A 72,089-nucleotide genomic window follows, 5' to 3' on the forward strand; every position below is an offset into this window, starting at 1 on the left:
GGGAAGATTGAAGCCTTAAAAACCTGGCCAAGGCCCAAGAACCTCAAAGAGTTAAGATCCTTTCTTGGATTCTCTTGATACTACCGAAGGTTTATTCAAGACTACTCAAAGATCACTAAACCTCTAAATGATCTCACCTCAGGGTACCCCCCTCTCCGGAAAAGCAGCAGCAAAGTAAAGGAGAAGAGCGGTCCGTACTTCCATCCAAAAGAGTCTTTCGGTGAAAGATGGACAGTGTCCTGTCAACAAGCATTCGAGACCCTGACTGAAAAGCTCACCTCTGCTCCTGTCTTAGGTTTCGCAGATCCCAAAACCCCCTAAATATTGCATACAGACGCCAGTACCACTGGTCTGGGCGCTGCATTTGTACCAAGAGCAAGATGGGAGGAAAAGAGCCATAGCCTTTGCAAGTAGAGGGCTCACCAAGAGCGAAGCCAAATATCCTGCTCACAAGCTTGAATTCCTAGCCCTCAAATGGGCTGTCACTGCAAAATTCAGCGACTACCTGTATGGGACAGAGTTCACAGTTATAACAGACAGTAACCCCCTTACTTACATCTTGACATCGGCCAAACTGGACGCCACAAGCTACAGGTGGCTGTCAAGCCTGTCAACCTACTCTTTTAAGCTCCAGTACAGAGCAGGCAAACAGAACCAAGATGCAGATGGACTTTCTCGACGCCCTCATGGTGAGCTCACAGATGACCTAATGTCACAGAAAGAAAGGGAGAGAATCAAGCAGTTTACACTTCACCATCTGACAGATGTAGAACATACAGAGGTTGTTCTTCCAAAAGCGGTGAGTGCCATCTGTGAAAGACATCATGTCCACAGCACCAATGCAGATCCCCGATTCTCACTCCCATCTGTAACCTTAGTTGAATCCCTTGCTCTCCACTCTGATGCTCTACCAAATGGTTTCCTAACGGAGAATGACCACGGCCTACCTCTAATCCCTCACCTGTCTGAAGGTGACTTGATGGAGCAGCAATGGACAGACCCAGACCTTAGGGCAGTCATAGAGCACCTGCAGTCCAAAGAGAAGCCTTCTCCTAACCTAAGAAGAGAACTTCCTGACATGTCTCTCTGGTTACGAGAATGGAACCGGTTGGAGGTGAGAAATGGAGTACTATACAGGAGAAGACAAGACCAAGGGGACATAATATATCAACTGGCACTCCCTAAAGATCTAAGGGCTACAGTTTTGAAAAGTCTACACGATGACTTGGGCCATTTAGGAATAGAGCGAACCATCGACCTCGTAAGATCCAGGTTCTATTGGCCAAGAATGTCCATGGATGTGGAGGAAAAGATAAAGACGTGTGAACGCTGTGTTCGCAGGAAAACACCCCAAGAAAGAGCAGCCCCCCTAGTGAACATCAGAACCAGTAGACCCTTGGAACTGGTCTGCATGGACTTCCTTTCCTTGGAACCAGACCAAAGCAACACCAAAGACATTCTTGTGATCACAGACCATTTCACCAAGTACGCCGTTGCAGTCCCTACTCCAAATCAAAAAGCTCAAACAGTAGCCAAGTGCCTATGGGATAACTTCCTGGTTCACTATGGTTTCCCTGAAAGACTCCACAGCGATCAAGGGCAAGATTTTGAGTCACACACCATCAAAGAACTGTGCCGCCTCGCAGGTATTCATAAGACAAGGACAACGCCATACCATCCAAGAGGAAACCCAGTGGAGCGTTTCAATAGGACACTCCTCCAGATGTTAGGCACGCTGGAAAACAAGAACAAGTCACACTGGAAGGATTTTGTGAAGCCGATGGTACATGCATACAATTGCACAAAGAACGATGTGACTGGATTCGCCCCATATGAACTCATGTTCGGGAGACAACCTCGTCTACCAGTCGACCTAGCTTTTGGGCTACCTGCCATCAAGCCACCCAAGTCACATTCCCAATACGTGCATGATCTAAGAAGTCGGTTGGAGGAAAGATACAAAGTTGCCACCAAGAACGCCTTAAAGACAGCAGACCGTAACAAACGGAGATTTGACAAGAGTCGTCGATTCAACGCTTGAAACTGGTGACCGCGTTCTGGTGCGAAACGTAAGGATAAGAGGGAAACACAAGCTAGCCGACAGATGGGAGTCTGACGTGCATGTAGTGGTCAAACGAGCTGGTGATCTCCCTGTGTACACAGTCCGACCAGAGAACAAAGATGGGCCTCTCCGGACCTTGCACCGTGACTTGTTGTTACCCTGTGGTTTCTTACCTGTGTCCATGCCTGATGAACCAGTTACACCAAAAGCAGTCCGCAGGCCTCGAACACGGAGAAGCCTTGACATCGAAAATGCTGAAGAACCTGTGGATACAAGATATCTCTCGGATTCAGAGGAAGATGTAGTGCATCACGACACTACCAGAACAAGAGTGGAGTTTGAAACCAGGATCCTGTCAAACACAGGACCTGTGCAGTTGGCAGAGAGGCAATCAACCAATGAGACACAGCACAATGTAGTTGTACCGGTCGAGATGCACCCTGTTCCAGTTGAACCTGCACGAGACCACTTACCTGAAGTGGAACCTGAAAGAGAGAACCTACGTGAAGTGGAACCTGAAAAAAAGAACTCACCTGAAGCCACACCTGGAAGTGAAAGTTCACCTGAAGTTTCTGAGGGAGTGTCGGAACAGAGAACTGTGATTCAAGAATCTCCCAAACTTCCAGAATTTGCTTCGAACAAAGTAAAAATAACTCTGCCTGTTCATGTGACTGAGTGTGACGCTGAAACCCCTCCAAGCAACATTGAAAGGAAGAATCATCAGCCCAATGAAGTGAATGGCACTGCCGGACGTTCCCTCAGGTCGAACCCACCACAGCCAGACAGACTACACTATCGTGAGCTTGGGAATCCTCTGACTCTAGTCATCCAGACACTGTTGCAGAGCCTTAGTGTAGCCTTCACTGCCTCATTAAATGGCCTTAATGGCCTAATCAGTCCCCATTTCAGCTTGCCCGAGAATCCCACCTTAAGTGATCAGTCAAACACTTAGATGCAACGGGACGTGCATAAGTTCAGGAGGGGAGGATGTAACCCAGGTTTACATGACACTGTTTCATTTAATTCGATTTAAATCACAACCCCTTTTAAAAGTTTGTTACTAATCAGTAAAAAATACATGGCTTGTGTATTGTCTTTCTAAATAGTGCCACAGAATGAGATAAAGATATATATATGGAAAATATTGCAAATGAATGCATTTAAATTATTGAATCTAAATAGTATGGTGTGATTTGTTAAACCACCTGTAACTCAACAAAGTCGCATGGCAACTGGTTTGGCTTAGTTAGCCAATCAGAAATTAGACCCGCCTTTTTTTAGCGTCAGCAGATAGCAGTTACAGAGATTCGTCCTTGGTGAGTCTCTTTGTGTAAACATTTGGATTTGAATTGTGTTTTTTGGGTGAGAAAATAACGTGATAAGCTGTTAACTCGAAAACCTTGGTGAGTCTCTTTGTGTAAACATTTGGATTTGAATTGTGTTTTTTGGGTGAGAAAATAACGTGATAAGCTGTTAACTGGCCGCAGCTAATGCTGCTTGCTAACTGCCAGCATAGCGCGTGGTGTCGCTGCACTTGGCGTGCCGTGACTGATGTGGGGGAGGGGATGTGAGGCCCGTTGCTGGGGCTGCGGGCAGATTGTAGTTTTGCCGTTGGGTTATGCAGTTTCTTCACTGTGTGATGTTGCGGTCTGTTGATGGGTTAGTGATGCTGCTAGCTGTGTTAATTTGTCTTATGGTGAAAAGGAATATGTAAATCTGTGATTTATAGAAGTTATCTTCAAAATTATAATTTCTTTCAGTAACTAAACTATTGCTTGCTGAGTGTAACAACACAAAGGAAATACAATTTGAATGGGTTGTGAAGTATTTTATTTGAACCGATTTATATAGAGAGTTAAGTGTAAATCATTGATGTTTTACACTGTGTTAAATTACCTTAAATATAATTTATAGAAGTGATTGAAATGTATTATATAGATAGACTATTAATGAGTATATTGGCTTTGCTGTCAAGGCCGGGTTTTTTTTGGTTGTGGATTGAGATTGGATCCTGGATCGTCTGATCGTCTGACGATCTGGCCCATAGACACCAAGGATTGGTTACACATGGAAAAGGGAATAACCAGTTACAACTTATATGGTAAGAGCCCGGTAATACCATGGAAACAAACTAGGCTTCCTTTTACAGTACAGTTTCAGCTTACTTACTGGGTAAATTGTCGTGTTTTACTTGGTAACGTCGCAGAACGTACATGGTACAAGTTTGTGTTGACTGTATGGAAAAGGGAATAATGTATTACAAATTATATGGTAAGAACCTGGTAATACCATGGAAATAAACGAGGCTTCCTTTTACAGTACAGTTTCAGCTTAATTGCTGGGTAAATTGGTGTGTTTTACTTGGTAACGTCGCAGAACGTACATGGTACAAGTTTGTCTTGACTGCATGGATAATGGAATGTATCTATTATAAATTATATGGTAAGGCTTTGTACCCAGTATTTAAGAAGATATACCATAACACTAGAGGAAAACTGTTCCTGCAGAGGTTGTTACCAGGTAAGTAATTCCATAGTGGTAAATCGAATAAACCCTTTCTAAATGGGTGCAGCTACGAATAATAACTAAGAAAAGGTATTTTATTGGAAAGCACTATGCTAATTTCTAGATAGTACATCATTAAACTTGGGCTGTTAACAACATAAACCTTGGATAACAGGTGTTTATAAGAATTGGTTGCCTAATTTCCAAGGAAGTACACAATATCGGAGTTATTACCAACCTAAAACAGTTACAACTACACGCTACTTAGTTGAGTTGATGGGTAATGGAGTGGAGGTTTTACTTCAGCTGTAATTCCTCTGTATTTACCTTCTTATTACCAGTGGTAATTACCCAGTAATACACAATGATTTATCATGTATTTGCTGGGTAACTACCTCTGTATTTACCTTCTTATTACCAGTGGTAATTACCCAGTAATACACTATGATTTACCATGTATGTACCGGGTAAATACCTAGTAATTAGGGGACTGTAAAAGGAAGGGTCACCAAACAAAAGAAGAAGTGTGGCATTTCTCGGGGTCGGCGGTGTATGGCGCACGAAAGTTTCAAACTCCTCTGAACCTCGGCTCCCGTCTGGTCATTCCCTTGCTGCTCACAGCAACATGTTGACTTTTTGAATTGTTTAACTATTCACTATTTAATTATAACCTCTTATCCTCTGTATTAATGAAATACTGTTCAGTGTGGCTTTCTGTTAGCTTCAAATGTACATTTGAGTAAAAAAATAGAAAAGCAATTGAAGTGTGCTCAACAAAAATATATTATATTCATCATGCTGGAATTGCTTTTCGATTGTCTTTCTTTCTAAAACTCTTGTACAGGTTTTTGTACAATAATACCAATTGAACCTAGCACCAAAATAATCCATGTATTTCAACCCGGTATCACGCGATTTCGTGCTCTTGTCCAGCACGATTGTCCGACTTTTTTTCGTGCTACACAGAAAGCAATGTAACCCAATGCATTTTGAATTGGAGCGTTTTTCAGACGAGAGAGAGAGAGTGCGCAGACAGCACAGTGCACCCTCTAGTTATATATATCAATATTTCAAGATTTTTTAACCTCTAACTAACCTCCTAAAAAATTTAAACGAACGTGCTCCGCAGAACGCGTGTTTCTCCGACAATTATCATGCTCCACAGAACGAATTGAGAGAGAGAGAAAGAGAGAGAGGGAGGGAGAGAGAGAGGCCTCAGAAGGGGTGTGCGCAGATAGTGCACCCTCTAGATATATCTATGTCAATATTTCCGATTTATTAAGCATTCCTCCTCTAAAACTGAAACGAGAACGCGCGTTTCGACCAGTGGCGCTGGGTCAATAGGGGGCACTAGGTCGCCGCCCCTCCGTGAAATATTCACTTGAATATATCTGCCAACTATTAATAAACTATTATCATTACAAATTAAATCCAAAAAAATATATAGCGTTTAACCTCGTTTAATTGTGTGGTATACTTGTCACTGCCAGCATCTATTTAAATGCATCTGAACGTCAATGATTTGGGCTAGGCTATTTATTGGTCATTCGAAATAAAGCCCTCCTCCAAGTCAGGGGCGCCGGCCACGTTGAACTCAATGTAAGCTCGCTAACTTTTTGCTGTCTATCAAGCAGAGACAGCTTTTCATTGGCGCAAGAAAATTCGCCCTCGGGTCGCACCAGTGTGCGCCCCAGGCCAATGGTATCGCTTTTCTTTTTTGTTATCACCACATGATTGGACAATTCAGCGAGTCAATCAAATAGGCTACCACCCTCAGCAGCATTCGTGCACGACAACTATGTAGAGAAGAGATAGGTCGCTAACTAGCAGAGAGTTGTAAGCACTTTCCACCCTTTTCAGTGGAGGAATTGGACTCCCCAAGCAATGTTATACTTAAAAGGAGCAAGTAAGATACATATTAATTTAGTCTTTCGGCCTGTAGCATATAAACAAAATTAAGCAACTGTCCCATATTTCTAACTGCATTTGAAGTAGACATTGAGACGGACACTATAGGACAGTGATCATGATATGTCTCAATCTCAGAATAACAACAATGGGTCCAATAGCAATGGCTGATGGAATGGCCTTGAAGTAGGTCTGTATAGGTTGCAATCCGGTATCACGCGATTGCGTGCTCATGCGCACAAACGTTAATCTATTGAAGCGTGTTCCAGAGTACGATGGTCCGACTTTTTGCGTGCTACACAGAACGAAATGTAAACCAATGCTTTCTGAATGGGAGTGTTGTCAGACAATGAACGTGCTCCACAAAACGGTACGAGAGAGAGAGAAAGAGAGAGAAAGAGAGAGAGGGAGGGACAGAGAGAGAGAGAGAGAGAGCGAGAGAGAGGCTTCAGAAAGGGTGTGCGCAGATAGTACAGTGCACCCTAGTTATGTTTATGCCAAAACCACAAATGCTATATGTATATATATATATATTGCCTAATTATATATATTGCCTATATATATGTATAGGCTATATATATATAATTAGGCTATAATTATATTATTTAGCGTGTAATGAGACAATCTATAGCCAAATTGTCGAAGATGCCCGAGAATCTCCGGGGATATCAGCATGGGAAATCGGCGAATCAGACCCTATAAAGAAAGACGTCATCTCAAGCGGGAGAGAACGTTTGCGGTGCTGGTTTGTGTCACGTAAGTACAGTGCCGTGTTCCAATACCCGTACTGTCCATACTTACTAGCCAAAATTTGAGTACGCAGTACGTTCCAATTCAGATCCGGCGAAACGAAGTATACTTCAAGGACCCAGATGCCGTACTCAAAACGGGCTAATCGTGAAGTGTGGATCGAAGGACACTCCCCGTACTCAACGGCAGCCATCTTAGCTACGTAGCGAAAGAGGCGGAGCCAGGCTGAGCCAAAGTCGGCGCATTTCCCACATAGTCTGCATTAATAGAGTCATTTTGTATTTTTTATAGTTTTTATAGCTGCTAGGCGTAAAGAGTTCACCGTTCAAAGCGGGATGTTTATTGCGGGGGAGGAGCCACGGCGGCAAACGTGATCGTAATTTCCGGTTGGTGCACCACGGAGTACTCGATTTGGAACAGCACTCACATCTGAAAAATTAACGTAGTAGACAGTGCAGATAGTATACTTCCTTTAAGTATACTCATGGAAGTACGGGTATGGTCTCACGAAAATACGTGACACTGTCACGTTATTTAATCTATTGAAACGTGATCAGGGACACGTAGGCCTATTTTCTAAATGTTGTATGTCAATTGGAAGTAGGCTATTTGTCGTGTCACTAAGCATTACTTCCAAACTAAGGTTCTCCCTAATGTCCCTTATGGAGCTCCGTACAGATCATTCATTGTTGAAAATTGTCTGTGATAACTAACAAATGACAGCTTTTGGCCACCCGTTTCTACTTAAAATTGTCTGTGATAACTAACAATACGACAGCTTTTGGCCACCCGTTTCTACTTTCACCTTTCATACTGAGAAATTGTGACAATACACAGATATATTAAATGCAGGTGCGCTGCTCTGTAGGCAAACCGCAAAGGAAAAAAGGGTAGCTGCTTCATCTGTTCTTTTTAGAATTGTATGTCTGGATGTTTATTTTATCTAGCCATCTATTCTCTTGTTTTTGGCTATGTGAATGAACGTCCGCGTCGATGCCTCGATCGCAAGTCCAGTGTCGCGAGCGGACGTTGCCATGACATGACATGGACGTTGCCATGACATCTAGAAATCATACCGTATTTAATGGGTTGTAGTGAGTGTAACATAATTCACCTACAGTATTTTGTTATGTGTTGTTCTTTCAATTGTGTTAGGCATGTCGTTTACTATCTTGGTTGTTCAGGGATCGCTGTCCCTTTTAAGGATTACGAGCGTCTCATGACGTCAGAGCCCATGCGGGATTTGTTTACCTTCAGCACGTTTTGATTTCCTGTTCCTCTCTTACTAAATAAACGAGTCACACAACTGTGTGCTCAACGTGCGAAATTGTATCTCTCACTTATGGCAATTTCCACAGGGTTATCATTAATATTGATGTGTAGGGGTTGTTTATAACTCATGAATAATATTGTTTAGACCACGGTCTGGGGGAATACTCTGATTCTGATTGGCTGCAGTGCGTGCATTTACTCCTGATATAGCCCTACAGACACCTTCTAAGTAGTTCCAGTCAGTGTTTAGATTCTCTGCCCGAGCCCGAGCCCGACGCGGGCCGGGTCGGGCCGATATTTCCCATATTTCGGGCCGGGCCTTTGATCGAGCGTTTTTATTTTTATTTTACCATTGGTTTATTGGCCTAATCTGAGGAGAAATCTATGCCATAAACAGAAATATTATAGGCCTTTATTACACGGGTCTTCTCAATGCCGTGGAACGCTGCGTTCATGGGTAGTAGTCCGGTGAAATCTTGCAAGCGAGCCGCTGGATGAGTTGCAACGAGATGGAGCACTTGCTGAGTCATTTCCTGTAGTGCTGGAGCCACAGGTTGAAGCGTATGCGTCCTTTGAGACCCCCATTGATATATAAGAGACATGGGTGGATTACTGCACGGGCACAACGGGCACATGCCCCCCTGAGCCACCCCACAAGTTACTAACAGTGGGGTCCAGGGCCCCACAAGTTACTAACAGTGGGGCCCAGGGCGAAAACAGCAATTCAAATTCAAGCGAAAACAGCAATAGTAGGCCTATTACTACTGAGTAAATAAATTAATAAAAAGATCAATAGGGGGCACTATTTCAGTTTGTGAATTTGAGACCATTCACAAACAAGTCACTGTCATTTAAACATGGAGCAACGGCGAACTCTAAGTGGAGCGTTGAAGCAATGAATTTATTCAGTTCAGATCATTTAACAAGCCTGGAGATGATGCAACCCCAAAAGGACTGCTACGAATTATACTCGATTGTGGACTGCAATCTATGTTTCCAAATGTGTATGTAGCGCTACGGCTTTTTCTGACTCTGCCCGTCAGTAATTGCGAAGGGGAGCGGTCATTCTCTCCTCTGTCCAGGATAAAAAATGAACTGAGGATGAAAATGTCACAAAAACGCCTCAAGGCACTTTCTCTCATGGCAATTGAGAGCGACCTTATCAATGCACTGGAGTTTGATGATATCGTGGAGGATTTTGCACGGAACAGAGCCCGGAAAAAATGCATTTCATAGGTGAAATGCAACTGTCAATCAATGTAAGGAACTGTTCGTGTTGAGTTGCTTTAAGTCGTTTTTATTTGTGGTTGAAAGCGGTGCATTCAAAATTCGTTCAAATCGCCAAAAATTGCATCAATTATGTATTTTCTTTATCATGTTTTGGTTAAATAAAGATGCATTTATTTGTAATAATTATTGTGAGGTTGCCTTTCCTGTGCTACAAATCCTGCTGAGTTGCAGGTATAGGCCAATGACTTATTATCGCCAATAAGTGTGTGTGTGTATTCTGGGTGCGTGTGTTTATGTTGGAAGGGGGGGGGGGGGGGGGGGGGGGGCTGCGGAGGCCACGTGCCCAGGGGCCCGATATGTCATAATCCGTCTATGATAAGAGACCCTATACAGCTTACTTAAATGTTGTTGACTCAGTCACCTATTGCATCACTTCCTTTAGGGCTTCGGCCTCCTAATTGATCATTGTAGTAGGCTATAATTGAATGCCCTCTTTCAAATATATATGATACCTCCACCACTGGGACGTGGCAACAATTCTCCAAATCCATATGGGGAGGGGGGGGATGCTTGTCGACAGTAGGGGTTTACCCTAGACATAAATAGGAAGTAAAATCAGGAGAAAAAAACAACGACAAAAACAACCCAATTGACGGCAGCTCCTTTGCCGCGTGGTTTTTAGAGCCACGAGTATTAGAGGGGGCGGTCGATAGCAACAACCATAGCAACCATGACGGTCAAGTGACTGGATTCAGCCCCGTTGAAAAAAATAGAATACCTCCCTACACACTCAGTAGTAGATTAATGATATTTAAATTATTATGACTAGGGATGGGCATAATTAATCGATGCTCGATAATCGATCGTTAAGAAATGCGTCGATCAATTTATATTGTTATCGATCAAAAGGACGTTGTGTTGCATACTGTGAGTTTTGGAGCATTTAATTGAATATCACTATGTGGGAGAAATACCACCCTGCCGACTGGTGGAAAGTGAATGGAAGAAGGTTCCTGTCAAAGTTAGCGCGACAATACCTCTGCATCCCCGCAACTTCGGTCCCGTCAGAGCGGGTGTTTTCTGCTGCTGGACTGACAGTTACAATTAAGGCTGCGTTCGCGTCTGACCCGCGAGCATGTTAACATGCTTATATTCCTAAATAAAAATATGTAGGCTGGAGTTATGCTATGGACAGTAGGGACAGTCACCACCGTATGTGAGTCGCTCTTTTTTTTCTTAATGTGTTGTCTCTCGCTCCGCTTTTCTTTCTGCTTGTTGCCTCTTAATTGGAGTCGTTACATTTTGCCAAAACTGTGATATTTTAGCAACAAGTTCAGCCTTATATATGTTCAATAAGGTATTGCTTTTAGATAGACTAGTTCATGCAATTGTTTGTAAATGGGTGGCTCATCTTTTTGTTGCGAGCCTTTTCAGCGCGCCGCCTGCAGCCTATAGGCATTATATGTCGGCCTTTTTTCCCCCGTTTTTTCAAAACAGTTATACCGTTTAATGCCCACTTTTAGCCAACTGCCTTTGTTTGATTATTGTTGTCCGATAAGTTGGCTACTTATTGTAATTGGAATAGGCTACAGATTTAGTCTTGTTGAATCGTTTCCAAACCTTTAAGAGCGCCTGTAGGCGCATTGTTCGGACTTTACGAGCGCCGCATAGGCCTATAACCTATAATGCCTGTATTTATTTTAAAACTGTTAAAGTTGTAGGTCTTCAAGTTAACTGTGTTGTATTAATGTTGGCCCATACATTATTGTTGGAATAAAGATTTCATTGATAAAAACATGCTGCATTTTCTACCAACGGGAATTTCAATATAGCCTAGAAAAAAGTTAATGATTAATCGATAATTGATCGATAACTCTAGCGATGCTCGATCAAGGAAATTTCTTCAAATGCCCATCCCTAATTATGACCATGAAGTCTTTATTTGCATGGGTTTACATTTCGTTGTGTAGCATGGAAAAATCGGAGAAACACTCCCATTCAGAATGCATTGGTTTACACTTCGTTCTTTGGAGCACGGTTATTTTTATTTATTTATTTATTTTCAGTTTTTGAGGAGTTGAGGATTTTTCTGCAATAATCCAAAATCCAATGGAAAACCCGATGGCTTTTTGTCAAGGGAACCGAGGGCGACGCTCACTTCCGGGTTTGCCAACATACGTCATCCCTCTCCACCACTCTATACTGTAAAAACACATGTTCAAGTTGAATGATAATGCATGAATTAATTTTTTATTCTGCCATAGTAACACGCTAAATAAATGGCAAAAATAGGCTGAGAACGAATTCGTATTTACGATTGTAGCGACCCTGGGACAGTTAAATAGTTTGTGTGTTATGTGTTGCATTGTATTTCGTTGTCCGTTATGCCAGTTGTTCTGTGTGCATGTATTGTAATGTTCTTCTTGTCAATCAGTGTGGGGGCGAATCATTAGGTCAGCTGGGGGAGGGCCTTGGAAGAACACGAGGGTGGGGGCCTGCACGTGAGTGAGACCGTGTTGGGGGTTGCCGGGGTAACCGGGGTTTGTTTTGGGTGGGATTTCTGACGTCACCGTTCACCGGTATAGCCTTCATGAATGAATGAAGAAACATGTGAACATAATTTCCTGCAGCTCAGTTCAGGCAGCCGCCCAGACAACGCAGTGAACGCACACTTCCCGCTTTGACCACAGCTATAGCCCTAGATAAAGAAATCAACAAAGCAACCCCCGCTCCTACAGTTACCCCGTCAGCAGCTAATTTCTCCTCTTGTGACATGTTGATATAACGTTGGACTATTAACATTACAATCAAACGTACGCTTCCCCGAGAGGTAGGCCTATGCCTATATGCTGACAATAATGTGTTATCTAAATTTAACGTAGCTTATTAAGGATACGTTTCAATTAAATGTAGCCTATGTAATCCAAGAGGTAGCTTAAATAAATAACAACAACAATTTTGAGAACAAACCTATTTGCAATATGTTCAATAAGACGTAATCAGGGACAAAATAACGTTAAATTAAACGTTTCCCGAAAGGGAAATATGCCTTAATGACAATAATGTGCTACACGTTGACATTTAACATATTTGGGATACGTTTCAACCAAACATAATCCTAGAGGTAAATTAATGGCAAAAAATAGGTTGACAACAAACGTATTTGCGATATGTTCAATAACACGTATCCACAGCCAAGATACGTTTTTCAGACAAAATACGTTAAATGAAACGTTCCCTGAAAGGAAGATATGCCTTGATGACAATAATGTACTATACGTTGACATTTAACCTATCAGGGACACGTTTCAACCAAACATAATCCTAGAGGTTAATAAATGGCAAAAAATAGCGTATTTGCAATACTTTCAATAAAACGTAATCGCGGACAAAATACGTTTTATGACAAACGTAATTGAGAATGCCGAATAGTTTTCTGGGAACGTAATTTTGACGAGACAGGGTTGCAATCTGATGATTTTTTCGAATTCAGGGGGGGGCGGCCTGCGCAGTGCACGCTCTATACAGATCTTTTTATAACGATAATTGAATAAAAGCTACATGGTCTACTTATAATATTATAATTAAATCTTTTTATAATCATATAGGATATATAATCTATATTTTAATATTTAATGAATTCAATATTAAACCAATGCATTTCAATCGGTTGATTCTTTTCGACCTCAGAAGGGGGGGTGCGGGCTGCGCAGTGTATGCTCTAGCATACAGATCTTGTTATAATGATAATTGAATAAAAGCTACATGGTCTACTTATAATATTATAACAAAATAATTAAATATTTATAGATATAAATAATCAATATGTTAATATTTAATTAATTTAATATTAAACCAATGCATTTCCGGGTGATTCTTTTTGACTTCAGAAGGAGGGGCTGGCTGCGCAGGGCACGCTCTAACAGATCTTGCTATTGAATAAAAGCTTCATGGTCTACTTATAATATTATAACTAATAATTTTATATTTATATTTAAATATAATATTGTGGGGGGACGTGCGATGTTTGGCCTGCAGGGGGAGTATAGGCAGGTTGGGAGCTTACTGGATTTTTTTGGGGGGGGATTGGACCTGATTTCGGACACCTGCTCGCAATCAGGCCAATCAGGGAGTGTGTACTTATGTGCCTGCTTTGTGTTGTAGTAGGAGGATCGGGAGCAGAGAGGAATGACTGAACCACATGGATGATCGCTGCAAGAGATCACCAGAAACGCTCCCTGTGACCGCCTCGGCGGATTTGTGATTTGTGATTTGTTGAACTGTCCATAGTCTAAATAAACGACTTGCTTGTGCTGAAAAGCAACCCTGGTGTCCATGCGCTCTGTGGATCCATTACTGTGTAGCCTAATGTGGGGCCTTTGAGCGCAGAAAGAATGGACCAGTCCCTGTTGGGAAACGTACTCGGGCACCTGGCCCAGATGGCCGAGCGGCAAGGCCAGCTCCACCAGGAACAGAACGAGGTGCTCAAAGAGCTGGCCCAGTCCTTGGCCGCTGCTCGGGCCATGCTCCATGAGCTCCTCGCCTCCGGCGGACGCGGCGAAGGACCCCGAGGGGCGGGAGCCGCAACCCACGGCGGGAAAGGGGGTTGCGGGAGCCGCAACCCCGCGGCGGGAAAGGCCAACCCCAGCTCCAAGGGCGAGATGGGGAGGCCCGGTCCAGAGCGGCACATGAGTCGCCTCCCCCCCCCACTCCGCAGACGGGCGCTCAGGCAGCAGGGGAGAGTTGTTGGCGGTGCGGGCGGCCTTGCCACTTCCGGCGGGAGTGCCCTATGATGGAGGTGGGTCAGGTCGTCCGCGTCACCAGTGCCCTGTCTCCTCCCCACGGTCCCGGTGAGGTGTACCGTATCCCGGTGAGGATACAGCGGGGTACGCACCAGGTGCTTTTGGACTCGGGCTGCATGCAGCCCATGATCCACCAGCGCCTGGTGCGGTCCTAGGCATTGGTGGAGGCGTCGAGCGTTTAGGTGAGGTGTATACACAGGGATGTGCACGAGTGTCCTTTGGTCCCTATCGAAATTCGTTGTGGGGGTTGAAAATATAGGGTCGAGGCGGCGGTTAGTTCGAGCCTCACGCATCCCCTGATTCTTGGGTTGGATTAGGCGGGGTTTCCGCAGGCTATTAGGGGGACTATGGGGATGCGGACACGACAGGTAGGGACATGTAAGTCGTGTGCTGTGTTCTGCGCCGAGGCGGGGGCATCCAACGCTGCTTAGGGATCGGGGGAGGTGGAGGGTCCCCAATTCTTCAAGGACCACAATGGAAATAAGCCTTAGGGCTTTATTGTGTTATCCTTGACTATCTTTATTGATATAATGTATGGCACAGGTTGTTGTTTCATATTTTTGTGTCAAAAATGGTCAAATAAAATCAATCAATCACATGACCTCCTTCATGGAGGTCACGTGACTACAAGGCATGGCATGGTAACTTCCTCTGCAGGTGACAGACCTTTACACCTTTGTTTTTGCTCTAAATATTTGTCAAATATAATTAAAAATAACGGAAAAGATGCCTAAGGTAAGGACGCGTTGATGTCAGGTGTTGGTAAGCGCAAAGAGACCAGGCAATCAGTAAAACAGCAGGAGACCAACGGGCGAGCCACCAAACAAATCATGGCAGACAAAGAAACACCGGACTGGGCTGTACACCTGATCACGGAGGTCTCTGGCTTTAACGAAGTGTTCAAACAAAGCTTTGATGAACTGAACGATTCGATCAATGGACTTAAAAAATAAACACGGGCCACATTACACAGAGTAATTAACGCAGAAAAGCGCATCGGCGCTCTAGAGGATCAGATTGCCGGAGACAATACAACTCTGAATGAACTGACGAAAGAAGTGGATTTATTACAAATAAATCCACTTCTGTGGTTATAAATTAACCACATTCGAAGGCCACAGCAAAAGAAACAACATAGTGTTGGTGGGCCTCGAGGAGGGGGCAGAAGCTGGCGACCCAAACAAGATGATCGAGGGCATTTTGAGATATATTTTGGATTTAAAAGTTGATGACATGGTCCCAGGAGTCGAAAGGCATCATCGAAGTCTCCGTCCCCGCCCGGGACCAACCGAACCTCCTCGCCCTTACCTTATGCGGATGCTGAGGTGGAACGACAGACAGGCTATTCTAAAAGCTGCGGGAAATAAGAAGGAGCTGAGCTGGAGAGGAAAGCGTCTCCACGCTTTTCAGGATCTACCTGTGGATATCAAGAAGCAGCGTGCCAACTTTGCTGACATCAAGAAGAAGCTGCAAGGCACAGGCCTACGAATGGCATGTTGTTTCCTGCAAGACTGATAGTCACCATCGAAGGGAATAAACACATCTACAATAACCCAACAGATGCAGCCAACGATCTGAGGAGCAGAAGAGAGAGACGTTCGCGGAGAGACGAGGTATGATTAAAGCAGCAATGTATAGTTGTACCTGTGAATACCACTTTCAGCAGTCAGCCTGTAAATACAATTCTCTCTCTATCTGCTCTAAAGCCACATTATTTATTGTACGGTTTATTGCTGTGACGAGAGCATTCCGGTTTGACCGCGAGCGCGCGTCATGAGAATTTCCGTGCGTAATGATGCCGGAGACGCACCGTTCTTGTTATTTGGAGCTATTTTCATAATTATTATTTTGTGTAAGGTGAAGGTCTGATCACTGCAGCAAGGTCAGCTATGCCTTTTATATTAGTTCACGGACAGGGAATGGACTTAGATTCGTTCTCCTTTTTGTTATGTCTATATTTGCCTTTTTTGGAATCTTGATGTTGTCTTTTGTGTGTTGAGTGCCTATCCCCCCTCTATGTGTGTGCAGAACATTTATAATTCCAGGGCATATTTTTGTACCTTAATTTCTTATTATTTGCTTTCTCCTGTCAGCAAATTCATGGGTTTTGTAACTCGATGTGGAAAAGGTTACTATGACTACTATTAAACTATTGAGCTGGAATGTAAAAGGGATTTCAAATAGAACTAAGAGATATAAAAGAATAACTCATTTGAAATCCCTGGAAGTGATGTGGCAATGTTACAGGAGACACATTTAAAGAATGCAGAAGCTGTTAAGTTAAGACAGAGATGGGTTGGACAGGTATTTTAAGCTCCAGGTACAGGGGCCTCCAGAGGTGTCAGCACTTTAATAGCAAAACGTTTATCTTTTAAGTTAACTCAAGAAATAGCTGACAAAGACGGCAGATATATTATTATATCAGGGTTTCCTACAAAACATAAAGTGCACTTTGGTGAATTTATATGCTCCTAACATAGGACAGGCAGAATTTCTATCTAGATTAAATGTGATTTTAGCTCAATTTTCTGCCGATCCAATCTTTATGGGTAGAGACTTTAACCTGTTTAGCGAACCTGCTGTAGATAGGTCTAGCCGCCCACTCCCATCTGATAGGTCACTCTCGGTAGCATTTAAAGATTTAAAAGAATCTCTGGCAATGTCTGACATATGGCGTATAGTGAACCCTGGTTTGCAGGAATATACATTCTATTCTCATGCTCATAACTCATACTCAAGGATTGATTATATACTTTTGTCTCAAAACATAGTTGAGAATGTGATTGACAGCAAAATACACAATATTATTATTTCAGACCACGCCCCTTTGTCAGTTCTCTCTCTCTCTCTCTCTCTCTCTCTCTCTCTCTCTCTCTCTCTCTCTCTCTCTCTCTCTCTCTCTCTCTCTCTCTCTGAACAACCATCAAAATAAATAGTGGAGATTTAACAACTCTTTACTCAAGGATGAAGAGTTTGTGTCCATATTAAAAGAGAAAACAAAAGAGTTTATTAAGATCAATCTAACTTCAGTGCCCTCAATACAAATAGTATGGGAAGCATTTAAGGTTACCTGTAGAGGATGGATTATTAGCTACGCTACTGTTGGGAAAAATAACCTGCTGAGTACATCACATGTACATTATAAATATAGCTAACTCCTACCCTAGCCTGATGAGCACATCACATGGACACATTACAATATAGTCAACTCTTGCTCTAACCCAACGAACACAAACATGATAATATAGTCAGGTCAAGGCCGGAGCTGAAGGCCCCATCTCCCAGGCAGGCAGATGGTGGACACTCAGACAATGCACCAGTCATTCTCAAGAACGGGAGAGCCACATTAATTTATCACACAGGAGACATTTTGAGAGCTCTTCCCCGTTAGGAGGAACCAAAAGATACCCCTGCCCACACCAGGGGCCTGAGAGCCACATTAAATTATCACACACGAGACATTTCAGGGGGGCACTCCCCGTTTTAATTTATCACACCGGAGACACGAGGAACTCTCCCCCGTTACGAAGCTCTCTCAGGGCCTGGGAGCCAAGACCAAGCAAAACACACAGAACCACACACACCTCAAACGCACACACCTCATCGAGAGGAGGATACAGCACAAAAACTGTACCACACAGGGACTCTGCTCCTCTTCTTCTGAAGCAGACCTTCCACGGAGGCGAAGCTCCGGACGAACCATCAGCGCTGATTAGGGACTTAGACATATTCGATTTCTCACGCTTTATGACTCTGTATAACCGTTGCCACTTTACTTAATAAATCCAAGGTCCTCGTGCCGACAGACTTTATTACCTCTCCGTCTCATTTCATCTGGTCCAGTAACTAGACAGATCGTTTTTCCCCACACTACAGCCAAAAAGAAAAAAATGGTAATGAAGAAAAATAGTTTGACTTCAGAGCTTAAGACATTAGAATCACAGCATATGCGGGATCCTATGAATATAAGATTAAAACATGAAATGCTGATCTGTAAAGCAGAACTACAATCATACATGAAGAGACGGCATTTGCACTGTTTAGACTTCGTCATAACATTTTGAAAGTGGTGACAAAGCAGGCAAAATGCTAGCCTTAAGGTTAAAACAACTGCAAAATCGACAGACAATTTCACATATATGTAAAAGCACTGGTGAAGTCCTCTACGAGCAAACACAAATTAATACAGCTTTCAGAGAATATTATTCAAAACTTTATCAGTCAGAAGGTCCAATAAACGAGAACGAGATGGAAGCTTTTTTTCAGGACATCTCCTTACCAACTTTAAAAGAAGAGGAGAGAGAAAGTTTAGAGGCACCTGTCACAGAAAGGGAAATACTCGCAGCTTTGAAAGCTTTCCCAACTGGGAAAGCACCAGGCAACGATGGCTTTACCATAGAACTCTATAAATGCCTCCAAAATAATTTATCTCCACTTCTTTACTATTGAACGATATATTAACTAATCACTCCATGCCACTGACTATGCCCCAAGCCACTATCTCGCTGTTGCTTAAGCCTGGTAACGATCATTCGCAAATGACAAACTTCCGCCCTATAAGTATGTTGAATAACGATTATAAGATGTGTGCTAAAATTCTTGCTATGTGCATGGAGACCGCCATTTCCTCATTGATCCATCTTGATCAAGCAGGATTTATTAAAGGTCGATTTGCTTCCGATAATATGAGAAGACTCTTCCAGGTAATGGCGACAGCCAGCACTCTACAGCAGTCATACTCAAGTAGCGGCCCGCGGGCCTTTTGTGGCCCGCGGGGTGTCTATTAATGGCCCTCGAGCTGTTTTGAAAAGTTTTTTTAATTATTAAAAAAAAAAAAAAAAAAAATCGTGCTGTGCGCTCTTATTTTGAAACCGCGCGCCGCGATCTCACTACGAGGCTGGGGGTTGCAACGATAAACAGATAGCACTCCAGCCCACAGACCGCTCCAGCCCTCCCAAACTCGAGGCAGACAGTCCATCTCAGCAGCAGTCAAGGCCGATTTAGGGTCGTTTTAGACGCAGAGACGTAAGCACGTAATTTACACAAGGACCTTGTTTTAGACAAGTTTTGATTCACGGTTCCTTTAAGGTTCCTTAAGGATTGCGCGTGTTGCAAGGGGATTCTCCGCCAGAACAGTAGGGGGAGCAACGAACGAATCTGTGGGCGTGGAAGTGGAAAACGCTGGCTTGTTTATATTTATAATTATCATAATTCGTTCTTGTGTTTTCTTCTTCTCCTTCTTCAAAATTCTTCATTTGCTTCTGTCACGGCCTTTTAAAAATGGCGCTATTATGCTGTAAAACCGGAAATGTGAGACTCCTGAAAGGATGTGGTTAGCTGGCCAATCACAGTCTTTGCGAGCTGCGTAGGGCCGTAGTGTTTTAGTCGCATAGTCAGGAATTTTGGGCGACGCACTTAAGCACGTAAGGGGGGATATTTTACCGCGCAAGGGGGGGTTATGTATCTTACGTGCTTACGCGTAACGTCTAAAACAGAGCATATAACGGCCTCAGTCACACGTATACCGACCGGCCCCTTGAGTCACTGAAAAAAAAAATTGTGGCCCCTCATCATTTCTACTTGAGTACCCCTGCTCTACAGCATCCAGCAATAGCCATATCGCTGGATGCTGAGAAAGCCTTTGACAGGGTAGAGTGGCATTATTTGTTTCATGTTATGTCAAAATTTGGTTTTGGACCAGTTGAACTGTATCCGAACCTTTCCAACTTCTAAGATCTACCCGGCAGGGTTGTCCTGTCTCACCATCTCTCTTCATTTTGCCCTTAGAACCTCTAGTATGTACGGTGGCCGAGAAGGGCAAAACACAAAAACAAACTCGGGAACATTTTTACATTTTGTAAAACACTTTAACAAGTTTCGAAACACTTTTTTTTACGAAAATTACATTTTAGAAAAAACGTATGCAAGTTCCGGAACAAAATAACATCTTAGAAAACATTTTTGCAAGTTCAATTTTTTTTTTTTGCAAGTTCAAAAAAACATTTTTGCAAGTTAATTTTTCTTACGGAAAGGGAATGCCCAAGCTCAGAGGTTGAGCCGGAAATGACAAGGAAAGCGCGCAAATTCTAGTTTTCACCCATTGAAGATGGACGGCGACGGCGACAGAGTCGTGTTTTGTCCGTTTTGTGGTAAGCACATCAGCCAACTATCACGGTTTTGTTTCTCGTGTGGCCGGTCCCTCGAGTTTCTGACGGAAGGACCAAACAAACCGGCAACCTCTGCACAGCCGGATAATGCAAAGCAAAGTAAGTGCAGCATAACGCTTGCTAGTATGTGAATGAAAGTGAATATCGCTATTGGTTAGGTTAGTGGCCGCTAACTTTCTGTGTTGTACATTTCAGCAGGAAAACCTTGCCCATCATTCAAACAATTTGTCGACTACAGAAGCGCGAAGACTAAAGAACGCGAGGGGTTTAATTACGGGTCGAGAGGGAAACATAGCTACAAGAAGACTACAGAAAGGAAACCGGTCCAGGTATGTTACTGACTGTTTTAGCTAAGCCGCGGGGTCTTAAGTCTTAAAAAAATCTTATGTCATGTTCCTTAAATGTCCTACTGGGCTTTTTTTTTATAGTCAACCGCACTGCAACGCAAGGTGAAAATGGGGCGGAATACGATAAAAGTAAAAATGATATGCAGCACGAGGGGTTCCGTAACGTCAGAGCGTCTCATTCCTTGGAGTTTTCGGCCTACATCATTCAAATATTAGCATTGTCTGCCATCGTGTGCAGTTTGGTAGCTGCCTAGTTCACCCCTATGATACTGTATGACTGTACTGACTGTTTGAATGAAGGAATGAATGACGTTAAACTCCAAGGAGTAAATGTGGGAATTAGGTTATACTGAAACAAGGGATGTGGTGTATAAGTGTATGAAATGAAGTGTTAACAAATTCTTAAGATTCTTCACATGCATAGAAATATTTGCAGACACACATGCTGTTGAAACATTAATTTTGTATTTTTCACCAAACAAGTCAGTGCAACATATGCACAGCAGAACACCTCTACCAGCTCTACCCCTACCTCTCACTCTTCCTACCCCTCTCATTCTCATCCTCCCTCTTCTTTTCCTCTCTATGCAACATGATAATTATATACACTGATGTTTTACGGCCACATAATGGTTGCGATGTAGGTCTTAATTTTCATTGAAGTGGTCTAAAAAGTCCTTCATTTGGGATGATCAAACCTGGAGAAACCTCGACTGTCTGACTCGAGATGACTCGTAAATCGATCTGTGTCACGCTAGATTTATTGTACAGACTTAAGTTAAAAGAAAAAAGTAATATATATTGAAGTGGGTATCTTTACGTAGATTTTAGGGCATATAGCGCTCTAGACATAATAACAGAAGCTCTCATGCAGGGCGAGATGCTTTGCCGAAGCAATTGGGCAAAAGTTTTGAGAGCTTCAAGCTTATGGACATGTTCGGCTCATTATGAAACTGGTGGCACAAATTTGACCATGGAGGGACACTACATTCTGTGTATTATGTACCGGTAGTCTTTTGTTTTTCCATATGTTTAATACATGAAATGTATCTTATCTTTGTCATTTTTATTAGATAAACATTGGATTGATGGTGTGGATTGGAACGGAGGTAAAACCTCTAAGAGGGAAAATGCTTCCAGTATTTGTTGACCCAGAGATAGCAGCACCAGAATTGCTCAAACAAGCTGTCCAGAAGATGACAAATTTTAATAAGGACGTGCAAGACGGAAAGTACATCCTTTTGTATCCGGACCGGTCAGAGGTGGTCCATCTGCCTGGATCCGAAAGGCCATTCAAATTGGCCGAGTAAAAAGGAGCTTGGAAGGCCATATGGCAGGATCACCCTCTTCATTTGCCTTGAAACTGATTTTAAAGGAGGTTAGTGGATCTCATATCATGATTCAATATTTTTTCACATATTTTGGATACTCTACTGATAATCTACAGTATCTACATGATCTGTCTTGTGTTTTTACAGTAGCGGATGATACTTCAGTCGGATTCTGAAATTGACATCCCATCAAGGAGCACAGTCGAATTTAATCGAGCTGACACAGTGGTACATCATAATTATTTATTTTACTTAATTACATACAAATGTGTTTATTGATTTATCTATGACAATACTGACAACCTTTCACCATTGATATTTATACTGTATATAGCGTACACATACATACACACCAGTGGAGGCTTCTCCATTGAGGAGAGGGAGGAAGATCCTCCCTAACATTGTTGAGAATAAAAAATGTAGATGCCCAGACTATTGTAATGAATTAATGCCCTTAAATATGACTACTTTATTGCCTTTGAATATATAATGTTCGTTTCCCTGGGTAAAGGGACATTAGCACCCCCTATCGCTTATTGACAATTACTTCAGGGAGGAAGGTCCTCCGTCGCCCTCCGTTGACTCCCATTCATTTCCCCGAAAGTACTGGCGGCCGGTGGATAACATGGGTTTCAATGGGAGAGAGGAGGAAAGTCCTCCTCTGAGTGGGTGGGACCTTAAGGGGTCTGATTCGCGCAAAAATCTATCCGTCTGCCTTATGAACCAATAAGCAGGATCCCTGGATGTTGAGCAGCGTTGCCAGATTGGTCAGATTTCCCACCCAATTGGGCTACTTTTAACCATGTTAGGCTGGAAAAATTATCATTCGGCGGGAAATCTGCCCAATCTGGCAACGCTGTCGATAACAAACCCGGTCTGCATGCATTGCCGCGGTGCTCAGTCAGAGACGCAGAGCAAGTGAAATCTGCGATAGCGAGATCCTAAATGTACAATGGAAACATTGGAAACGGAGGACATTGTTAACGTCTTATTAAAAAAAGCATTCCATTCATTGAGTTACAGTGCTAAGTTAGCGACCAAAGAAAGAGGTAGACCACTTCCCAAAATCAAGGTGACCAGAAGTAATGGCAACGTCATTGTTGTGAGGGCTACATGGTTTGCTAGGTACGCATGGCTTACTGGTAGCATTACAAGCAATCGACTTTATTGCTGGCCCTGTTTGCTTATGAATAATAGCAAATCTCCAACGTGGGCTGTTCATGGTTTCACTGATGTGGAAAATCTTGATAGGGCAACCAAACGCCACGACAAGTGTCAAGATCACGTTGGTGAGCACCAACGTGATCTTGACACCCGTCGAGATCTAGGCCCAATGATAGGCCCAGATTTTTTTATTTACTTTTACAAATCAATAGTAGGCCTGATTTGACTAATATGCTTTGCATCCTTTCCTTCTCAAATTACAGTGATGCCACTGGTGGCTTTGTATAAATTGTATTCACATAACTCCCTCCCTGCTATTTTGTAGTTCACCAAAACACCTTGAAACAACTTGAGTCTCACATTCTTATGCCACCATACACCAACAGTGCAAGCAGGCCAATGGCAACCAAGCGCGCAGTCCTTCCTCCCTCACTTTAAAAACCACCAGCCGCCACTGATACACACACACAATTTATGTGGTAAGGGAACAGTTATGGAAGTTATTACAAATTGTTGATAAATGTGTGCCTGTCCCCTCAGGTTTTTGAACCCCAAAACCAAAGTACCCAGACCTAAACCTAGAGATGAAAGGTTGGTACATTTTGGCATCTAGTCTTTGTCAGTCAAATTTTTTAAATTTTCTTGTGGTTATCAACCAATCAGAATCTTGCCTGTATTGTATTCATTCACATTCTTAGATGACTATTGTAGGCCTGAAGAACAATATTCATTCATGTGATTCAAGATTCAAGAGGGTTTGTCATTACATACACAGTACAGTGAAATAACGTTTCCCAAGAAGTTTTCAGTGCAAATACTTAAGTGACTGTATTATTACTTACATGAGGTGCAATAGTGTATCAACAATATACAAAAACAGTGAAGCAGGACACTATACAACAGAGGTGATCAGATCAGTCCCTGAGTCGTATGTCCTGGGGGAAGAAGCTGTTGTAGTCTGGTAGTGACAGACCGTATGTTACGGTACCTTCTGCCAGATCAGAGTTGAGAAATGTTTGTGAGGGGTGGGTGGGGTCTTCCACGATTCTGGTTGCCTTGCGGATGCAGCTTGTGGTGTAGACGTCTGAGACGCAGGGGAGAGCGACTCCAATGATCTTTTCAGCCGTCCTCCCCACACGTAGCAGGTTTTTGCAGTCCAGTAATAATTTTAGTACTTCTTTTTTTTATCATGTTTTAGAGATGAACCAGGACCTTCGGGAATGGTTCCGACTGTGGTCATATCAGATGCTGAGGACATGGATCCAACTCAGTCAGACGAGACTTGCTACAGGTAAAACAAAAAGATGATAGTGACTCGCATACTTTCAATTTAATTCATGGGGAAGAAATGTTGTGTTGGTAAGATTTTAAACATGTTATTGTAATTTCCCAACAGAAAATACACAGACCTGTATTCACCAGGTGTTGAAGATGAGGAGCTGGTTGCAGTAGTCAGTGTGGAGAATTTCCAAGACACAGCAGTGTAAAATTAGCTTTTTGAGTGGCATTCCAGTTTTTCCATTGTACAATATTGCTGGTATTTAAATAATTGTTGTAAAAGTGTGCACTGTATTTGATATTGATTAATTAAATCACTTTTGGTCATTACAGGGAGGAGATAGGCACTACACTTCCATTGATTATAGCAAACCTGTCGCTTCTGATCGACCACAAGAAGGTCAGCAGGTTCAACATTTCGAGGTCCAATATTTGGGACGGAGCTGTCAGAGGATTCAAGCGTTCAACGTACTCAGAAGCCTGTGACATGCTGGTCAGGTTCACAGATGATGCTGGAGTTTTTGAGGAGGGCATTGACACCGGTGGACCTAGAAGGGAGTTTTTGACCCTTCTCATGAAACTCCTGAAAGACCGGCCTATTTTTGATGGTCCAGAAGGTCATAAGTTCTTGGTCTTCGATGCGAATGGTATGCATAGGGTTATTAGTGTGCTGTGCTAATGGTTGGTTAATGATCATCAAACATTTACATTTTTCCTCTGTCTTAAAGAATATAATGCATTTCATGTTTTCATTTTGCAATATGAATTCATTCACAGCCGTTAGGGAGGATGAGTACTTCCTGGCAGGAAAGATGGTCGCAGTCTCAATAGTACATGGAGGTCCAGGACCCCATTTCCTGTCAGAGGGTCTTGTTCAGTATCTTGCGGGCCAGCCCTCATTCAAACCATCAGTTAATTTAATAACTGATGATGAGATAGGGAAAGCTTTACGAGAGGTGAGAATAGCATAAGTCTAAGTGTTTTAAGACCATGTTTACTTCCGTTACAGGATAAGCATACAGAATGTATTGTAGTATATGTAATGTAGTTTTTGATAGGGTAAGGTAAGGGTTACAGCATGCTGTTTCTGTCACTGAAAAAAATGGGAAAAGATAGTATATCCAGTTATCTACTGTGGTGGTTATGCCTCTTTATGTCTTTCAGATTGAGAATGCTGCGTCATTGGATGATCTGCGAGACAGTATTTTAAGACACAGCACAATGTTGCAGACAGCTGGCTGTCTTAGACATGTGGCTGCTGTCGAACAAAAAAAAGAGATTGTGGCAGACTACCTCCATTGGCATGTCATTGACCGCAATTCCTCTGTAATTGACAGGTAAGATCAGATCAGTTTTATGTATGAAATGTTTGTTTGAAGTGTCTCATGGCATGTGTATCTGTTATACCCTGTCCTCTGTGGCATTCCTCCATGTGATATTTAGCAGTTTGTAACACCTTGACATGTGCAAATCAAAGTAATTGGTTTACACACAACTATTTTCACCAGATGTACATTTGTTTAGGTGGATTGTAATTGTCGGGGAGAGAACCCTTAAGTTTTCTTTAGATAATTTAAATGCAGTAGGCACTACACAGCATTGAAACAGTGTTGGTGTTCACTTTGCAGATTCAAAGATGGTCTGTCAGCCCTTGAGTTTCTTGGTGCACTGAAGCAACACCCTGCTTTGCTGACCCCTGTCCTGTGCCACGTCGACAAGAAACTCCCTGGCTTAGACCTTGAGAGGGTCTTCAAACCTGATCTCAGTCCTTCAGGAAGTAACAGAAGACTGAAAGAAAACCAAACATTGGCCTACTGGGCAGACTATCTTCTGGATTGTGAAGGTTTGTAAGGCTTTTTGTAACTACTTGAAAAACCACATACCATGGTGTGTCTGAACATTTATTTCTTGGCAGAAGGAGAGGCTGCTGTGTCTGTGGAGGACGTGTTGATGTTTTCAACTGGACTGAGATCCCTTCCCCCAGCTGGCTTAGACCCACTTCCACAATTAGAGTTCCTAGATAACTCGCCATTTCCAATGGCAAACACTTGTGGAAATGTCTTAAAACTACCACTCCTAGATTCTTACGGAGTGTTTAAGACACAAATGGACTTTGGAATGCAAAATAGTCCAGGAGTTGGCTGTTTTTGACTTCACAACCTAACCCTAGATCCCAGACTAGTTTAATGTGTTTTTTTTTCAGTTAACATGAAAAATAATGGATCTAAAACGATTAGCATTCTTATTTGTTTAATTGCCACTTTGGAAAATTGAAACTGGGTGTCAAATTCAGACACTTTGTGTACATTTACAATAAACCTGTAATCAATTCAGAGCTGAGCAATTTATTTTAGTCTAAGATACAGTTCAGTTGAAGACTGCCAGTGATCTGGCTTCTGTAAATTATTTTGCTCCATGGCTAAGTCTAAGTACTCCTGCATGTTTGGGTCCCCACATGGAGCTCTTGTCAGCTGAGCCTCAGGAAAGGCATCCAGTTCAGTTTCTTAAATTTTAAATCCACAGTCTCTGGAGCCAAACCTGTGTTAAACAGAATATTACATTTATTAAATGTTTAGATCAAAGGGAGACAAATACCATCTGATGGAATCTAAATGAGTACACCAAAGTTGAAGAACGGACCGGAGAATGCAGTCAGTGGTGACAACACTATAGGGGGTATTGGGGGGGAGGGAGGTGACGACAGAGGACAAAGGGGCATAGCGGGGGGGTTGTTCAAATGCTAATTGTTCAAGTGTGAGACACTGAACACATTCAAGTTAAATGAGCTACTGACACAGAATAATGCTAAACTTCAGTTCATGTTTCTTACACCAACAAAATGGCAATATTTTCAGTTCCATCAAGTATTACCTGTGTGGCAAGTAGTAGAGCTCATTAGGCAATCCTCCTGGACATGATGCTGTTCTGGAGGGACGAATCCTGTGACTGTTCCACAGTCTCACACACTCATCCAAGTCCCTCTGAATGACCTCACCGAAGCAATATCGCAGTAGACGCTGATGCTCTTGACTCCCGTTAAAGTGTCCGGCATCTCTAAGGTCCGCAAATAACTCCATCCAGAACTGAGACCTATAGAAATCGATAAAATAATATGCATATGCTTAAAATTATAACGTATATTTGAATGAATGAAGGTTACCCATAATCGAATGACTTAACGAGGGCCACGTACCTTCCCTTTCTGAATATGGACCACCAGGACTCAATCCTCTGGTTACTTGTGGATGACCCATACATGTGGCTGGACGCTCCAGAGTAGTAGTCATTGTGGTGGTGGCGTAGGGTACACTGAATTGCGGCCATGGTCCCGTAATAGTGAGCGATCACTGTTGGGTCATTATTCGTTGGTCCACAAACAAGCCACAGTACTTTGCGTGAAAACCCATCGATGCACCCGGAAAGAGCCAAACCGAATGGCTTGAGTTTATCATAGCCATCCGCGTGCCATACATAGTTGGGTCCCATGGAGTGGTAGGTTCTCCTTACGAACCTTCTGCGTGTTCTCCTCTCGCACCCTTGAGGATTGAGCTCCCGGAGCAAAGTCATTACAAGATCCCTCCTCACTTGCAACTTGTACTTTTGTTTGAGTACCTGCCACATCGTGCGGTAGCCAAACAGCCGTCCAGGTCCGCGAAGTTCCAGACGTATTGTCCTAATTACTGCGTCTCTAGAGGAGAAATTCCTTCTGCGGTATAACCCGGCGTCATTAAGTTTGCCTTTCAGAGACCTCAAACTGATCTGTACATCATGTAAACACGACATCATGTCCACGATCACACCTTTTCTCCCTGGCGTTTCCTCCCCTTTTGTGATATCTCGTTTATTTTATATGTTTTTATCTATGTCTATGTATGTGGTATGTGTTCCTTTATATGCCTCTTTGCATCATGTACGGCACTTTGGCCAGTGAAAACTGTTTTTAAATGTGCCTTATAAATAAATTGTACTTTTACTTTTACGATCGCAGCGTATGAGTGTCCCTCATGAAAATAGAGTGTGCACTGCTGCAGCACATCTAGTCCTTCCGTCTGGTCAGCGCGATTTAAACACTCTAAAGACCTGCCGCACGAAAAACAAAACCGTGTTAATCGTCTCATGTGTTGGCCACAGAACGGACAAAACGCTGCTCTACCGCTGTCCATCTTGAATCGCTATGAATGAACTTGAATTCGAGCGCTTTCGTTATCACTTCCGGGTCAACATCGGAGCTTGGACATTCCCTTTCCGTAAGAAAAATGAACTTGCAAAAATGTTTTTTTGAACTTGCAAAAATGTTTTTTTGAACTTGCAAAAATGTTTTCTAAGATGTTATTTTGTTCCGGAACTTGCAAAAGTTTTTTCTAAAATGTAATTTTCGTAAAAAACTTGTAAAAGTGTTTCGAAACTTGTTAAAGGCACCCAGTGCAACTTTATGTAAACATTCAATGAAAAATAAACATTCAATTTGTAGTCTTTTTTACACGTAGTAAGTTTCAATAACTCCATACCATTACATATCGACATTCAAGGAGCAAAGATGAGACGTCGTTGTGTGGTGAGAACTGATAGAAAATCGTAAACAACAACAATCGCCGGTGGGGAGAAGCCATTTTTCCATTGACTGGAAGCCTGCTTTATTTATTGTAGGTTACAAAAAATAAAGAAAATGGCGGCATTGTTGTTATCGATTTTCTATCAGTTCTCACCACACAACGACGTCTCATCTTTGCTGCTTGAATGTCGGTATGTAATGGTATGGAGTTATTGAAACTTACTACGTGTAAAAAAGACTAGAAATTGAATGTTTATTTTTAAGCCTCGAAAGTTGCACTGGGTGCCTTTACAAAATGTAAAAATGTTCCCGAGTTTGTTTTTGTGTTTTGCCCTTCTCGGCCACCGTAAGTATGTGCTATCCGAGCTGAGAGGAAAATCACTGGTATCCAGATTTGGGGTCATGATTTTAAAGCTAATCTATTTGCGGATGATTTGTTATTAACATTATCACAACCACATCAGTCAATCCCGCAAGTGATGAAATTAATTGAGCTATTTGGGAAGTTTTCAGGGTATAAGGTGAATTTTAATAAGAGTGAAGCCATCCGTTTAAATACTATGACCTTTCCTTCACATCTGGGTTCAGCCCCCATTCAATGGAAGCCACAAGGTATGAGATATCTAGGAATCAACATTAAGACTCCCATTGAGGATATTTTTGATTTAAATGGCCCAAAACACACCGAAAAATTAAAAGCTGGTGGTAAAACATTAACAAACAAATCGTGGCAACAAAGAGGAATAAACCAAGTGGGTCAGATAGTGAAGGATGGATATATGGTACCCTTTAATGTCTTAAAAACACAATATGTTTTAAAAGATGTCGACTTTTTTGCGTATTTACAATTAAAATCTATTTTGGGGTTACTTATTTAAAAAAAACCCACAGTAGAGATCCAGAATAAAGACTTGGATATAAAATTTAGGGAGATTGCATCAGAAAAGAGAACAGTGTCAAGGTTGAATGAGTTGTTGACCACTGCATCCGTTGATAACCTATCCTCTATTCAACACAAATGGGAGCAGGACTTGGGCATATCCTTGAGTAATGCACAGTGGGATACTGTAACAAAAAACACTATAACCCTATCCAAATGTGTAAAATATAAAATTCTTCAATTAAAAATTTGACACAGGGCTTATATAACACCAAGCAGATTAAAGAAAATGGACAATTCCCTCTCTCATTTGTGTTGGCATGGTTGCGGAGAGGCAGGAACATTGATGCATCAATTGTGGCAGTGCCCCGCAGTACAATGTTTTTGGAAATGTGTTATTTTTAATTTGTCTTCTTTCTTGAATGTGAGAATACCACTCTGCCCATTAACCTGCCATCTAGGCAGTAGAGTCGAAAACATTGAATCAACAGTCACCCAACGCATCATAGCCTTGGCTTTCCTGTCAGCGAAGCGAATTATTTTGATAAATTGGAAGATACGTAAACCCAATTGCTTCAGCATTGACAATTGGCTGAAGGACTTTTTAGACCTCCTGTGAATGGAGCGAGCAGCATCAGCTCTCAATGACCATGACTGTGGTAAAGAAGAACCCTGGAAATTTATAAGTATTATTGCAGCATTCTTGGAAGAAAATAGTACAATCCCGGGTTGCTTTTAACTCACTTTATTTGGTAAAGTATGCATGTTGCTGTGGTGCTGCCCTCTGTGGATGGAGCTGTTATTGCAGCCTTCAGTAAGGTCCTGCTCCCCTTGTGGCTATGTATAGTATTTACAGCTTATATGTTCGGTCCTGCTTCCTAGTGGCTATGTGAGGGTAATGCAGCTTCTTAAAATACTTAACAGTATGAACTTAAAGGGGACATATTATGAAAACAGCACTTTTCTTGGGATTTGGGGTGTTGTTGTGGGTATATGGTGCTCCCACACGTATAGAAACTTTGAAAAAGTCTGTACTTGATTTTTTGAGTAAGATACGCATTTCTGGAAGCAGCCCGCCTCAAGCTACCAAACGAGCGAGTCCGTTTCAGCGCCCGTTCCTACCTAGGATGGGGCGCTCATTTGAATATGACCCCACCCCCTTCAATCAGAGTATAAATAGGACACGGCCTTGTGTTTCACGATTGGAATTCATCATGTCGAGGATTCACAAGAGGTGTTCTGTTATTGGCTGTATGGACGTCCACAAATCCCTCCATCGTGTCCCAGAGGAAGAGCGACGTGGATTGATTTCATTTTTGAAGGCGAAGTCCCGGCTACAGTTGGCAAAAACCTGTTGGTCTGCGCTAACCACTTTACGACTGACTGTTTCTCCAACTTCGGTCAGTACAAGGAAGGATTAGCTGTGAAACTTTATCTGAACGTGGGGTCCCTTCCAACTTTGCGTGGAATACCTGCAGACGAAGGACATGTAAGTATACAAATAATTTGCTGTGTGTTTCTTTAGTATATTAGCATGAACTTGTGCGTGTTTGTGGCGTGAGTTTTTCCATTGAAAACGATGAAAGGCTAGGGAAAGCACATGCTCCAAAGCTACCAAGGATACATTCAGTGAGACAATGGGTGAACTAGATTTTTATAGGTAAACGTTCGCATTGTGGGTAGTTAATGCAAAGGTGACATAGGGGAGTTGGAGGGACCATCGTGGAGATTGCAAGACAGTTAAAGGTCCCATGACATGAAAATCTCACTTTATGAGGTTTTCTAACATAAATATGAGTTCCCCTAGCCTGCCTATGGTCCCCCAGTGTATAAAACTTGCGTTTGGTGTAAAACGAGCACTAGCTGTTCTGCTCGCCTTTGAAAAAACGGAGGCTCAAGCGCGCTGATTTGGAATGTCTGTATTCATGACGTCATCAGGAATCTCAGCTCCTCCCCTTACTCTGCCTGGCCCGCCCAGAGACGTTGGCCCGCCAATGAGACTCGACCGTGCGAGTGCCAAGTGTGTGTATGTGTGTGTGTGTGTGTGTGTGTGCACACACTTTAACGCAAGTGTTTCTTGTCGGTTCTTTGACGTGTCTTGTATTTCCACAACGAGACTGTTGTGGGGGTTATCTGAGCCATGGTTGAGAAGGAATTGGGGGAAAGGAACTTTGGCTTTGACTCGCTGAAGTACATGAACTGCGTCATGCCGCCGGTTGCCGCGAGGCACCATCGCCCGGCAGCGGGCAGCCGGCAGCAGGCAGCGCCCGGTTCAGTCGACTTCAGGTTGATGTGAAAGTGGAAGAACCAGAGACGTCGCAGAACCCGACAAAGTCGTTTGTGATTCATAATATCGTCTGGAGGTGCACACAGCTTTTGGCCGTGATAATATGTATTAAATGATATAGATTTCTATGTATTATGATATTATTTAGATATAGAGCTCCAGGACTGTAACGCAAGTGTTGTACACTTCCTTGTTATTTGGATAACCGTTCTGTCGGACTCGTCTCTGGTATTTCTACAACGAGACTCGTATTGGGGGTTATCTCAGCCAAGGTTGAGAATGAATTGGGGGGAAGGAACTTTGGCTTTGACTCCCTCAAGAACATGAACCACGACATGGAGGAGAAGGGGATTGTTGGCGGCGAATGTCTCCCGCTTGAGACCCGCTGAGGGACCACCGCCGGAGGCAGAGGTGCCTAAGCGCTGCCCGGCAACGATCCCTTTCTCCTCCTTGTCGCGGTTCAGTCTACTTCACATTGATGAGGACGTTGAAGAACCAGGAACGTCGGAGAACCCAACGCGGTCGTTTGAGATTCATAATATTGGCTCACACAGCTTTTGGCCGTTATAATCAGGGATGCAAACTTGTCACCTTTCGGCGAAATTCGCCGTTTTTGTTCCGAAAAAGGTCATTTGTGTGATTCATGGAGATCTGCAATAAAAATATTTCGGGGGGGGGGGGGGGGGGGGGGCGTCCAAGTAATCGGCGAACGCAAGCTGTCATAAATATTTATTCCAAGCTGGTTCGTTTGGCCAACCCGTGTAATCATGTCATCTTCGGGTCTGTAGCTGCCTTGATGCCGTACTAGACAGGAGTGACGTTGGTACGCTTCAAAAACGTCAGGCTTTCTAACGTAGGCTGACGTGCTAATGAGAACATTTGTTTGACCGGTTGCCGGTTATATCCGTGTGTTTAATTTGCAGTTGCGGTGTTGTCAGCTTACTGTTACATTAAACTGCAATCAGAAAATGCGGTTATATGCTATAGACCCTATAGTGTCTGTGGTGTAAAGGCTGGGACGAATTAAAAAATATAAATACACTTTATGTTGAAACTATAGACCGTCCCGATTCGCATTGAAACGGATGGCGCGGTGATTATTCTTCAAAACGAGATCTGTTAAATTGTGAAAAATAAATCAAACTGTAATCAGCAACACGTTTATATGCTATAGACCCTAGAGTACCTGTGGTATAAAGGCTGAGACGAATTTCGAATTATAAATATGTACAATCCATAACGTTAGCTCTCTGGCTCATAGCTCAGCGGACTAGAATACCTCCTAGAATCATTGCCTGTTGGCCGGAAACGGAAATGGGGGCTGTTTACGTTTGGTTGTAGTCTTTTCGCTCGGTTCTCCGACTCAACAGTAGGGATAGAACCGAGCGAAAAGACTACAACCAAATTGGAACTACAACGAAACTAGTTCCCTTTCCGCTTCCGGCCAACGAGCAATGAGTCTTCCAACAGAAATCGCTAAATGTACAATAAAACACGATAGAAACTGTATTTCGCTACGATGCTTGATTCAACCACTCTATTTCATCCTGACAAATCACGAAGTGGGCTCGATGTTCAAAATACCGAAAAAAAATAATAGCTCACAGCAACATATTGAAAAAAAGAACTATGAACTAGTTCATTTTTTGGAACTGTGAACTTAGTTCAAATCTTTGAATTATGAACGCTGAACTGAACTAGTTCATTTTAAAATTTGTGAACTGAACTTTGAACTAGTTCACGTAGAAAGTGAACTATCCCAACACTATGTGTGTGTATATATTGTGTGTATATATATATGTGTATATATATATATATATAATATATATATATATGTATGTATGTATGTATGTGTGTGTGTGTATGTGTATGTGTATGATATGAATTATATATATGAATATATATATATATTATATATGATATGAATATATATATATGATAATATATCCGCGAGGGGGTTTGGGTCCTTGTCACCTTTTTCACCCCTGATGAGTTTGCACCCCTGTATAATATATTTTATATGATATAGATATCTATGTAGGCTATATGATGATATAGAGCTCCAGGAATCCCGTGTGTTCTAGAATATTTACAGAACACGGCTAAAGGCTGTGGCGCCTCGCCATTGCGATACATCCACTGTAAACAGAGCGCATGGTACCGTGGCTGCAAGCGCTCAGGGCCACACCCCCACCCTCCTCCTTGACCCGCCTCGCTCCTCCTCATTTGCATTATAGATACAGACACCAAAACAGCGCATTTGGGGGAAGCTCAATGTGCGACTGGCTCGGAGTGGCTGTAACTGCACCACGGCTGAATTTCGGGAACGTCTTTGAATACTGTGTTAGTTGCCAACTAATACCTATATTAAAGAATACATAAAATAGCATGTCATGGGACCTTTAACGGAATCTACATAACAAAGAAGTCATTCGATAGACATGGCCTGAGTATCAGATTTCTTGGCTACAATGGCAATTCAAATACCAACGAAGCTCCCATCCAGAGAGAGGAAGGGACGTATCTAAAGGTACAGCGAGAATGTGTATACAAGTGAATAGCAATTATATATACACGGTGAATATAATTTGTATATTATAGTTAGGCAGTGGCTATTCGTACGGCGACCGAGCTTGTCACGTGACCGCTGCTTGGCGCTAACCCTAACCGGGCCGACCGTAATTATAGTAATTAATTATAGTACCCTATAATTACCCTAAGTAACCCTAACCCTTACCCTAACCCTAACCATAACCTGCCGTGAAAATAGACTAATGCAGTATTTTTACGGCGCGCCGTACGAATAGCCTAATTGCTTTTCTTACGGTCGCCGTACGAATAGCCACTGCGTTATAGTTATGCTTGATATTTAAACGACAGAGCTATATATGCACAATAAGGTTGACGCCTCTTTTTTTTTTTGCGAAGAAGCACGCATGATGGGATAACAACCCGTATCTTCTGCCCAAGGAAGCCCCAGCACCAGCTCACAACATTTCTGTTGGCTAAATACCTGTAACGACTGAGAAAATGTAACATTGTTAGTCAACAGGTTCTACAATGTCAACATCTGTGTTCACATTTTCTCATTGAATTCAGTGAATTCTTCACTTATACTGTATTTAGATGCACAAATATTCATGACTGCGTTCAATAAATGTTTATTGTATCAGTACATATCTGCTTATGAAAAAATTGGCTATATTAAAATATGATGTGAAATTGTGGCTTTGGCTGACTTTATTTAGTTTATTGTGTATGAACAGTCAAGTAGGTTATTATATGTAAAACTCACTGCTCTATCCCCCGTAGTCGCAAAGGACCGTAGTCAGCTCTGTAGATGTTGCATGCGTTCTGCAGCGAGAAACATTCAGACAAACCGGTTCTAAACCTGGATGGTCATCATGCAGGGAGGCCTTTCATCCAGCTGTTCCAGCCGTCTTGTAACCTATTATGGATAACACGAGGTGAGTATCTGCAGTGGCATGTTATCAGAAATCATGCACTGCAAACAAGTGTAGGTAAGGTTTAGGTAGCTGCTAATGTTACCTGAGGCACCTCCTGACAGCATAAGTTCTCCGGCTCTGACTGCATTGTGGCACAATTTCCACATGTGCACCTATACAAACAAATACAAATAAATCATGCATGCATAATGCTAAATAAATAAACCTGGCATACCAGTATTTGCAACTAATAATAGCTCCCACGTCTGAGATTGGTGCGTGCTCCAGGTGGACACATTTTCCTAGCCTGAGTTGAATGTCCAGTAGCGCTAGGCATTCTCAAGATTACAACACATCTGGTTGACATAATTTCACGTTTTGTGAAATAGAATATAGTTATAACTAGTGTAAATTCAATAGGCTTACTATATAATCGCCTAGCTTTTAAAGATGGCTACTAGATACTTATAATTAATTCATTTGCACTATTAACATGACATATTTACCAAAAGCACCTTACCATGCATACTGAAACACGGCTGGCCCCCGCAAGCGTCTGATACAAGCGTATGAACCCAACGCAGACTATTCATAATATTTGAATGAACACGGAAGAGGCAGTGAATGTAGTATCCTATTGATTAGACAGCGATTCAGTCACTGTCAGAGTGTGAGGAGAGTTGACGGACAAGATGGCGGTTGACCTAGTTTCAAAGTTTATAGGCCTACAGTTTATACTCGGTAATACTGGTGTTGACGCAAGTGTATTACTCGGTGTGAAAATGTCCACATCGCGGTAACCCTAATGTCTTCTATATATCTAGTGCCAGCAGTTAGCGTCAAACTTATACGGCAAAATCAGACAATGACGTTGAAAAGTTCCTTAAAAAATAGAAAGTTTTTCTATGACTAACCATTCAGAAGCATCCTGCTGAATTCTCGGAGTCTGGGGTTCTGCAGGAGCCTCCTCTCCTTCTTCAGGATCCGATTCAGGTTCGAACATATAGGGTTGAACCACTGAAGCTGCCATGTCCGCTACTTTCACATGCTACGCTGCACTCTCTCCGTAACCATGGTATCAGTTTGTTAGAAGGGCGTGTCCAAATGCACTGAGCAGGGTGCCTCATTTGCATTGAAGCTACACCCCCTGAAACAGCGCATTCTGAAAGGGACTGAACCAGAGGGAATAGCGGTAGGCGAGATTTTTTTTCCTAAAAGTTATTTCAAGCAAACAGCTTCAAAAACACGTTTTTGGAACCTCAAATGCTATGTTTACTTGCTGTGAAAATAGCATAATATGTCACTTTTAAGAAACTGGACATTTAAATGAATTTATTTAGAAGTATGGATCTGCACCCCCCAACCCCCCTCTGTGTTGTATTTTGTATTGTCCTGTGAGTTTGTTGTCTTGTGGTGTATGTATATGTTGTCTGTGATTGTTTTGTGCAAGAAAATAATGAAATTATTATTAAAAAAAAAAAATCAATCAATCAATCAACCAGAGGTCCCAGCCCTGAGGTTCCCACCGGCAAGGCCGGATTATCCATATATACAGTCGGGCGAGTGCCCTGGGGCACCAGCCAAATTGAGCCAATTTTGGTGCCGCACCAAATGATCAGGACAATGACTAAAGCCTTAACCTATTTTTGTTATATTTTAAATATTTTATATCGGCATAATATACTAGTAGAGATAAAAACACATACAAAATGATCCACTGATAGGATTATTAATAAAAAAAAAACCTGTTATTTGGGTGTAGGGCCCCCCTCCCCCCATCATGGACGAGTCCACAATAACGCAGCGGCAGTGGCGCGAAATTATATGTAAACAAAAAATTCAAAAATGGACAGGGTTCAGCAAAGCGGTTTCGCAAAAAGAAAGCTAAAAAAAGAGAGAATTGCGACACTTAGCCGCAATTCAAAATGTCCCATCAATCGGAAACTTTTTTATGCGCAAACCAACCAGCAACGATGCTAACGTTAATGAAGCTCTGACAGACACGGCTTCTGTCGTGAAAGGAGGCAGTCAGGACGAGGGTGATCGGGAGGACGAGGTGGTCCATGCAGATGTAACGGACGATCGGCAGCCGCCGGAGGATTTAACCATCTCATCAGACCCTGGACTATGGGGAGACATCACGGAGGAACTTGTCGAAATGGCTATTTCTAAAGGTGCTGCTGCCTTCCAGAACAGGGCTCCCAAATACCCGGCATCTGTGCGGGACATTGGTCTTGGAGGTAAAACGCGGGCTCTTACAAATGATTGTTGCATTGTTGCCTGCCAAACAAGGAGGTAGTGCCAAGAGATGGGTTGATTTATTCACCATCCGCAGGTATGGTCTACTGTTTTGCCTGTAAACTGCTTTCATCACAGGCACAGCATAATGCTTTTACGTCTGGTTTCTGTGACTGGAGACATCCTGAGCGTATTTCGGACCAGGAGAAGAGCGCAAACCATCAGCACAGCATGCTTGCTTTACTGCGCAGATCGAGCAATGTGGGCACAGTGGATGCGTCGCTCAGGCGGCAGCAAGATGCGGAGGGGAAATATTGGAAGGAGGTTTGAGACGCATTGTGGCTGTCATCAAGTTCTTGATTGAGAGAGGCTTGGCATTCAGGGGTGAAAATGAGCTTTTTGGCTCATCAAGTAATGGCAATTACGTCGGACTTTTGGAACTCATTGCACAGTTAGATCCGTTTTTAAAAGAACACATAGAGAAGTATGGCCAAAAAGGAAGAGGCACAACATGTTACTTGTCATCTACTGTGTGCTACTACTAGCTACTAGCTACTGCTCAACGACTACTGGAATCTCTGCATTTGTTTGTGGCCTCAGTCAGAGATAAATTTCCTATGTTTGAAAATGCTGCTCGGGAAGTGAAAGGTGTGACGCACAACTATCACCATGAGACGCAGCGGGGGAGAAAGAGAAAAGCGTTCGCAGATGAGTCAACAGAGAATGATACAGTGCTTACCGGGAGTGATCAGTTCAAAGTGGAATGCTACACTGTGATCATTGCCAGGTTTCTGTCATGTCTAGCGAAGCGCACTGACGCATACAGGGAGCTAAACGGCCTGTTTGGTGTGTTGTTCGATACGGACATTGACAGTGATAGTGTGCGTAAACGTGCAGCTGCGCTCTCCTCCACATATCCAGACGATTGACAACAGCATTAGCGATGAACTACTTCAGTTCAAAAACTTTGTGCGGGAGGAGGCAACCCGTTCACCTGAGGAGATGCTTCAAATAATCTGAAAAAATGGCATACAGACAACCCCGGCGTGTTCGTTGCATTAGGCTGTTCTAACCCTGCCAGTACTAACTGCGAGGGCGAGAGATCCTTCTCTCAACTAAAAAGGGTTAAAAATGAACTAAGGACAACCATGGGACAGAAGCGTCTGTCTGCCCTCTCCCTGATGGCCATTGAATCGGAACTGGTTAAACAAATGGACTTTGAGGATCTGCTGAACGACTTTGCCAGCAGGAAAGTGAGAAAGAAGTTATAAAGGTAAGGTATTTCTATCTGCTTTTTTGCTGCCATTTGACGCTGGGGTTGTGTTGCGCTATCTGCTGCTGTGACTGTCAAAAAGGTGTGGGGATTGCACTGTTCATTTCAGTAGGCGATGTATTACTGCTGATAAAAAAAAACAGGTTCTTATTCTTATGTGTGTGCAACAGTTGTTATTGTGTTTATGGTTTTGCATTTCTCGGTCATTATGATGGAAATATTCATATTCATCATTACGTTGTATGGTGATGGGGGTTGCATTCGATTTGAGCATCAGTGTAAGTCAGTTTCAGGATATTGGTTGGATCTAAATTTTTATGTAGTATGTGTGGTGAGTTGTTTACTTTCTTGTAAATCTGTGGCCTTATGCCATAGTGAATTTCATTTTTTTTGTGTAAAGCTGACGGACACGGGCACTTCATGTTAAGTCACCCTGGGGCACCCTAAGGGGTTAATCCGGGCCTGCCCACCGTGGAGGACTTCCCCCTCGAGCAGTCTCGTGACGCCACATTGAGCTCAGCCTACGTCCAGGTGATAGTTATTAATGGGAGTCGGGTCCGGTCAGACGCAGCGCTGACTTACCCACACTTTATGGTGGTTAGGGATAGGCTTTATCGGGTGAGTCGTGACACCCAGAGTGAGGAAGTTATCACCCAGTTGCTGGTACCCAGGAGCTGCCGGGAAATGGTTTTCCAGGAGGCGCATTATAACCAAATGGCGGGCCATTTGGGGTACGATACGACAATTAACCAGATAATGACCTGGTTTTATTGGCCGGGGATTCGGGCGGAGGTGGTGCGCATCCTGCCCCGAGTGCCAGTTGGTGAAACCCCCGGCCGTCCCCAGGGCTCCCCTACGGCCCCTTCCTCTGGTGGAAGCCCCCTTCGACCACATTGGCATGGACATTATCGGGCCATTAGAACGTTCCGCACACGGGTATCCATTTGTGTTAGTCCTGACCGACTACACAAACCGATATCCGGAAGCAATTCCGTTGCGCAACATCTCCGCAGAGAGTGTTGCGCAGGCGTTGTCTCATGTCATATCGCGGGTGGGAATCCCGAAAGAGATTCTCACTGACCAGGGCACCAATTTCATGTCACGCACGATTAGGGTACTTTACGGGTTGTTGAAGGTCAAGGCCATTCGCACAAGCGTCTATCACCCAGCCAAGGACGGCTTGTGTGAGAGGTTTAACCGGACGTTAAAGTCCATGATCCGTAAGTTCGTACAAGAGGTTGCTCGAAATTGGCATCAATGGCTAGACCCTCTGTTGTTTGCAGTGCGGGAAGCGCCCAAGGCTTCCACAGGGTTTCCCCATTTGAGTTACTTTATGGGCGCAAGCCCAGGGGCGTCCTGGACCTCATTAAAGAAAACTGGGAGGAGGGGTCCAGTGACATCAAAAACGAAATCCAGTATGTCTTGGACTTGCGTGCAAAGCTTCACTCACTAGGGGTATTGTCACCTGAGCACTTGCACCGAGCCCTGGAGAGTCAGACGCCTGTACGACAGATGGACTAGATTACGCAATCTCACCCTGGGGGACAAGGTCCTCGTACTGTTGCCCACCTCTAGCACCAAATTACTCGCGAAATGACAAGGGCCCTTCGTGGTCACGCGGCGAGTCAGGGACGTGGATTACTCGTAGCGCGTTCGGACAGGGGCGAAAACAAGCAGGTCTACCATATCAACCTCTTTAAGAGGTGGAACGATGTGGTCCCTGTCGCGTTTGCGTCCACGCTGCTGGAGAGAGAAGAGCTCGGGCCGGAAGTCCCGGGCCCAGGTCCCATCCCTCCGGTAGGTCCGGGTGAGAACCTCTCAGGGAGTCAGGTGCGGGACGTTGCCGACCTGCAACTCCGGTTCGCCGATGTCTTTTCGCCCCTGCCCGGTCGCACCCCGTTAATTACTCACAACATCGAGACGCGGTCGGACACGCCCCTACAGGCTGCCCGTCCACAAACAAGATGTGGTGCGGCGCGAATTAGCAACCATGTTAGAGTTGGGCGTGGTCGAAGAGCCTCACAGTGACTGGTGCAGTCCCGTCGTGCTTGTGGGGAAGCCGGATGGGTCTGTCCGGTTCTGTGTGGACTATTGTAGGGTGAACGCGGTGTCGAAGTTTGACGCCTACCCAATGCCTCGGATCGACAAGCTCGTGGACTGGCTTGGCATGGCCACCTATTACACGACTCTGGACTGCACGAGGGGCTACTGGCAGATTCTGCTGTCTCCAGCAGCCCGGGAGAAAACGGCCTTCTCCACTCCGCTCGGTCTATACCAATTCAAGGTGCTTCCGTTCGGGCCACGTTTCAGCGACTGATGGACCGGGTGTTACTGTCCCACGTTGCGTATGCTGCTGCCTACATTGATGACATCGTCATCTATAGTGGAACGTGGGAGCAGCATGTGTGGCAGTTGGTGGCCGTCCTTCTGTCGCTGAGACGGGCGGGGCTCACGGCCAACCCGAGGAAGTGCGTGACCGGGCGGAGGGAGATCCAGTATCTGGGGTACCACCTGGGGGGGGGCGAAGGTCCGGCCACAGGTCGCTAAGACCGCGGTGGTCGCCGCCTCCCCTTGGCCCAGGACCAAGAAGGAGGTGAGGCGGTTCTTGGGGCTGGCAGGGTACTACCGGCAGTTTGAAGTTCTCTGATGTTCTTCCCAGACCTACACCCTAGCCATCCATCATGCATATCTGAAAATCAGGCCTCTCTTTAATATGACAAAACGTTATGAGAGAAATGCGTGTTAACTTTTTGTTATCTCATAAGCGGCGTGGTGCCGGCTCCTTTTGACCCCAGACTCTCCCCCCAGTGACTCATTCCCTCAGCAGCTCCTTCCTGTAGACACCAGTTACCTCCCTTAGTGACCTCCCTTAGTTACCTCCCTTAGTTTAGCCCCTTTGTGACCTCCCTTAGGGACCTCCCTTAATGACCTTCCTTATTGACCTCCCTTAGTTACCTCCCTTAGTTCCCTTCCTTAATGCCCTTCCTTAGTTCCCTTCCTTTGTTCCCTTATTGTTGCCTTTGCTGTTGAAGTTTGAACTATTAAGTCTTTATGGGGTAACAATCCTTTCCTCCGTCATGGCGCTGTTCAGTCTACTTCAGATTGATGTGGAAATGGAAGAACCAGAGACGTCGGAGAACCCGACGCAGTCGTTTGTGAGTCTGGAGGCGCACACAGCTTTTGGCCGTGATAATATGTATTTTATGATATAGATATCTATGCATAATATGATATTATTTACATATAGAGCTCCATGACTCCAGCCGGAGCACGCGGAGTGTTCTAGAATAATTACAGAACACGGCCAAAGGCTGTGTGCACCTAGCCATTGCAATACATACACTGTAAACAGAGCGCTTGGTACTGGTACCGTGGCCGCAAGCTGCTCAGGGCCACACCCCCACTCTCCTCCTTGACCCGCCTCTCTCCTCCTCATTTGCATTAAAGCTACAGACACCGAAACGGCGCGTTTTGGGAAAGCTCAATGTATGCCTGGCTTGTAGTGGCTGTAATTCTGCACCACGGCTGAATTTTGGGAGCGTCTTCGAATACTGTGTTTGGGCCCACTAATATCTATATTAAGGCATCCATAAAGTATAATGCCATGGGACCTTTAACCAATGGCATGAGGAGAAGGGCGGGTGCGGATGGAACAGCGGGGGCAACCATAGAAACGGGAATCACTGTTGGACCCATTGGACCCGATCACGAGACGCCAGCACTATGTTACTTTGGAATGAAAACAAGCCCCCTCCTTCCTGCCACACCTGTTTATGGTAAGTCAATTGCTGGTCTATAAAGGGGCTCAGTGCGGTTGATTCAGGGCTTGGCATCAAACATGTTGAAATTCGTTGAGAAGTTCCGCGACAATTCAGGTAATTGATCAAATTATTCAACCAAATTTCCATGTATATTATAACCTGTTTGGTCTCTGATACATATTTTTTCTGTTACATAAAAACAAAGAAACTTACAAGAAATCTGCACGTAAGTTAAATATTTTTTAAAATTTTAAAAGACTATTCAATTGTGGAGAACAACATTCTAATGCCTGACATCGATATCCCACAGCTCTTAAAAAGGATTGGATCAACATTAATTGGGGGTAAGTGGTATTTCTCAACACTTTACAAGGTTATCTTAACAATGGCTGATTCTTCATTTATTTTTTAAGTAATCTTCACTGGCTATATGAGGAGCAGTGGCGGCTGGTGGACTTTATTTGAAAGGGGGCTGAACGTTTGCATTCCAAACCCCTGTAGGGGTGTCTGGGGGCATCCTCCCCCAGAAGATTTTTTTGTGATTTTCACAAACAAACAAAGCATTCTGGTGTGGGGGGGGGGGGGGGGAGGGTGAGAGAGCGAGTGAGAGAGACTAGTAAGAGTATTCTTGGAAAACTCTTACTTGTATAGGAGCTTTGCTCGTCTGTCTTTCTGACTGGCAAATTTCTCATTTTGAAATCTGGAATGTCCCGTGTGAGTTTTTTCTCTATCGATAGCCAGAGCATTGAGGCGATCTTGTGCTATAGTGTTCTTAAGGACTCTTTATCCTCTTTAAAGGTGGAGAAGCATCTCTCTGATTCTGCTGTTGACATTGGTGTGGTGATGAGGATCTTGAGAAGACTTACAGTTTTGCTGAATGTGTCTTGCAGGTTATTTCCCATGAGAACCTGACATAGAGCCGGTGCTCCACTGCAGCACTTGAAGTCCTCATGCTCGTAGATCAGGGACAGTTCTGTTTTAAGTCTGGCTTTGTCCAGCATGGGATAGGCATCCACCGTGGTCTCCAGCACTGAATCTGGGAACTTATTGTTGTGTTCTGGGAACAAGTGGCTTGCAACAGAGTAGCACTGTTGAGATGCTTTGTGAAAGAAAACCTTTAACATGTCCCAGTTCAACAATACAATGAAATAAAATGATCATACTCCTACCAGTTAATTTTTTAGTAAAGCTTACAGTTATAATTAAAAAGCACAAATGTGGGGAAAAAAGACAATGTCTGCATTCTCCAGTAGATATACAGTATGCATAGTATGTCTTATAATGACAACTCTGAATACAGAAATGTGCAAACAAACACAAATACATATAGGCTAGTGGAATAAATAGAAGTTGCTTACCTCTAGCATGGCTAGCTTCACACAGTTGTTTATATGCACTCTTGCTCGCTCGTTTTATTTTTATCCGTTCTGACAGATGTTTCAGGTCTGTCAACCCTGTCAGTGTCCACAAACTATCACACGCACTTGTTTTAAAAAGTATACAAGGAAGGCAAAAAATTGCATTGGCATACCCAAAGCAAGTTAGCCAAGCCTGAACCAAACACTGGAAAAACTTCTCTTGTAGGCTCTATCCTTTTTTCTTGCTTGTTGGGTTATGTTCACTTCTGGCTTTTCTGTTCTGAGCTATTTTACTTGCAATTTTTCTGCAAATGTTCTTCTTTCGAAGGGATTCATAAGCAAAGACTTAACTGAATTTGGGGCTAGCTGAACTCACAGGGAAACAGTGGTAGCAGTACTCAAAGTCACCATGTTGCTGATCTCTGAGGCAATGGCAAATGCGTGGTTACGTGCAGTGGATGGTGCACTGTGCTGGGGGCTATATTTGAGCGCCCACAAGCCGTACAATTCGACGACGCTGATTGGCAAAATTATGTACTTTTCTGCTTAGCAACCGGGGAACCATTGGCTAAAAATTCAGGCTTGTTGGGCTGAGCGAACTGGCGCCCCAGGGAAGACAACTGCTTCACCAAAATGATAAATTGAACAAGAAAAGTGAATGAAGATATAATTATGGAGGATTCTAAAGATATTCAAAAGTAAATGCATTATTCGAATGCAATTAACATAGATTATTTCTCAAAAGGAGAAAGATTACTAAGAAAAATAATTAAAAAAAATAAAAATAATAATATATTTTTTATTATTATTTTTTTTAAACAGGGAGGCAGGTTGGTGGGTTGGCGGTGCCCCAGCGCCCTCTATAGGTGGGCCGCCACTGGTATAAATGTGACTATAGCGCCACAATGTGTGGCGCTGTTACCTCCCTTAGTGACCTCCCTTAGTTACCTCCCTTAGTTTAGCCCCTTTGTGACCTCCCTTAGGGACCTCCCTTCATGACCTTCCTTATTGACCTCCCTTAGTTACCTCCCTTAGCTACCTCCCTTAGTTACCTCCCTTAGTTCCCTTCCTTAATGCCCTTCCTTAGTTCCCTTCCTTAGTTCCCTTCCTTTGTTCCCTTATTGTTGACTTGTGCCTTTGCTGTTGAAGTTTGAACTATTAAGTCTTTATGGGGTAACAATCCTTTCCTCCGTCATGGCGCTGTTCAGTCTACTTCAGATTGATATGGAAATGGAAGAACCAGAGACGTCGGAGAACCCGACGCAGTCGTTTGTGAGTCTGGAGGCGCACACAGCTTTTGGCCGTGATAATATGTATTTTATGATATAGATATCTATGCATAATATGATATTATTTACATATAGAGCTCCATGACTCCAGCCGGAGCACGCGGAGTGTTCTAGAATAATTACAGAACACGGCCAAAGGCTGTGTGCACCTAGCCATTGCAATACATACACTGTAAACAGAGCGCTTGGTACTGGTACCGTGGCCGCAAGCTGCTCAGGGCCACACCCCCACTCTCCTCCTTGACCCGCCTCTCTCCTCCTCATTTGCATTAAAGCTACAGACACCGAAACGGCGCGTTTTGGGAAAGCTCAATGTATGCCTGGCTTGTAGTGGCTGTAATTCTGCACCACGGCTGAATTTTGGGAGCGTCTTCGAATACTGTGTTTGGGCCCACTAATATCTATATTAAGGCATCCATAAAGTATAATGCCATGGGACCTTTAACCAATGGCATGAGGAGAAGGGCGGGTGCGGATGGAACAGCGGGGGCAACCATAGAAACGGGAATCACTGTTGGACCCATTGGACCCGATCACGAGACGCCAGCACTATGTTACTTTGGAATGAAAACAAGCCCCCCTCCTTCCTGCCACACCTGTTTATGGTAAGTCAATTGCTGGTCTATAAAGGGGCTCAGTGCGGTTGATTCAGGGCTTGGCATCAAACATGTTGAAATTCGTTGAGAAGTTCCGCGACAATTCAGGTAATTGATCAAATTATTCAACCAAATTTCCATGTATATTATAACCTGTTTGGTCTCTGATACATATTTTTTCTGTTACATAAAAACAAAGAAACGTACAAGAAATCTGCACGTAAGTTAAATATTTTTTAAAATTTGAAAAGACTATTCAATTGTGGAGAACAACATTCTAATGCCTGACATCGATATCCCACAGCTCTTAAAAAGGATTGGATCAACATTAATTGGGGGTAAGTGGTATTTCTCAACACTTTACAAGGTTATCTTAACAATGGCTGATTCTTCATTTATTTTTTAAGTAATCTTCACTGGCTATATGAGGAGCAGTGGCGGCTGGTGGACTTTATTTGAAAGGGGGCTGAACGTTTGCATTCCAAACCCCTGTAGGGGTGTCTGGGGGCATCCTCCCCCAGAAGATTTTTTTGTGATTTTCACAAACAAACAAAGCATTCTGGTGTGGGGGGGGGGGGGGAGGGTGAGAGAGCGAGTGAGAGAGACTAGTAAGAGTATTCTTGGAAAACTCTTACTTGTATAGGAGCTTTGCTCGTCTGTCTTTCTGACTGGCAAATTTCTCATTTTGAAATCTGGAATGTCCCGTGTGAGTTTTTTCTCTATCGATAGCCAGAGCATTGAGGCGATCTTGTGCCATAGTGTTCTTAAGGACTCTTTATCCTCTTTAAAGGTGGAGAAGCATCTCTCTGATTCTGCTGTTGACATTGGTGTGGTGATGAGGATCTTGAGAAGACTTACAGTTTTGCTGAATGTGTCTTGCAGGTTATTTCCCATGAGAACCTGACATAGAGCCGGTGCTCCACTGCAGCCCTTGAAGTCCTCATGCTCGTAGATCAGGGACAGTTCTGTTTTAAGTCTGGCTTTGTCCAGCATGGGATAGGCATCCACCGTGGTCTCCAGCACTGAATCTGGGAACTTATTGTTGTGTTCTGGGAACAAGTGACCTTGCAACAGAGTAGCACTGTTGAGATGCTTTGTGAAAGATAACCTTTCCTTGGCATGGCACATAATGGTGTCACAGACCTATGAAATAATAACCACAGAAAACATGTCCCAGTTCAACAATACAATGAAATAAAATGATCATACTCCTACCAGTTAATTTTTTAGTAAAGCTTAGTTATAATTAAAAAGCACAAATGTGGGGAAAAAAGACAATGTCTGCATTCTCCAGTAGATATGCAGTATGCATAGTATGTCTTATAATGACAACTCTGAATACAGAAATGTGCAAACAAACACAAATACATATAGGCTAGTGGAATAAATAGAAGTTGCTTACCTCTAGCATGGCTAGCTTCACACAGTTGTTTATATGCACTCTTGCTCGCTCGTTTTTTTTTTAATCCGTTCTGACAGATGTTTCAGGTCTGTCAACCCTGTCTGTGTCCACAAACTATCACACGCACTTGTTTTAAAAAGTATACAAGGAAGGCAAAAAATTGCATTGGCATACCCAAAGCAAGTTAGCCAAGCCTGAACCAAACACTGGAAAAACTTCTCTTGTAGGCTCTATCCTTTTTTCTTGCTTGTTGGGTTATGTTCACTTCTGGCTTTTCTGTTCTGAGCTATTTTACTTGCAATTTTTCTGCAAATGTTCTTCTTTCGAAGGGATTCATAAGCAAAGACTTAACTGAATTTGGGGCTAGCTGAACTCACAGGGAAACAGTGGTAGCAGTACTCAAAGTCACCATGTTGCTGATCTCTGAGGCAATGGCAAATGCGTGGTTACGTGCAGTGGATGGTGCACTGTGCTGGGGGCTATATTTTGAGCGCCCACAAGCCGTACAATTCGACGACGCTGATTGGCAAAATTATGTACTTTTCTGCTTAGCAACCGGGGAACCATTGGCTAAAAATTCAGGCTTGTTGGGCTGAGCGAACTGGCGCCCCAGGGAAGACAACTGCTTCACCAAAATTATAAATTGAACAAGAAAAGTGAATGAAGATATAATTATGGAGGATTCTAAAGATATTCAAAAGTAAATGCATTATTCGAATGCAATTAACATAGATTATTTCTCAAAAGGAGAAAGATTACTAAGAAAAATAATTAAAAAAAATAAAAATAATAATATATTTTTTATTATTATTTTTTTTAAACAGGGAGGCAGGTCGGTGGGTGGGCGGTGCCCCAGCGCCCTCTATAGGTGGGCCGCCACTGGTATAAATGTTACTATAGCGCCACAATGTGTGGATGTGCGGAGCTCCGTCTGGCCAGTGGTCGATGTCCGAGAGAGGGTGAAGCTTCTAGGACACTTACAGATGCATCCAAATTAATTAGAATATTGAGTGAAAGTTAATTAATTTCAATAATTCGATAAAACAGTGAAAATCATATATTATATCGATTCATTCCACCGACAGTGAAATATTTCAAGCCTTTATTTGTAGTGATCTTACAGCTCATGAAAATTCAGTATCTCAGAAAATTAGAATATTACATAAGACAGGTAAAAATTGATTTTTAATTCTGAAATGTCGGCTTACTGAAAGTATATTCTTGTATGTGTTCTCAGAACTTGTTTGGGGCTCTTTTTGCATAAATTACTTTACATTACATCAATGCGGCACGGAATCGATCAGCCTGTGGCCCAGCTGAGGTGTTACGGTGGCTTTGATAGCGGCCTTCAGCTCGTCTCCATTGTTGGGTCTTGGGTCTCATATTTCTCTTGACAATACCCCAGACATACATTTTCTATTGGGTACAGATTAGGCAAGTCTGCTCTCAATCAAGCACAGTAATCCTATGGTCATTAAACAAGGAATTGGTACTTTGACAATGTGTCCTGCTGGAAAATCTAATCAGTATCTCCATGAAGCTTATCAGCAGAAGGAAGCATTATCTGCTCTAACGTCCTGGTAGACAGCTGCGTTGACTTTGGACTTGAAAAAACACGTTGGAACAACACCAGAAGATGACACGGCTCCCCAAATCATCGCTGACTGTAAACTTCAAACTGGACTTCAACTACATTGGATGCTGTGCCTCTCCATTCTTCCTCCAGACTCTGGAACATTGATTTCCAAATGAAATGAGCGACAGACCAGTTCTCTTAGCCTAGGTCAGATGCTTCTAACGTTGTCTCTGGTTCAGGAGTGGCTTGACCACACATTTCTTAAGGGCCTTTTCTTGACAATCCTCTCCAGGCTGTGGTTATCCCTGTTGCTTGTGCAACTTTTTCTACCCCACTTCCTCCTTCCACTCAACTTTCTATGAATATGCTTGGATACAGCTCTCAGTGAACAGCCAGCTTCTTTACCGATGTCCTTTTGAGGCTTAAGGCCGATCCATCCGACGAATTCCGACGAAAATCGTCCGTCGCCCCAAACGTCGCCCCCGGAACTACCCTTCATACCTCCGTCTGGTTTCAGCGTTGTTATGGATGTTACACAATAAATCCTCTAGAGGGCAGTGACTGTCGTTTCACAAATTAACGGCATCGACAATCGCAAACATGACATCTGTAGAGATGATTTTGCTTTGGGTCATCCGTAATCGGCAAAAAAAAGTGCAAAATGTGTAGCCCTCGGTGGCGGTGGCATGTGACACCCCTCACCAACCCGCAGATTATCTCCTCAAAATGTTGTGAACAGTCACTCATTGCCAAAGTAGGGGAACAATCAAATAAAAAGGTCAGGTATATAGTATAATATAAAACGTTAAAAAAAAATATATATATATATATATATATCAGATATTATACTACTCTATTTTCGCGAATGGTCTGACTTTTGACTCTATACTGCCGCCTCGATTTCCGGTGGTATTGCTCCGGTTCTCCCGGAGCACTCCGGATTCGTAAGCTCAGAGGCGACGGACCCATTTACGGACGAAACACCTCCGGGACCGGACGAAACGGTCCGTATCCGTATTTACCGTAGGGTGTGAATGGGCCTTTAGCCTCCTTGTGGAGGGTATCAATGACTGTCTTCTGCAAGTGTCAGGTAAGCAGTCTTCCCAATGTTGTGAAGCCTACTGAACCAGACCATGAAAATACTCAACCTTTGGAGGTGTTTTGAGGTAATTAGCTGATTATAGTGTGACATAGTCTACAATATTAAATGTTTTTACAATATTCAAATTTTCTCAGAGAGCTTTTCATGAGCTGTAAGCCATATTCATCAAGATTACTACAAATAAAGGCTTGAAATATTTCATTTTGGGTGCCATGAATCTATATAATCAGGGGTGCACGTAAACTTTTCAGTGAGTTACTCAGGTGAGTACCAGGAGATGGTGTTTGGTACGCATCACACCGATCTCCCGTTAGTTACGCAAAAGCGTTGTAGTGACACAAATGACGTTGCGTATCCCTGATTATGGGCGTGCATGCGTACTTGCATACCAGTTATGTGTTCCCCTGACTTTCACTTTTTAAATTTAAAATAATTAACTTTCCACAATATTCTAATTTGAGTTGCAGCTGTTTAAATATAACGCCATGATGTGTGTCTGTGTAGCTGTTGATTAACCTGTTCTAGAGCAGTTTGTCCGTTCTGGCTTACTTTAGAAACACGGCAGCTCCCTGGAGGGGGAACCCTCTCTACTTAGATATAAAGGCTCATTCAAAGGCTTTGAAACACAAAAAAGCTTTGAAAACATAACATTTCTGCAGTTCTGCTAAACGCAACTTCTTCTACACTTTGCACCTTGAATATGTAGCGCAAATGGCATGCAATTGTGTTTATTGATAATAAATATTAATTGTGTTCTATAAAAAAAATATATATTTTAAACAGTGCTAGAGAAGAGGAAGTCAAGTGGCTGAATTCGTTCAGCCTCGAAGAGGGCACCAAAAAGCATCTTCGGATTCTACTCTATGGACCGGCTGGAAGTGGGAAATCCAGTTTCATTAATTCTGTTGACAGTGTTTGTCAGAACAGGATAACCTATCCTGCAGCGGTCTCCAGCAGTGGGGACACCTGGACTACCATGGTACGTCATTCCTGGCAACAAATTATATTGAGGACTAACCCCTGTACTGGTTGTGCTATTATTGGAAACAATTTATATTTTCTAGCAGTAAAGAATAAACAGTGCTATCAATATAATCATCCAATATCTGAAATACAATTGCATTCTTTTAATAGTACAAAACACATCAAATCCAAAAAGGGATTGCACGCCAATATCACCCATTCGTCTTCAACGACGTCATGGGCTTGGAAGGCATCAGAGGAGTCCGTGAGGAGGACATCAAACACGCCATGCAAGGACACCTGAAAGAGGGTTACAAGGTATCATTTTTCGGTCTATGTATATATTTCTTTAGTCTTCATAGATCTGGGCCCTGTTTCAAGAAGCAGGTAAGGACATGTATAACTTAAAGGAGCATTTCACCGGTGGAGGCATGAATATGTATTGAAATTGGGTCCTATATGTAGTCGAATAATAAAATAAAATTCTAATTTGGTGCCGTCTTGAACGAGAAAAGGCAGAAAGTGACTTTTTGGCGCTTGTGGATTGATGACAACAACTCCCACCATGCACAGCTTCGCTGGCGGCCACTCCCGCTGATCATCTCCGCCTATCGGACACCTCCTTGTTCCATCTACTAATGGAACAAATCAGCGTGGAGCTTGACCCGACGTTCACTGGCAGAGAGTAGTGACGCTTGCACAGAAGCATACGGCCGACATCTTTCTTTATTCTGGGTGGAAATAGTAACATAGTTACGCCATTAAATGCGTTTATGTAAACATTTTTAGCGGAGAAATGTGCATTATACTTTCATCATGTTCGCCTCGTTGAATGTGAAGGATGTTTGGTTTGATAGTTATGACGAAGAGGGAACGCTCCATTCACTTGCATGGACAGCGTCTCTGGTTGCTAAGCAACCTCACGTCTTGGCTGACTATCTGCTGATCAACACTACGAATGCTGGAAACACACCAGACATACCATGTGAAGTTATTTAACCCGATTATTGTTATTTATATCCGAGATTATTTAATCTAACCCGATCTAAACTCTTATCATGCACCCAAACACGGCGGCGTTTGGGTTTCCTACCTCGGACTCCTAAATCCAGCGCAGCCACAGGCGCGTTGGCGCGTTGAACCATTTTTGTGACACACAATGATCAAGCGTCAAGTTAGGCACGTTTGGTGTGGCCGTAGCATTATGCGACTTACGCCACTATCTGCCAATGGATCGTGGATGCCTGGGCTGATATAACAGTCTCAACTGTGGTCCAAGCTTTCACGAAGGCAGGAATAATCACTGAACTGCCAGGCAACAGCAGCGACACTGACTCGGATAATGACGAGAGGGATCCGGGCATGTTGGATGCCGTACTCGCCCAACTGTTCAATTCGGACACACAAGAATTCGAGGGATTCGTAGACGGGGAATGAACTGAAAAGTGAGCTTATTGTTAAGAGATATTGATATTGATCAGATATTGATGAGATATTGTTAATATGCACATTAACGTTTGAACATCGTTACCATGGGAGTGACCGGAGTTGTCAGAACGCTTAATAAAGTTTGACTTTATCTGACTGTTTTGTTGACATTCCCTTTAGCACAGCTCGGTCTAGTCGATGCATAACGCAACCCCAGTCAAACGTTTGACTGCAGTATCTTCTATTCTATGCGCCTTATAATCCGGTGCGCCCTATGTATGAAAACAGTTCTAAAATAGGCCATTCATTAAAGGTGCGCCTTATAATCCGGTGTGCCTTATAATGCGGAAAATACGGTAGTCCTCGTTTGTATTTCTTTCGAAATGGTGAACTTTTGCATTGCAACAGCCTCTGTTATCTTAGCTTCAGAAGCTGTGGATGTTAGTTTCTGCTGGTGAAGTCCCACCCACTGGCACTGCTCTAATAGGTCTGTAGCGTCAGTGGGTCCCACCCCCCTCTAGGGCTAGTGCCCACTAGTGGTTGTAGTCTTACGAGAATCATCCCCTCTTACACTTCCTATTTTCTTGTACGCAAAAAAATCGTCATATTGCGTCATTGAAAAAGGGAAGTGTTGGAGATCGATACGGATCTCTCCAGTCTTCCAGAAAATAAAGGAATGATGCTAGAACCATTCAATAATAATGCGGGGGGTTCTAAAAATACAAAGCTTATGTGAAATGGGTGAAGTTGCCCTTTAAACCTGTGTGGCAACCCGGCTCGTGGTGAGTGCACCGCCCATCCAATAAACGCTCAAAAACGGGGTGAAAGAAAAAGCCAACAAGGCACTTTTAATCAAACAAAAAGTAACTCTTACAAAAATAGAGCAAAAGCCAACTCTGGCAGTGTCCAAACGACTGGTTCCGTTGGGTGGCTTCACCTCACCCATGACGACTGGTCTCTCCTCATGTGTGGATCAGGGAGACCCAGACTGAGGGGAAAAACCTGCTTTTAAAGCCTGTCTTCCTCCTATTCCCCAGGTGTCCCCACTTCCCCTTAAGTGGCTGTCAGCCATGCTCCTCTTGGCTCCCTCTGTAGGCAGCCTGAGGTAAATGGCATCCACCACTACCCCTCTTGCTCGTCTGGGTCGTGGTGCTGGGGCTGGGTTGCCACACCAGACTCTGACTCCAGCCGGGACTCAAGCAAGCGTTTTTATTTTCAAAACCAAGGATTTCAATCTGGATGAATAGGTTAGGTTGAAAATAAGGGCTTCACAGGAGTAGTGGAGTGGGCATTTTTTTTAGTGGGGGGACTGTGTATGACGTCATCAAAAAGGAACCCCACGTGCACGCTTACACATTCAGAAGAAGTTTAAGGTTTGGTACTTGCAAAATATGGAAACTGTAGCTAATCTCAACTGTAAAAATCGACGTGTTTAATAATAATGCCTCTTTCTCATTACACATATTACAACAATATGCCTACCAACATGTCTAAACAAACACTCATGTCACGACATGTAAACTGTTCAAAACAACAGATGCTCCTTGAAAGTCATATTATTCAATTTATTAAAAATCTAATTTATGCCAGTATACAGACAAGCAGGACTGAAGTCAGCCAAAAAACAGTGTAACAGTTTTTTGTTCTCATGTCTTTGGCCAAGCGATGGCCTCTCGTCAGGCCTTCACAAGGTTCCTCTCACTGAATCCCCTTTCACACTCCGTAGTGCTGCGTAGAATTACTTTAGTGCCGTTCATTAAAGGCCTGAGGTCATCAGGTGTAGTGTCCCCATTGCTCTCAATGATGTCCGTAAAATGCATTAATGGCACTTGAGTTGGCAGCCCAAATCTCTTGCAGAGCTGACTTATTTCCACCAGCAAATCTTAAGCAATAAATATCGCGTCTTACCTTTATTTATGTGGCAGTGGTCTGCAGATGCATCCCGTGGTGTAGCCTGCCACATCCATTTAGTTCAACAGATTATCGTTCTGATACTGTCCATGGTACTAGCAACCTGCTCTGGTGCCTATGTATTCAGGCTAAAATTACTTGATTGTCTGATGCCTCATCATCCCAGCCAAAGAGTATTGGTATTATTAGTAATGGCTACTTGCCAAATCGAAAAAATAACTTCACACAGTGTGTCTTTTTCCAATGTATTTGTTATCATTCGTAGCGTTGATCAGCAGAGAAATAATTCGCCAAATTCGTTGACGTCGCTTAGCAACCGAATACGAATGTAGTCTACAGCAATGAGAAGAGTCGGTAATAAGTAAGGGATAATGTATAGAATGCCGGTCATTATCGGGAAAATAAACCCAGACAGGTGCGAGGTTAATTGCTTCCCACTGAAGGGGCTTAATTTCGACCGGCGACGTTCTATACATTATCCCGCTCATTACACGGCTACGTGCCAAAACAAAAAGCCTGGTGTGGCTTGTTACAATTCATTGGTTACCAGCATTCGTAGTGTTGATCAGCAGAGAAATAGTCTGCCAAAGACGTTGACAGAAGACGCTGTGGTTTAAAAGTTACCGGACTACTTGAGGAGTGATACCAAAGACGTCATTATAGGCAAAAGGTTCTTTGTTTTCCTTGACAGCGGTCAATTTATATCTAGCATTCACCGCCGGAAGTTGTGAAGAGCCCATGCAAGTGAACAGAGCATTCCACGGCATTTAGAAGACCCGTGTAATAATCGATAATAATTCACCTCGATATATATATATTTTTTTTTAAAGTGGTGGGTACAAAATTATTCTTGACGAAATCTGGGGGGGACGTGTCCCCGGCGTAATCGACGCCTATGAGGCCTACCGCTCTGTTTTATTAAGACACCAGATTTTCACTCAAGGATGATGCTGGCACGTCACTTGCAAATACAACGGGGAGGCATTTTAGCAGGTGCTGTATCACTCGTTGGTTCGGCGATTAAATTAAATCAACATGTCTACATGAAATCAGAGGCGGGCTGTGACTTTTACCATGAGGCCTTCAATGCAATCATCCTGAAGTAAACAGCTTTTCAAATGACTTAATAATGACGTCAGGGTTATTGCCATGTTGATGTAACCACCCAATATAACCCTGACTACTGAACAGTCTTTAAGAATAATGTTTTTTGTTTTTTTTTAAGACAAAACAACCACAACAAAACGCACGTAGCCGACCCTAGTCATAAGATGAAAAGACCGTAACATTTGTCAGATTCTCAGTCATTTAGTAAAAACGCTGTCAAGTACGTGCTTCTTTCCTAGAACCTGTGCTTGATTCAGAGGACTTTTGCAATAAATGCATACACATTCAATACTACCAAACAAGAACTAATTCAAAACAATCACATCACATTTCGTTGTGGAGCTCTGTTTCCCTTCTTACTTGCTCATTGAGTGAAATCCCACTCGGGTGTCTCCGAACGTCTCCAACAAGACTGTTGCATGCAAGTGGCCCGCCGTACTTTGGTGTCTCAATGCCGACTTTGTAAGACAACTCAGGTTGGAAAACCCAACGTGGCTCCAAACACAACATCGATCCGTTGCAAATAGCAAGCATTCCCAGCAATACAGATTACAATGACCACTTGATGCTGTCAGCCAACTATACCTCTCGTAGTTGCTGGATTGAAAGTGCCGCACAACAATCCTTTGCCTCGGCTGGGTCAGAGCAGCTAGCTGCGGTGTTGGTCGTCCCTGTTTCACAATTTCTAGCTTTTCTGAGAAATTTCCAGTCCTTCTCCTCTGTCATCCATTGTAATTAAAGTGAATCTAATCTAACATAATGATCTCTATAATTTCGCTGCTAGCTAGTTGTATTTTTTTTTTGTTTTCCTCCTGATGGCGCCAAACAACAAGGCCAGCTAGAAGCCCTAGACGTGTAAAAGGATACGCCCAACTCGGCATACTCGAAATCTGATTGGTTGAAGAACATGTCAATCAACAACATAGTCCCCATTAGCGTATACCGCGAGGGGATTCTCTCAGGATTCTGAAGGCCTCGGCTAGATTCTTTTTTACCCGGGGACAGCGCAGGGAAATAATCTGATTGGATAAGGTCTCTAATATATATATTATCGTGCTGGAGGTGTCACGTTAAAATTGTACCGGGTACGTAATCAGTTGTCCGTTGCCAGGCAACGGACAACTGATTACGTAAGGGGTTGTCCGTTGCCAGGCAGGTTTCAATCGCGCTCATGATGCCCAAGACGAAATAATATAATACAGATAACGAATCGCTAGATAACACTTGTTTTTACTTTATATTTGTATTGCATTTAATTGTTTATGAATGCGCGTTCATGTTTGCCTCCCTGGTGAGCTCGGCCAGGAACCGCTACTGGTGTGTGTGTGTGTGTGTGTGTGTGTGTGTGTGTGTGTGTGTGTGTGTGTGTGTGTGTGGTGTGTGTGTGTGTGTGTGTGTGTGTGTGTGTGTGTGTGTGTCGCGCTGGAGCGACGGCAGCTGAGAGACACGTGGGAGCCTCTACGTTATCGCCAGAGAACTAAACCCACGGGGAGGTCCGAGCAGCTCGAGCGCTAGAACGCGCTATTTACGTCACGCACCTGGAGATTCGTCTGCTGATCGCCCCGTAAAGCGTGCGGTGATATTTTGTCTACGCATGGCGTAAGCAGTCGAAAGCCGTGTGCACCGAGGGCCGTAGCACCAAATTCTGGGCCCTGTATACAAGAGGTACTGATACCCCCCGAATTATTTGTTTGGGGGGGGGGGGGGGGGGGGGGGGGGGGGTATTGGCAAAAACCAATTGTAATTTTTTATTTTGAGGCATCAGGGGGTGTTGTCGCAGCTAAATGTAAGGGTTAGGGTCAATATAAATGTAACTAATAAAATAACAGGTAATCTAACTTAGTTACTTTTAAAATCAAATAATCTGTATAGTAACTAAATTACTATTTTAAGGAGTAACTAGTAATCAGTAATCCCACTACTTTTTCAAGGTAACTGTGGCAACACTGGTTAGAACGTAATTTGAATGTTGGTTTTATAGTTTGTATAATATCTTTTTTAATGTCTATATATATATAAATAAAATATATTTATTTATTTATTTTAACGTGCTGTAGCGTCCCCCGCCTACTACATACATGCTTCACTGCTGGCCTACTGGGTTCCACCTTTGCTCCAGGTTAGATTGAAGCATGAGTCCCAATGGTAACTGAATCAAGCTTCATTTGGGCTTCCCTTAATTCTTACTGGGTCTGCGTGTGGTAGTTAGTGTAGACTTGGCAGCAATGGAATATAATCAGGGGCGGATCTAGCCATTTTGGGGCCCTAGGCAAAATATAGACATGGGGCCCTATTTTTGAAACACGTACACAAAACAAATAACCATCCCAATACTCTTAGAATCGCAATAAACCCATAGTGCACTGCCCTCAACTCTCCACAGTAAAATCAGTTTCAGATATATATATATATTTTTTCAGGTTTTTTTTTTTTTTTTTTGGTTGGGGCCCTAGGCACTTGCCTAGGTTTGCCTAATGGAAGATCCGCCACTGAATATAATATTCATTAAGTGAGGTCAGTGAGGTTAGTGAGGTCCCCCCTTCACTTTAGGCGTCTTTGAGTGTTATTAATTATTATTATTCTTCATGTTTAACCTCTGTTTTCCTTTTATTCCTAGTCTGTTTTACATAGTTTTGAATGATGACTATATATGCTCTGTAAGGTGACCTTGGGTGTCTTGAAAGGCGCCTCTAAATTAAATGTATTATTATTATTATTATTATTATTATTATAATCCCATGAAAATAAGGCTGGCTGGACTTCTTGAAACCGGCATGTATTAGGCGTGAGCAAATCTAGACCTTTCCAAATGGGGTAATAAGTATCAAATCGTACTTGCAGCCCCTTGAAGTATTAAGTCATTGTGCATGAAATAGGACCATCAAACAACAGTTTATTTTGCATTAAATTTCAGTTCAATGCTAAATCTCCATTGCAACCGTCCGATGAAGGCTACAACAAGAACCCTGATAGAAATGACATGGTAGACATACTTGTCTGTGTTGTTTCTGCCAACGCTTTGCCTATGATGAAGGATGATACCCTGAACAAGATGAATGTCATCACAACAGCTGCCAGAGACTATGGTGAGAATAACGGGAGTGCCTCCATGTGTGTAACTGGGTTTTGTTTGAGACATAGTTTGTGTTGCTAGTTTTGAGAACCAAGCTAACAATGACCTATGTTTCTGTTCTGACTGTGTTCAGACATTCCACAGATGGCCATTCTGACAAACATTGATGAAACCTGTCCACTCGTTAAAAAAAGCATTACAAATGTCTACAAAAGCAAGCGCATCAGGAGGATGGTAGGTTCTATGTGTGGTCGGTAGGCCCTATGTGTGGATGGTAGGTCCTATGCGTGGATGGAAGGTCCTATGTGTGGATGGCACTTTTTTTTACATTTAGTTAAAATCAGTCTTTCACATGTTGTTACTTTGTATGGATAGCGTTCACAAGCTGTTGTTATGTTTTGATGACCATGATTCAGTGCATTTTCTTGTTTAACTAATGCGCCTGTGAGATATTGGAATAGAAATGGGAAAACAATGAGTGCAGCGGGGTTATTGATCCCATTTGGATTGAACTACTTTCTGCTCTCTCTTTGACAACAAATGTGACCAATGTTGAATCATTTGTTTGTTGTTTTGCTGTTTTATTATTGTTTTATTATTAATTTGAGACACAGCTTAAAGTTCACACATCATTAGTTAAAACTGCTGCTCTTTTCAGATGGAGGAGCTCCAAAGTAAGCTGGGAATTCCTTTGACCAACATCTTTCCTTTGAAGAATTACCATGAAGAACACGACTTGAATAGTGACATTGATATGCTGATACTAAAAGCACTGAGACAAATTATTCAAATCGCAAATGACCGCTTAAATAAAGCTGAAGGTAGTTGTTTCTACTTGGGCAAAGAATGTGCCCCAGTAGTTTGTTAGCCTGCTTGATGCATTGTGGCGACCGTGGACGTGCCGAGTACCGCAAAGGATCCTGGGAAGGTTCTGACTGTCACTTGTTTGCGTGTAGCGCCTCCTGGGTCCTTTGGGGTGTGGCATTGTGTGAGGTGTAGTTAATTATGTACACTGTAAAGAATAAAAAGTTGAGAAAACTCAAAATTGCAAGGCAACTTACTGCAATCAATTTTTGAGTTTTGAGCCCATCAAAAGATAATTTTCTTCTTTAGACAAACTTGAAAGTTAGAGTTATACCAACTAAGATTTTTATATTTTACAAAACTCAAAAAAATAAGTCAGGGGTGTTAACTTAATATTTCAAATTAAGGTTAATATTATTAAAAAAAAAACATTTCAAAGAATGCAAAACAAGTTTTAAGTTGAAACTTCCATTTTACATTTCTGAATGCCAGACAGCAATAGTACAAGCAACATGGAGCTAGTTCAGCAGCAGAGAATCGCTGTCTAAATGCAGCAAACCAAAGTGCAGAACAAGTTTGACATTATGGTCAAACTTGTTCTGCACGAGACGGGAGCCCAGGTTAAACGGTGACGCAACTCTCGTGCCTCATACACTGCACGATCCCGAGACCTGCCTTTATTTAACACACACTCACAACAAACAGCGCACCGCACACCCAACCAACGGACATGCAAGTCTCGGTAACGGTGGCGGCAACACTACGCACAATAAACAACACACAAACAATAAAGACCCCAAATCCGTTAACCCCACTTAACCTAACAGAAACAAATTGACAAAAGGCAATAAACCCCTTTTTCCCAACCGGCATCACGAATACCCAGACTCCCCGGGGGTAGGAGTCGCCACAATATTTACCATCTGAAAATTCCTTTCGGAAACCCCGTATTTTCCAAAGGGCCGAAATGCGCATGTGCACCGTAGTTGGCCCAGCCTCAGACAGAGTCTGACTTAAACCTGTGTGTCTTGCTAACAAAGATACTACAGTGAGCCCAACTCTTGACCCAAAACTCAATATTGTTGTTTGGACTAAATTGCATTGCACAGTTGACATGAATACTTAATGTTTTATATTCATTTTACTCAGAAATCATAATGAGACCAACAATTTTAAGTTTTCGTTTTTACAGTGTAGAGCAGGCATCACCAAATGGCGGACCGGGGTCCGGGTCCGGACCCAGTGACGGTTCTGCCCGGACCCGTTAAAATTCTAATATTAAATAAAAGAAAGTGCATGCGCAGCTAATCTAGTTAATACGACAGGTGCGTCATCAATAGCCAAGCCAATCAAATCGATTGTTTACCTTGAGACCAAACACGGGTCGTTTGAGGAAAGGTACCCACCGAAGTCCGCAGTGAGGGCAAGTAAAATGATCGAACTGAAAGCACAGTATGACAGGTCTACCCGTGTCCTCACGCATACATTTACAGGCCAGCAACGTGCAAATGAGTGTTCATTAAAGATTGCGTGGATTTTGGCTCAACACAAGAAAGCATTCAGCGATGGCACAGTTGTGAAGGAGTGCTTAAATGCGGCAGCAGAGACTTTACTTGACGGTCAACAAAAAGACGACATGTGTAGAAAAATCAAGCAAATACCATTGTCAGCTCCAACAACAACCAGAAAATCTGAACTATTAGCAGAGGATGTACTGGCACAGCTTGATGCAGCTGTTCAGAACGCATTATGCATATCCTTAGCCATTGATGAATCCACAGACGTAACGGATAATGCCCAGCTTTTGGTGTATGTGAGATTTATTCACAAAGAGAAGAAAGAGATGTGTGAAGACCTGTTGGGTTTAATGCCACTTGAGACAGACACAAGAGGAGAGGATATATATGAGGTGATAAAGGAGATGCTCACAAAAAGAAAGATTAATCTGAAGCAAGTAGTCTCAGTCACCACAGATGGTGCACCTGCCATGGTTGGGAGAGAGAAGGGGGCTGTGGCACGGATGAAACCAGACAACCCTGATCTCATAGCCTACCACTGTATCATCCACCAGACTGTTCTCTGTGCTATTCTGTGTGAAGGGTTTGCTGAAATAATGAATACCACGATGAAACTCATCAACTTCCTCAGGGCATCCTCATCCGTTCAGCATCGACTGCTAAGAGAATTTCTGAAAGAAACAGAGGCAGATGCAAATGACCTACTGCTCCACAACAATGTTAGATGGCTGAGCAAAGGGAATGCACTGGGACGCTTCTGGTCCATCCGAAAGGAAATTGCTGCTTTCTTACAGCAGCTCAAGAGTCAAAAAGCAACACAGTTTGCAAACTTTTTGCAAGATAAGCACAAGATGGATGTGGTGGCTTTTTTGGTGGACATCACAGGACACCTTAATGAGCTAAATTTAAAGCTGCAGGGTCAGAAAAATTCTGTCTGTGATCTTATGAAAAATGTCCGCTCCTTCCAGATGAAGCTGAACATTTTCAAAGAAGATCTCCAAGGAGAGTGTGAGCACTTCCCACAAATGCGGGAACAAATTCAGGGTGAGGGAGACATTTCTCCTTGCGTCGGCTTCATAGACAAGCTGATTGGAAACTTTAGTCAACGATTTGACAGCTTCAAACTTGGACACCAGCTCCTCCTGCTGATTGAGAATCCATTCCTTATCAGAGAAATCAGAGGATTTTCAAAGGAGGTTCAACAGACCTTCAAGTGGGCACATCCTGGATCTTTACAGTTAGAGCTCACTGATCTGCAAGCAGATATTGCTCTGAGAGAGCATTTTGAAGCAACTGACTCTGCCACTTTCTGGTTACAGATTGTGCCTGAAACGATGTTCCCTTGTCTAACCAAAATAGCACTTCACATCTTAACCATGTTTGGATCAACCTACAGCTGTGAGACAGCTTTCTCTACGATGAACATTATTAAAACAAAGTACCGTTCCAGGCTCACCAATGAGCATCTCCACATGAGCATGAGAATGGCACTTACCCCATTCAAGCCAAGATTCAAACTGCTGGCAGGACAGTTACATGCCCATTTCTCTCACTAGGAAAGGAATTTGGAAAGGGAGGAAGGTGAGGAGAAAAAGAGAGAGGAGAAAGGGAGCTGCTCAAAGCTCTGCACTTTTCTTTTATTCATTCTGCCCTGTTTTATTTTACTACAAATGTCGGCTTTAGCCTAAGGCCCCTGTGTTATTTTATTTGAAATGTAGTTAATACATGTAAAAAAAGGGGGTGGGCAGCTCAAAGGTCTTTTGTTAATTGTTTTTCTTAAAGATGCACTTTTATTTTATTCAAAAGATTCTGAATGTTTTGCGTTACTTGAAATATAGGCCCTGAGTTCAGGCTGCCCAAAGCTGTTTGCACTTTCAAAAGATTCTGAATGTTTTGCGTTACTTGAAATATAGGCCCTGAGTTCAGGCTGCCCAATGCTGTTTGCACTTTCAAAAGATTCTGAATGTTTTGCGTTACTTTAAATATTGGCCCTGAGTTCAGGCTGCCCAATGCTGTGTTTGCACTTTCAAAAGATTCTGAATGTTTTCAGGCTTACTTGAACTATATTTTATTCAGAAGAAATTCAGTCTCTGTTGTCTGTTATTGATAAAAATATATTACTTTGAAAATTCTTGAAGTTTGACAATAAACTATGTAGAAATGTACGTAAGTTGTTTTTTATTTACATCAGGGTACACTATTTCGAGAGACAATATAAGATTCTGACCTTTGCTGGGAGGAAATTTTAGTAACTGGACCTCTTTCAATTTTAATTGAATACCCCTGGTGTAGAGTATTTGCTCTGCGTAGATTACTATTCAAAATATCCAGAGATCACCAAGTTGTGTGACACAACCTGCCGAGGTGTCATCACTGCTATGAAGTCGACATTCGCTAGGCACGGAATCCCAGTTACCGTAGTCTCTTGACAATGGTCCACAATATGCCAGTGGTGAATTCAGAGGGTTTTCTGAGAGTTGGGAATTTGAACATGTTACTTCCAGTCCAGGACATGCTCAGTCTAATGGTCAGGCAGAAAGAACTGTACAAACAGTAAAAAACATGCTCAAAAAGGCACAGAGCGGCAATGGCGATCCATACATTGCTTTGCTCGAATACCGCAAAACACCGATGGAGGGTATAGGATTATCTCCTGAACAGCTGTTAATGGGACGTCATCTAAAGTCCAAACTTCCAGCATCAACAACTCTATTGACTCCTGAAAATAGAGCTCAAGTTCAAGACAATCTGAAGTGCAGGCAAATGAAGCAAAAGAGCTACTTTGACAGACAAACACAAAAGTTGCCAGATCTACGAACAGGTGAAAATGTCAGGATACAGAAAGGAGATACATGGCAGCCAGCTGTGGTTGTGAAAAGACATCAGCTACCAAGATCCTTCATAGTTCGCACACAAGATGGACGAGTCTACAGGAGGAACAGAAAGCATCTACTAAGACAGGCGAGAGGGAATTTCCACCTGCAGAGATGCAGGACATTTCCACATACACACACACTGAAACGGCACACACTGGGTCTGACACAGAGGTCAATCAGGGCACTGACTCTCATGATGGACAAGCACAGTTACAATTACATCACACAAGGTCTGGGAGACAAGTCAAGATTCCAGCCAGATACAGAGACTTCACATACCTTCGAACTCAAGCAGATTGATGCTATGTCACTCAGGTTGTGTTAGTGAGTGATAACGAAAAAATAAAAAGAATGTTGTAGATTTATTAATGCATGAGTGTAACATAATGCAGTTTGTTGTTGGTATTGTTAAATACGCTGTAGAATACAATACAAGTTTATTTGAATGGTGTTAAACTGTGAAGAAAAAGTTTTACCGTAAGGCATTGTTTTATGTTACGTGTCATAACGACAACAAAGAAGTGAGGCATTATTTTGTGTCAGTTTTATTTAAAACGAAAGCAAAACAAAGCGAGTTTCCGGCGAGTTTCCGGTGAACCGAGTTTCCGGTGAATCGATTCACCGGAAACTCGACTGAACTGGGAGGAGTCGTTCGCAAATCCTATGCTCGTTCAGCCTGGTTTCCGGTAGCAGTAAATCGCATCAAGGAATGGACCCCATTGCACGGTTCTCAGCTGAGTCAGTCAGACTCAGTGGAGTTAGTGCTACCGGAAACTCGACTGAACGAACGAACGATTCGCGAACGACTCCTCGTGGCGAACTGAATCACGCAAACTGGGTCACGGAAACGAATCATTAAATCCACCAGCCACTAGGAAGCAGGATCGAACACACAAGCTGCATTACCCCCACACAGCCACAAGGGAGCAGGATCAAACAGACAAGCTGTAATATCTACCCCAACCACAGAAGGCAGCATCTTTAAGACAGACGCGGAAGCCGCAGCTAAGACGTCACATAGGCCACGCCCACTTCACATAGGCCACGCCTACTTGGTTATTTTTTCAGCGCCCGGAGCCAGAGGAGGGCAGAGACTCATAGGTAGACCAGCAGAGAGCCACGGGCCTAAGCCCGGGGCTCGAAGTAACTCACGGTATTTCTCTCTCACGTGATAGATACAATTCCCTCCCTTTTGCTTCATAGTTACCATACCGAAATACTTTACCAAATCAAATTAGTTAAAAGCAACCCGTTTCGAGCAACTTTCAACAAGAGCACGACAGTGTCTGTAGCTTTAAATGCAAATGAGCTGCTGCCCATTGCATACAAATAAGCTCTCAGAGTGAACCGCAGCATGGAGGAGCAGTGATTGTTGCCGTTTGCGGACTCCCGGAACTCTATATCTATATAATATAAAATGGTCATCAATCCGTCAGAAATCTTTGTGTCCTGTAAGAACCTCTGCTGTTCTTGACCAACATGTTAGAAGTATAAATAGAATTGCATTTTTCCATTTGAGAATCATTGCAAAAATCAGACCAATGTTATCTGCAGCAGATGCAGAGAAACTGATTCACGCATTTACTGGATTATTGTAATTCATCGAGCCCCCTTCCTATGGAATAGGCTGCCACAGGTGAGCAGGGAAGCTTACTCTGTGGTGCTTGGAGCTTAAAACGCACCTCTGCAGCCTTGTGTTTGGAACATAGGGGTGCGAAAACGGTACAGATGCGATGCGAAGACCGCTGTGTGTTTGTTCTAGCTTTTGTCAATGCAGTTACTAAATTTGTAGAAGCATAGATTTCCGCTACTTTTTCCTTTCTAATTCACTATTCTGTCAGTTCTAGCGTGTTGCGTTGACTGCGACTGGATTCCTGTACTCTCCTCATGGTTAACAGGCCAGCACCCCATCATCAATTTAACATGTTTTTACTGTATTTACATGTATGTCAATTATGGCACCCATTGCACTATTGGCCATCCCTTGAAGGAGGGATCCCCTACTATGTTTTTCTTCTCAAGATTTCTTCCTTGCTGATTTAAGGGAGTTTCTTCTTCTGGGTCAGGGGGGTGTAATAAATATTTGGCTTGTTAAGCCCTTTGAGACTGTAATGGTGATTAAGGGCTATACAAATAAAATTGAATTGAATTGCACACATGGCACACATGGCACACACGGCACACACGGCACACACGGCGTGATATGGCAGGCACTGCAGCTCTCGTCATTGCATTACTTTGGGCTGGCATTTCTGTTCATTGATTGGTTACAAAACCTCAAACTTAGTGGCCAAGCAAAACAGAGGGAGGGGCTCATTTTGCATATCAACATCCTATAAAGAGCCTATAAACAGACGCAGCTTAGAGCGTTTAATCGTTTAAAGACATTCTTAAACCGTGCAGTTCTTTCGGGCGGTTTAAGGGCTAAACCACGCAGATTTTTGTTTAAACAGGCGGACTCCGTTCAAAATTTTGTTTAAACCGCGCAGATTTTTGTTGAAACCGTGCGGATTCCGTGCAGATTTTTGTTTAAACCTCGGCAATCTTGTGCTGGATTTTGGCAGTCTTGGGTTTTCATAGGGGAGTTCCGGCGGCAGTCCGGCAGCTCCGGCGGGGGAGCTCCGGCAGAAGTACGGCAGCCCCGCAGCACTCCCTGCCAGGCAGTCACATGGCAAACGGACAAATTAGACATTTTTGTATGGAATCTCCCCTCCTTCTGAAATTCGCGAACATTTCCGCTCAGCGCCCGTCCGCTGGTCCTGAAAATCGTATTTATGCTCTAATGGGAGGGGGATGGGGAAGTGGGTGGTAATATTCAAATGTGCCTGCTTCTTATGTCGGAGTCTGCGCCGAAACTGACTCGCTCGTTTGGTAACTGTAGGCGGGGTACTTTCAGAAATGCATACCTCACTCCAAAAATCATGCACTTATTTCAAAGATTGTATACGTTTGGGAGCACCACAGACCATAACAACACCTCAAAACCCAGGAAAAGTGTTGTTTTCATAATATGTCCCCTTTAATTACCAGGTTTTTAGAAAGAAAGTAGATAAGCCATTCCAGTAAAATGAATATCATTGTTTTGAATCATCACACTTTAAAACCACACTGAACTGTAATGCACAATTAACAGTCAACATGTTGTGGTGGGAGCCGAGGTTCAGAGGAATTTTAAACTCTTGTCCACCATATACCGCACAACTCCGAAAAAAATGCCTTTATTTAAACACACCCTCACACATGAAACAAATGACCCACCAGCATGAAAACCTCGGCGATGGTAATGGTGTTTGCCAATTCCACTCACCTCTACCTCTGTTCCTCTGGTACCCTCTACACCAGGGGTATTCAATTAAAATTGAAAGAGGTCCAGTTACTAAAATTTCCTCCCAGCAAAGGTCTGAATCTTATATTGTCTCTCGAAATAGTGTACCCTGATGTAAATAAAAAACAACGTACGTACATTTCTACATAGTTTATTGTCAAACTTCAAGTGTTTTCAAAGTAATATACTTTTATCAATAACAGACAACAGAGACTGAATTTCTTCTGAATAAAATATAGTTCAAGTAAGGCTGAAAACATTCAGAATCTTTTGAAAATGCAAACACAGCATTGGGCAGCCTGAACTCAGGGCCAATATTTCAAGTAACGCAAAACATTCAGAATCTTTTGAAAGTGCAAACAGCATTGGGCAGCCTGAACTCAGGGCCTATATTTCAAGTAACGCAAAAAGTTCAGAATCTTTTGAAAGTGCAAACAGCTTTGGGCAGCCTGAACTCAGGGCCTATATTTCAAGTAACGCAAAACATTCAGAATCTTTTGAATAAAATAAAAGTGCATCTTTAAGAAAAACAATTAACAAAAGACCTTTGAGCTGCCCACCCCCTTTTTTTACATGTATTAACTACATTTCAAATAAAATAACACAGGGACCTTAGGCTAAAGCCGACATTTGTAGTAAAATAAAACAGGGCAGAATGAATAAAAGAAAAGTGCAGAGCTTTGAGCAGCTCCCTTTCTCCTCTCTCTTTTTCTCCTCACCTTCCTCCCTTTCCAAATTCCTTTCCTAGTGAGAGAAATGGGCATGTAACTGTCCTGCCAGCAGTTTGAATCTTGGCTTGAATGGGGTAAGTGCCATTCTCATGCTCATGTGGAGATGCTCATTGGTGAGCCTGGAACGGTACTTTGTTTTAATAATGTTCATCGTAGAGAAAGCTGTCTCACAGCTGTAGGTTGATCCAAACATGGTTAAGATGTGAAGTGCTATTTTGGTTAGACAAGGGAACATCGTTTCAGGCACAATCTGTAACCAGAAAGTGGCAGAGTCAGTTGCTTCAAAATGCTCTCTCAGAGCAATATCTGCTTGCAGATCAGTGAGCTCTAACTGTAAAGATCCAGGATATGCCCACTTGAAGGTCTGTTGAACCTCCTTTGAAAATCCTATGATTTCTCTGATAAGGAATGGATTCTCAATCAGCAGGAGGAGCTGGTGTCCAAGTTTGAAGCTGTCAAATCGTTGACTAAAGTTTCCAATCAGCTTGTCTATGAAGCCGACGTAAGGAGAAATGTCTCCCTCACCCTGAATTTGTTCCCGCATTTGTGGGAAGTGCTCACACTCTCCTTGGAGATCTTCTTTGAAAATGTTCAGCTTCATCTGGAAGGAGCGGACATTTTTCATCAGATCACAGACAGAATTTTTCTGACCCTGCAGCTTTAAATTTAGCTCATTAAGGTGTCCTGTGATGTCCACCAAAAAAGCCACCACATCCATCTTGTGCTTATCTTGCAAAAAGTTTGCAAACTGTGTTGCTTTTTGACTCTTGAGCTGCTGTAAGAAAGCAGCAATTTCCTTTCGGATGGACCAGAAGCGTCCCAGTGCATTCCCTTTGCTCAGCCATCTAACATTGTTGTGGAGCAGTAGGTCATTTGCATCTGCCTCTGTTTCTTTCAGAAATTCTCTTAGCAGTCGATGCTGAACGGATGAGGATGCCCTGAGGAAGTTGATGAGTTTCATCGTGGTATTCATTATTTCAGCAAACCCTTCACACAGAATAGCACAGAGAACAGTCTGGTGGATGATACAGTGGTAGGCTATGAGATCAGGGTTGTCTTGTTTCATCCGTGCCACAGCCTCCTTCTCTCTCCCAACCATGGCAGGTGCACCATCTGTGGTGACTGAGACTACTTGCTTCAGATTAATTTCTTTCTTTTTGTGAGCATCTCCTTTATCACCTCATATATATCCTCTCCTCTTGTGTTTGTCTCAAGTGGCATTAAACCCAACAGGTCTTCACACATTTCTTTCTTCTCTTTGTGAAGAAATCTCACATACACCAAAAGCTGGGCATTATCCGTTACGTCTGTGGATTCATCAATGGCTAAGGATATGCATAATGCGTTCAGCTGCATCAAGCTGTGCCAGTACATCCTCTGCTAATAGTTCCGATTTTCTGGTTGTTGTTGTTGGAGCTGACAATGGTATTTGCTTGATTTTTCTACACATGTCGTCTTTTTGTTGACCGTCAAGTAAAGTCTCTGCTGCCGCATTTAAGCACTCCTTCACAACTGTGCCATCGCTGAATGCTTTCTTGTGTTGAGCCAAAATCCACGCAATCTTTAGTGAACACTCATTTGCACGTTGCTGGCCTGTAAATGTATGCGTGAGGACACGGGTAGACCTGTCATACTGTGCTTTCAGTTCGATCATTTTACTTGCCCTCACTGCGGACTTTGGTGGGTACCTTTCCTCAAACGACCCGTGTTTGGTCTCATAGTGACGCTTAACGTTGCCACTTTTTATTAACGCCACAGTTTCGCAGCATATGAGACACAGTGGTTTAGAACTGGCTGTAGGCAGAATGAACATGTATTTTTCTGTCCATTCATCTTTAAAAGTTCGGTTTTCAGCATCTACTTTTCTCACTTTTGAGAAAGCCATCTCTGATCTCCTCACTCTCACTCGAGTCTAGCGCGTGCGGGAAGGTAAACAATCGATTTGATTGGCTTGGCTATTGATGACGCACCTGTCGTATTAACTAGATTAGCTGCGCATGCACTTTCTTTTATTTAATATTAGAATTTTAACGGGTCCGGGCAGAACCGTCACTGGGTCCGGACCCGGACCCCGGTCCGCCATTTGGTGATGCCTGCTCTACACCATTGTAGTGAAAGAGATCTGTGCCAATCTTCTCCCATGGTCTTCCTGGCAGTGTGTGGGGAAGTTGAGGTTATTTGGGATTGCTGTTTTTGTTTACATTGCATACAGCAAATTGAGACACAACGCCCTCTATCTCAGTTGACATGCCTGGCCAGTAGAGAATATCCCTAGCTCTCTCTTTACATTTCACTATGCCAAGATGTGACTCATGGATTATGTTAGGCATTTCCTGTCTCATCTGGTTTGGCACAATGAGTTTTTCAGCTTTGAACAACAGTCCTGATGCATAGCTGATTTCCTCTTTGAATGTCCAGTATGTTTTCATTTATTTTGGAACATCATCTCTTTCTTTTGGCCATCCTGTCAATGTGATGTCTCGTAGCATTTGCATTTCCGGATCATCCGTTGTTGCTTTTCTGAACATGATTAATTTATTTTCTGAGATGGGTGGTTGTGGTGTAACCCAGTTGACTTCCAACTCCTCTCCTAGCAAATCTTCTTTTTGCTCTTTTAGGAAAGCACCGCTCAGAGTGTCAGCGATGTACAGCTCTTTCCCTGGCTTATAGGTAACTTTTGCCGCTTTTCCACCGCACATGTAGCTCGACTCGACTCGACTCGACTTGACACGACTCGACACGGTAGCAGCACGGCTCGTTTTCCACCGCAAATAGTACCTCCTGGACGTGGGCGGGGTCGGCTGCGCGAAAGGGCCGTGACGTATTTTTGTACGCGACGCAAACAACACCGACGCAACCCACACATGGACAGAACCCACATAACAACAATGGAGGACATCGATAACATTACTATTATTAGCTGGCATGTTGAAGAAGTGGAATATGTCGGCGCTGCTATGGCTGTTACCAGCATGGTTGCCATGTCGCTCTCGTGACTTTGTCACACTCTCTGGCCAATCAGTGGCCGGCCGTCTGCCGACGTCACCTTTTAGCATCGGCTCAGCCGCTTGGAACCTAGAGCGAGGCGGTACTAGAAAAAGCAGCCACTTCAGGTACCAGATACGATGTTTTCGCGGTGGAAATGCAAAAAATGCGAGCTGAGTCGAGTCGAGTCGAGTCGTGTCGAGCTGGTACCATGCAGTGGAAAAGCGGCATTTGAGCGTGTACCTCTGTAGTCTGAGAAGCATCCTTTGCAATCTCATGGGAGCTTGGTGGAGTGGCTTTTTGAAGATACTCTCAAGCGGTTTGTGATCACTCTCAACTTTAATGTCTCTGCCATATAAATACTGGTGGAATTTCTCACACCCATAAACTATGGCAAGTAATTCCTTTTCAATTTGCGCATATCTGCGCTGACAGTCAGTAAGCGCTCGTGATCCATACGCTACAGGCCTTCCATCTTGCAGTATTACAGCTCCTATGCCTTCTGAACTGGCATCCACAGACAATATCACAGGTGCTTTCACATCATAGAACTTGAGTGTTGGTGCATTGGTATCCAACTTCCTCAATTGTTAATAGCTTTGCTTTTGCTCCTCTTCCCAATGCCATTCCGTGTCATTCTCTAGCAGCTTTCTCAGTGGAGCGCTGACCTCAGACAGGTTGGGAATGAACTTTGCAAGATATTGTATCATGCCCATGAATCTCATCAGCTCCTGTTTGTCTTGTGGTGGTGGTAGCTGTACCACAGCTCTCACTTTTTCATCATCTGCTTTCA

The 72,089-nt window shown here is 43.1% G+C and overlaps 1 protein-coding gene, 2 long non-coding RNA genes and 1 pseudogene across 3 annotated transcripts; 2 read left to right on the forward strand and 2 right to left on the reverse strand.

Annotated features, from left to right (window-relative positions):
* The first annotated feature begins 19,413 nt into the window (after positions 1-19,413).
* LOC130375752 (G2/M phase-specific E3 ubiquitin-protein ligase-like) lies at positions 19,414-26,693 on the forward strand (annotated as a pseudogene).
* On the reverse strand, positions 22,358-32,657 carry LOC130375768 (uncharacterized). Its single transcript, XR_008893911.1, has 3 exons — positions 28,010-32,657; positions 27,688-27,906; positions 22,358-27,354 (listed from the first exon to the last, which is right to left on the reverse strand). It is a non-coding gene; the product is annotated as an uncharacterized LOC130375768 (long non-coding RNA).
* Positions 32,658-35,903: 3,246 nt separating this feature from the next.
* LOC130375760 (uncharacterized) lies at positions 35,904-38,215 on the reverse strand. The gene is made up of 3 exons (XR_008893909.1): positions 36,896-38,215; positions 36,085-36,154; positions 35,904-35,983 (listed from the first exon to the last, which is right to left on the reverse strand). It is a non-coding gene; the product is annotated as an uncharacterized LOC130375760 (long non-coding RNA).
* Positions 38,216-46,567: 8,352 nt separating this feature from the next.
* Positions 46,568-60,236, forward strand: LOC130375774 (interferon-induced protein 44-like). The gene is made up of 8 exons (XM_056582851.1): positions 46,568-46,604; positions 46,696-46,716; positions 46,801-46,834; positions 51,360-51,555; positions 51,711-51,857; positions 58,900-59,071; positions 59,192-59,292; positions 59,717-60,236. Exons 1-8 carry the CDS (start codon positions 46,568-46,570, stop codon positions 59,924-59,926), a joined length of 918 nt encoding a protein of 305 aa, XP_056438826.1. The 3' UTR covers positions 59,927-60,236.
* The last annotated feature ends 11,853 nt before the right edge of the window (positions 60,237-72,089 follow it).

The sequence above is a fragment of the Gadus chalcogrammus genome, chromosome 2, assembly GCF_026213295.1.
Source record: "Gadus chalcogrammus isolate NIFS_2021 chromosome 2, NIFS_Gcha_1.0, whole genome shotgun sequence".
Classification (NCBI taxonomy): domain Eukaryota; kingdom Metazoa; phylum Chordata; class Actinopteri; order Gadiformes; family Gadidae; genus Gadus; species Gadus chalcogrammus.

Excerpts from the sequence above, each read along its gene's own strand:
- LOC130375774 (XM_056582851.1), top strand. The coding sequence starts at position 46,568 with ATGTTGAAATTCGTTGAGAAGTTCCGCGACAATTCAG. Across the intron at positions 46,717-46,800 it reads AACGTACAAGAAATCTGCAC|CTCTTAAAAAGGATTGGATC; the intron begins GTAAGTTAAATA and ends GATATCCCACAG. Across the intron at positions 46,835-51,359 it reads TGGATCAACATTAATTGGGG|TGCTAGAGAAGAGGAAGTCA; the intron begins GTAAGTGGTATT and ends TATTTTAAACAG.